We start from the raw sequence: 72,089 nt of genomic DNA on the forward strand, positions 1-72,089 counted from the left end.
ATCTAGTGATGTTCAAGGAAAAAAACCCTACTAACTCCAGGTTTTTGGTGCTGTTGCAGGGCTCTCTGAAAAAGAGCTTGAGGCATCTCTGGGAGCAGGTGACTGCTACTTGTATATGTAGACATGGGCTTTACATTTTGAATTTTAGGAGTTTGAGATATTTGACTCAGTACCCCTTTGCTCTGCACCAGAGCTCTCAGAAGATATTCCTGTGGGCATTTGCACCCAGCCTTGGTGTGGTTGTGTCCAGCTCTTCTCTCTGTGGATTCTGACTGACTCTCAGCTCTCGTCTCTCCTGAGGTTTCCGAGTGCTGGTTCTGATGTCAATGATTTCTTGTGACCTTGCAAAAGCCAGCAGGCTCCTGGGCAGACCGGGACCCATCTCCCAAAGGAAAGTTGCAGGAGGTCAGATATTCCACTCCCGTCTCACTGAGCTCATCCATCCAACTTCTTTCCTTTTTTTTCCCCCCCTCCTGTCCCTTTTTGTTTGGTTTGACCTTGGTCACTGATGACAAGGCTGCTTTTCCTGCCAAACCAATCAATAAGCTAAACAGAAAGAAGATGAGTATTTAGAATATGGGAAGCCAAACTCAAACACAGATAGGTTATCAGCCTAGACCAGAGCAGACTTCTAAGCAAATATTTCATTAACAAATTTTTCATGGCAACTTGCATGTTAAAAGAAAAAAAAAAAAAAAAAAAAAAGCAACAACAGGAGAGGGAACAGTAAAGGGGATAAAGTGAAAAAACTGGGCTGGAGCCATCGGGCTTAGGCTGTTGCATTGCTGTCTTTGGTTACCGGTACTTTCCACAACACACTGCTGCTCCCTAGGGAAATGGTAAGCAGGAAGGGTGAAGACCTTGCACAAATGGAGCTTTGAAAGCCCGCTCTGAGCCGCTGCACCTCGTGCTTTCCTCTCAGACAGGGAAGGGCTTGGGGTGGCTCTGTGACCATACCATATGTTTATGGTGGAGCAACATTCTGGGCACAGGATGAAGTTTATAACTGCACAGTCCTTGTGCCTCTGGCAAGGCTTGTATACATTTTCTGTTAACAAACAGGAGCCTGAGCCAGTTGTATCTTTAAGTTCTTGGTTAGCTTAGTGACCTGTAGAAAATGTATTTGTAATATTGCAAAACCTTGTGAAAACATATCCAAAGATTCCAGTTTGGTTTGGTGCATTTCTCACCCCTTCTGTGTGAGACACAGCTTTTTCTTGGGTGTATTATTGCCCTTCATTTAAAACAATTAACACAAATTAACACAAATTAATCCATTTTTTGATGGCCAGAATATTTTACAGCATTCTTAGCACAGATTTACAAACCCTCACTTTTGTGTGTCATGGGAATGAGGAACAGAGTCTTAACCATATTTTTGTCTTGACAGCTATTTTAAAAGGTTGACTGAAGAGGAGGGAAGTTGCTAAATAACTTTTCAAATAATGTAGAGGAGAAAAATATAGGTCACTAAGCAATAAACTCCCTACATCCTTCTGGCTAAGGAAGAGACTCTGAATCTCCATCCACCTTTTACTAAAATGAGACCAAAATTCAAATCCAACATAAAGCATTACAGCTTTAAGTACTGAAAATATTTATTATTTTTATACCAGTAATCCAATAGCATAATCTCAAGAACATCAGTGCTCCAGGAATGTCTAGAAACACAATGGATTTGCCTTTATTCCTTTATCCAGATGTTTCTATAAAATACTCTGGATACTAGGAATCTGTAGGGGAATTAAAGATTTATTTTTAATACTTGAAAAACTTGAATTTCTAATAACTGTGATCCTTTAAAATGTTTTAACTGTGGATGCAACATGCTTTGACTCTTTGATGAGCTTTCCCTGCATCTTTTATCTTGCTTTCCGAATAATGGGCAACTCTTTTACGCAGGCAGCTGCAAGCCAGTCACAGGACACAGACACTTTTAGTGCTAGATGTGAGTGTGAGAATTAAACTGTGTGTTGGCTTTCGTTCAGAATTTTATCCTTATTCAGCAAAACTGATTAGATTTTGTCTGTACAGCTTTGTGTAGATATACCTGAGCTAGTGAAGGAATCACCAGAATATTAAATAAATCTATGTGGGGCAATAGCCAGCCCTGCTTTTTGAGGAGTAACTTTCATTCAGCTATTGCAGGGTGGAAAGCCTTCCTATATTATGTTACAGTCTGTAGTGCTGTAATTTTACCTCATTTCTGAAATAAGATTATACCTTTTTCTCTGTTTTCTTTACAGATACAGAACTATGAAAATAATTTCTGAGCCTTGACTGCTTATATACACACTTTATGTTCATCCCCTGAAATAGTCGTGTAGCTCCCAGAGAGGCAGTGAACACCAGGACCTTTTTCCGAATCTGTGTAGGAAATGTTGAAACAACATAATTTCTGTTGTTTATAAAACACTATGAATTTAATGACTTGTTTAATAACAAGACAGGTCCAATAATCATGCAGGATTTTAGAGGCAAACATCTCTAAAGATACTGTGTTCCAAATAGCAGGTCAGAAACTGATCCTCTGAGAAAATCCAGTGTAGAAATTTCACTGCATGTCAATATCCAATTTAATTTTGGACTTATCTATCATTTGTCTACACCTAAAAGTCTTTAACAAAAGTGGAGCACTAGCTAGTATTTTATGTAACTGTTCTAAAATATTTCTGCATTTCTGCATCTGATGATAAAGAGATGCTTTTAATGTAAACAGAGTGAGGTCAGAAATCAAATATGCATCACAATTTCTTCAGCTTATTTAGTTTACAAATTTAACATGAATTTGGGTCAATCAGGTTCACTCTTTCTCTTTAATGGCCACTTTGAAATTTAATAGATTTGGTCTAGAAATGGGAAAAGTTTAATCAAAAGAGATGAGCAGAACATGCACAGAGAAACGCTGGTACTTGTTTTAAAAGTAGTGTCCTGGCCACAGCCTGGACTTGCTTGCAGGAACTGAAGCACTGGTTTCCTAAAATACAGATTAGGGGCTCACAGTAGATTTTCGGCCTTGAAATCTGATAGTAAATCAATTAGCCAGGTCTTTTGCAAATGGAGAACAATTTGTTAAGAAGTGGCAGGGGGCGGGCGGGGGGTGGGTGGGAGAAGAAAAGAAGAGAGAAAACTGATTCCCAAACCACAGATACTGACAAGAGGACGTGGGGCACTTGGTACTGTTTTTGTGATCAGTTTTCTTTGAGGACCTTGGAAACTTTTTGGGTCTGTTCCTGTCTTCTGAAAACAGTGATAAAAGGCCTACTTTAGAGGAGTGGCATGTGGATGAACCAGATCAGAGCAGGACAGGAATTCCCTTTGCTTGCAGGTCCTCCTGAGCAGTGCTGGTGACTAAACTGTGTCTGTGGCTTTCTCATCTGAGGGGTTTGTGCCCAAGAGATGGGCATTGTGTTTGTTGCATTAAACACTTTTTCATTATGGAAGGGAGACCCCTTACCTGCATCTGCAGCTGCAATAGGAACCCTATCCCATAGATTTAAGGTTTGACTTCATAAGCTGCAATGCAGCAATTGCTCCTCATTTCAGCACACGGTGATGTCGGTCATGTTGTCCTTATAAAGGCAGCCTCCAACCACGATGCTGCCCCAAGATGTGTCTGTAAGGACCAGAGGCAGTGATGTCAGTAAGGGTATGCCTGCACTTTTGCCTTGCCACCTCCCCTTCTCCTGGGGAAGATCAGAAAGAGAAGGACAGCCAGCTGCAGCAAAAGTTGCTCTCTCCCTGCAGCAGGACACCAGGCTTCTCTCAGTTTTCAGGGTGGAGGCAGCCAAAGGCAGACAACTAAATCTTCCTTCTTTTCTCCCAGCCTACCAGAAGACTATATGGTAAATGCCCAGCTGATGTGTTGGAGTGCCTCCTGAATTCACTTCACAGTGCTTCTGTTCAAAATGCAGTAAATCATCAAATCCCAGTCTGCCTTCAGACCACACAGTGAATTAAGAATGCTCCTCATGTAATACTGACTTGATCTCATCTTACACATACCCCAAAGCAATAGCAAGGGGAAAATGCTGTGAAGCATTTTTTCCTTTGTTAGTGCCCTCAGGGCTCAATCTGAACTTTGTAAGAGACAAAAAAAATAGCTGGGAAAAATGGTGAATTTCTGCACGCCATAAGGACTGGAGGAGCTTATGCTGTCAGCTGCTTCTGTTGTGAGGGGGTGTGCAGATGTGGCAGTGAGCAGGGCTTTTTTAGCCACACTCAAGTCAAATGTGACCCATATTACAGCCCTTTAAACAACCACCTTCCACTTTTCTCTTACCTTTGTTCCAGGAGGCAGAAAAACACCATCTCTGTTGAAGATTTATTTTGTTTTTTTTTAATGCTATTCTTAGGCTGCTAATAAATGGTTGAGTTTTTTGTTTGTGGGGGTTTTTTTCCCTCCCAGATTTGTTTATTTTATATCTATTTCATTACTTGAACCTATTCTTTGCAGAATTGTCTCTACCCAACCCAGCTGAATGCAGAGTGAAGCCTCTGAGGTATGGATTATACTCCTACTTGCATTTAGGTACAAGTGGCTGGAGCTCCCAGAAAAGGGCTACTATAAACCAGATCAATAAAAGTAATCCTTGGGAATAGCTGCTGTATGATATCTCATATAGAAACTCTAGGAGAGAAAGGGTAGGCTGCTTTCACAAAAGTATTTCTTCTGAAAAAGCAGTGTTATTTCATAGTAGAGAACACTACAAACCTGAATGAAAGTTTGTGCAAATTATCATGTCTGTATGAGAGTGTTTCAAGGCTTAAACCACAAGGGGCAGGACTAAGTCTCTGAATTCAAAGTATCAGTATTTATTTGAAGCCTGAAAATTTGGTTTATCAATTTTTTTCTGTTTTTCATAGAATTTTCTGCGTCACAGAAAAGAAAAAGGATAGGAAGAAGGAAGGAGATAAACATTATTCTAAAGCTGTAAATTTAGTTGATACTGTGCCGTCTAGCACAAGAAATAGCATAACAATATTTATGTGTGGTAAAAAAACTTTACTGTTCTTGCAAAGATGTACTTACGTGATGAGCTTCTTTTGTTCTGAGCCATTTCACTGAACTCACAATATATCAAAAGGTCTGTGTTATCTGTATAGAAGGAGGGACTTAATTGCAACACACATTTACAAGAGTTGGGGTATTTTTACTGCTTGTACTCTATGTGCCCATCTATAAAACATGTAATAATCTTATAATAAGTTTTGTGGTTTAACCCCAGCTGGCAACTCACTATTCAACTGCTCACTCACTCCTCCCACCACTGGAATAGGGAGAGGAATCAGAGGAAAAAAAAGTAAAATTTGTGCTTTGAAATAAGAACAATTTAATAGTTGAAACAAAGTAAAATAATACTGTTATAGGTAATAACAGTAACAATAATAATAGTAATGAGAAGGAGAGAGAGTGAGACATGAAACTCCTGAGAAACAGGAGATCTGGGACACAATTTCTCACCGCCCACTGACTGATGCCCAGCCTGTCCCAGAGCAGTGACCAGCAGCTCCTGACGTATTCACCCCAGTCACTGTGATAGCCAGGGCTGTGGTTTGTAAGTGTGAGCAGTATTTATTAAACAAAATTGTATCTAAAAAGAAAAATAGTCTCTATTATATCAGAAAAAGACTTTGTAAATATTAAATCACTTTCACCATAGCTAGTCCATCTATCACACATGAGGGAGCTGCAGGCAGTGGGTGCTGCTTTTCCTTACAGGCCCTCATGGGAGGCTCCCACTCTTCATGGCACCTCTGGGTGCTGTATCTTGTATGTTGACCTGGAGGAGATGAGAGGAGCATCACCAACAGGGACAACAAGGGTGAACTGCCCTGTGTGGAAGTCCATGTCTGCTGCCTTGTTCAGCAGTTCCCAGATCACATAATTGACACTGCTGCTTTCAGTGGGAGTGAAGATAAAAATCTAAATTTATGATAATTTTTTTAAAAAAAAATTATTTTATTTTATTTTATTCTCTAGATGCCTGGACATCACTGCTGAAAATGATGTAGACTCAAGGACATTCTAACATTTCACTTCAGTGACTTCCTATTTCAGTTCTGAGACAAAGTGATCTGAAGTACTTCAGGACAGGTGACAGGATACAGCCTTGGCCCAGCAAACATTTTTCCCTCCACTTTGGTGGTGCATCTCCTTGATAGGCTGATGGGGTTAGCTGATACGTTGTCCACTTGCCCACATCCTCACATGTGGAGAAAGTCCAGCAGTCTCAGAAAGGGCAGTGCACTGATGTGCTCCATGATCCTCCTCTGGCTGAAGATATCCTCAACCCACAAGGTGCTTCTATTTCCAGTTTGATCTCTGTTGATCCTAGGCTTGGGAAAGGCATGATATTGGCTGAGGGTTTATATTCACATATATCCAGGATAATGTGGTCACAGTGGCGTTGCTTTCCCTAAGATTTTCTTTTGGGCTTGCAGGTGATTTTCCAAAATTTCAGTGTGAGTTTCAGAAGTCTGTGGGAGGAGCTGAATGAAAAGTAAGGGGAAGGACAAGAACATTGATGAGAAACTGAAAATGTGCAGAACTGGAATTAATATATACCCAAGGGCCATCTGATATGCAGGCTTGAAAGAAATACATTCACACTATGATGAACAAGCCCACCCTCAATTAATCAAGTGTGAGAAAGAGGCATACGTGAGGTATTAAACATCAAGTACAGGGGCAGACCAAAAAGATTACAATGTGAAGTTCAGAAAGTAATAAAAATTTTAAGAAAAGCAAAGGTAGAGAATGAAAAAAAAAGATTGCGCAGGAGGTTGTGAAAAATGACGACTTTTTTTCAAGTACACAAGAAAAAAGAGGCCTGTGAAAGAGACAGAAGGGCCTTTAAGACATGGCAGAGAAAAAATATTGAAAGGATATTCAGGTATTGCTTAAAATATTCAGTGCACTTCTTGCTCTTGTGCTCTGAAAAGAAGGTAATGGTGGCAGACACAGGTGTCAGAAACAAGCATAAATTTCCCTAGGGAGAAGAAAGAAACACTAAAGGAAAGCAGAATCATGCCAGAGCAGGTTATTAAGAAATTAGAATATCTGAAGATTTGAAAAATAACTTGTTCAGATGGGAAGCAGTCTGTTTTCAGTAGGAAACATCAAGAATGGTAGGATAACCCCAGGCAGGCACATTTAAGACCCTGTTTGTAGGAAAATACATGGCTAAGGAGAGAGCTGCTAGGCTGCAGATTTCAGGCTTCCATGGATTCCAAGGGCTCTGTGGTCTTCATGGGAAGGGTCTGGTGGCATAATGCTTGTCACCTTGCTGTGGATTGCATCAAAAGTGTTCACATAAAACAAAAAACCCAAACAAAACAAAAACAAAACAAAACAAAAAAGGGGCATATAATGTAGGAGTTAGCTTCTTGAAGCAGTGTTTCTGTTCTGGGGATTATGGACTCTGTAACAAACTGGACCTCAATTATTTGGCAGCATCCTTAGTCCTGCAGCCTTCTGGTGAAGCAGCCTGCAGTTCAATAGCAGATTTGTTTAAATTAAATTTATATAAAAGTTTACTCAACTAAGTACCTAAATGAATAAAACAATTAGTATTATTTATTTTGATACTGAAGTCAATTTAATTGATGCTATTTTCCTGACATTCACTCCCTGCTTGGTTCAGCGCTGTAACAACAATGCAGAACTGCATTGTAGGAGTTGCCATGGGGAAGCTGAAGTCTTTGGCAGTGGGGTAGGGGACAGTTGGAGCTTTTGGCACCTGGGAAGGCACGGGAGGCAGCTTGGGATTGTGGAGTAAATGCATTGGCTGGATGCTTCTGCTAAAATGATCATCAGTGGAATCATTAATAATGTTGGAATTTAAATTGTCAGGTTTTGTTTCAGCATTAACACACCAGTGAGGAGAATGGGGCTGTCCACACCTCCCAAAGATACAGTTTCCAGCTATTTGCTGCGTCAGAAACTATTGGTTTATGGTCCATTAACGTGTTCAAGGTTATTTTCACAAGCATGGCGCTCGGCAAGATAACATGGAACTGCTACTTCAGAAACACAGACGTGGAGCAAGGGAAAGATGCTTTGGCATTTTCCACATTACTAATATCATGGGCTACAGGAAATTCAGCTGGTTCTTCACAAATGTGTCTAGGGAAGGCCTGGAGCATTGCATGTCCATGGGTTTGATTGATTGTAGCAGCTGGAAGAGAAAAGGATGATAAATCAGGGTCTAAAGGAAGGAAAAAGACTAAAAGAGTCACGATATTACAGCAGATACTGTCTTGTAGGTGCATAGAAGAGATCACCTACTGGAGTTTTTAAGGGGAGATATGAAAGACTGGCAGTGGAAAGGCCTGGATACAACTCATGTGATCCTCAAGAAACCTTTTTGATCTAGTATCACACAAAAGATGGCTTCTTAGGTTGGTAGGCAGGTTTGGATGTGAGGTACATCAGTGGATAAAGAACTGTTGTGGATATCAAAGAAAACATTTGCAAATGGATGGAATCTAGGTCAAAGGGGAGAGGGGGTAGAGTGAAATGAAACCAGAATAGGTGGATTAGGTAGCAAAAGAAAGAGGGCTGGGGGAGGCAGAGGAAATGACCAGCATGGATGTACTAATCAGTAAGGAAAAAAGAGTCGGGATGTTACAGGGGCTGTTCACAAGCCTTTAAAAATGTCGCATGAAGAAATTTCTTGGGAAATTCAAATGCCTTGATAGCCTCTTCTTCCTCCAGACCATTTCCCCACCCTGGTGTTATCAAGGATGGGCTGAGAAACACTGCTGCTGGAAGGAGCAAAGCTGGAAAGGCTCAAAACAGGCAGGAAGTGATAAGACTTAGCTCTCCACACTGGAGAAAACCAGAGCATCGGCTGGACTGCTGGTAATTGCAAGACAGTGGTTTGAATGGTTGTAGTAAATCTCAGAGATATATGAAAGTTCATCCATGTTTGTGTGTCTAACTAAAACCTCCCTTTAAAAATTTCATCTTTTTTTTTTCCTTTGGCCTTCCTCATTTTTTATATTGGTTTAATATGTGCTTCGGGTCATCCTTTAAAGAACACAGTGGTAATTCTATGACAGAAAGCATTCAGAATTTCAATATTTATCCTTTTTATTGCAGTAATGTTACAGAGGCCATACACTTTTTTGCATGATTACTGCCCAGAATTAAAAATCAGGTTATTTGAACTGATATGAAGAGAAATAAGCTGAAGTTTCTGGTTTTGCTGGCAGTTGCAAGCAACATGTATCTAGGTTGTCTACATCTTTGGATCCCAGGAATTCTTTCTCAGGAAGTGCTATCCCCTTAGCAGAGCATCACCCATCACCTCTGCACGCTGACAGCCCTGGCTATCTTCTTCAAGACGGGCACATAAGAATGCTAAGATAAGGTCCCCATGTTTTCAGAAGTAGGACAGTGAAGTAATCTGATCCGTGACAGATTCAGTGTCAAATGTTCTGAGCCTGGACAAGTTCATTATGTGTCTTGGAGCATGTTGGAGCTCTTTGAGTGTTGGAAGAATGACTCACTTCAACTAAGATTGCACACACAGTGTTTGGAAGTTTGAACCTAAAAAAGGTCAGTCTCATATATTGCTTCCTGGTGATTGTTCCCTTGGCATGTGAGATGATTTCTCAGCTTGAGCAGGCTAGTGGAACCTTGTTGAGTTTAGTAAAACTTTTCAGCAACCAAAGACCTGGTGTATGTTCTTCCTGTTCCCCGTAAAAAGATGGTTTTGGTTTAAAATGTAACAAAACAGCCATGTGAAAATAGTAGCCTTGTACTCACCGTAGTGAAAACACTGTGCCAAATTGTAGGAGGACTACTTAGGTCTCCTGTGGCTCAAACTGTTGGTGTGTCAACATCCAAAGCAGCCACGGAAGAGTGAGCAGGTCTGTCTTGGGCCTCCAAGTCAGCAGATCCCAAGAAAGGTCTGAGCAGTGGAAATCATATCACTGCTGAAATTCTTACTAGCAGAGAGCTGGCAGACATATTTTCAGGTCTCAGGGTGACATGGCAGAGTTGGCAATTGGGAAAATCATGTTTGGATCTGTAAACAGAATGGAAGCTTATATGGAAGGTGCACAAAGAGAAAAAATTATATAGGATACCTCATTATTTACATTATTGTTTTCCAGAAGGCTGGATGCACTGTATTAAGCAAAAGCTAATAAATCTATTTTAGTGTCCTAATATTGTTCAGATACCAGTTGCTATCCCTAACATTGCTGAGTAATATCTTGACTTCATTCCAGGGCTAACAAATAGTTGCTTTACAGTTCTGATATGCTGTATCTTGAAATCTGTTATGACTGTTGCTGCTGGCCGGGTTGGGAAGAAAGATGATGTATGTTCATTAACATGTGTGCTAACAATTGTTACATCTCACACACCTCAGAGGCTGCTGTGAGCAGGTGAAATAGGTTTGAAAGTTGGGGGAAGGGACCAAGAACACATCTGTCCCATTCCTGCTGGAGTGGAGCACCCCAAGCTTACCATAAGGAAGTTACAGTCATGCCCCAAGACAGCTCAAAGGTTCAATTGGCTCAGAGCTGCAGGAGTACCTGGGAGTACCTTTCAGTTCTTAGTCCAGCACCCTCAAAAGATAGGAAGTATTATTTTAGGTCAGATGATATAAGAAATTATTTCAAAATAAGACATTCTAGAAAAAAAACCTCCCCCATTTGAGACTCTTTTTATTAATGAATACTTTTGGCTGACTCGAAACTGTATTTCTCAGTGAACAAGTTATTAATTGAAAAATTCTGTCCACTCCAAAATGTCCTGAATCTGCTGTAAAATACTATTAATAAAATAAATAATTTTGTGCTTCTTGACCTGTAAAGCCATTTGGGGTACTATCAGTAAAGTCTTAAGTACTCCCATGTCATTATAAAGGCTAAAGAAATATATTTTGGTACTGGGATTAGAGGGATACTGGGAATCTGCTAGTCTGTTTAACATCTGTCTTACAAATAAGCTTCATATGCTCTCTTTCTAAATTCTTCTCATTTAATTTGCAAAAATAATCAAGAAGGAACATTTGCTGTCTTTGGACCAAATCTTGAGGCCTTATTCAGGCAAATGCTGACTGAATAATTAGTGATCTTTCCAGCAGAAGGAATATCTGACTGACTGCAGAGTATACAGAACAGCTTGACATGGTTTAGGCTATAGCTTCATCACCCATTGCTCTGAACACAAGGGGATCTGCCTGAGTGAAAAAAACACTCAAAATTAACTTACAGTTTGGCTTATTGCCTTTTAATAGGATCCTTCCAAAGTAGTAATTGAAGAAGTGGTATCTTCCAGTGCCATATTATAATGAGCTTTTTTTCATTAAAAAAGATCCTAAATGGCCATTGCATGTTCCCCACAGTATTACTCAGGCCTCAAACATCCTTTACTGGTGGGGCAGAGGCCTGTGTCCTGTTTCCCTGTTGGATGAGGACAAATGCCAAACAGTGAACCTTCCCTTGGGCTCTCCTCGGCCCTGCACCCCTGGAGCTGCCAGATGGTGAGTTCAGAGGGAGCAGGACCCCAGTTAATGCAGCTGCCCCTAATCTTTCTTCAGCCCCGTATCACCTCCCTCATTCCCAGTTCCCCTCTGAGTTTTTTGCTTTTCGACTTGTTCTGGTTGCTTGTGCCCTGGACAGCCCCAAGCTGCTTTGAACAGCCCTCTAGAAATTGAACAGGATGAAATTCCTCTTACCTCTAAGGTACCCATGAGTCTGTGTCTTTCTTGTCTCTTGTGTTTTCTTTGGTTTATACTCTGTATAAACTGTGTTTGGAGGATGTGCTTGTCCCAGGCTGTAGCAGACAGGCTGATTCATGAAGCTTCAACACAAAAGAATCTCAATGCTCTAAATCCATTAGATGAATAAGACAAAAGACTAAGCAAAGAAAATACATTAAGAAGTAGAGAAGAATGGACACTGCTTGCACATTTTGCCTGCTAACTTGAAACAACATGAAGAAAGAAATTGTGAAAAGAAATTCAAGTCTTTTTCTTACTTGTACTCTTTAATTGTGCTGTCTCTTGTGTAGCTATTGTCCTTACAAATGCTTTAACTGATGTACAAGAAATGTCCCTGAGTTCCCTGTAGCTTTTGTAATTTCACCTTGGCTCCTTTTTCTGTCTTTGCACTCTTTGCCTTTGTTTTTCCTTTCCACGTACCTTTTATTTTCTCCTTTTCACTCTTCAACTATGCTTCAACCAATACCAGGAAACAAAACTTTTTTTCTAAGAATCAGAGCACACTCTGATCACTGCCACATATGGATATCTTCCTTTCAGGAGGTTTGTTTGGCCAGGTGAACATCTGCTCCTTAGTATTCTTATGAATAAACAGCAATAATTCTGACAGAGTGAGCTTAAGATGACAGCTTAACTACTTCTATGCAAGGACTTAATCTTTCTTTCTTATCTGACTCCCCCGCTGGATTTTCACACACACATGTACACACACACACACACACGCACACACACACAGAGGCACAATTTCTTATCTTAGCTATTAAACTGAGTTTCATTCTGGAAAATAAATCTGCCTTTCTCTGTTCCAATTCAAATGAAATCTTTGTTAAATTGTACAGCTTTTGTTGTTTTTGTTGTTGTTGTTGTTATTGTTGCCTGTTTATTTATTAGGTAAAGAGGTTTGATGTGAAAGAGATTTGGAGTGACCCTTGTGTCCTCTCTCAGGTGAACTCTGTGTTTCCTGGCTGCACAGTCCCTCTCCAGCCCTCCCAACATGCTCTCCATACTGAGACAGTGTTGGAGGGACCCCCCTCCCTGTGCCCCTCTGCTTGCTGCCTGCAGGTTTCCTACAGCAGTCCCTGCTGGTTTGACTCTGTTGCCTTTGCTTGGCAAAGTCATTCGGGCAGTGATTCTGAACAGGTCGTGGAGGCAGCTGACAAAGGATATTAAAGAGGAAGTACCTGGGTTTTATCCGTGTGTGTCCTTTCGAGGCAGAGCAGTGCCTCACCTCCCTCACTAAAATCTGGGAAGCCCATCCACAGAAGGTGGTGGATTTGCACTTTGTTGCAGTCAGAGTGAGTGGAACAGGGTGTGTAATGAAGAATAAGGGGTGGGAATATGAAAAACATAGTACGCGTCTGGCATTACAGCTGCTGCTGCCCAGTGGCCACCATGTAGCCTAAACCTGAGTAGGCAGCACATCCCTGGCCCTTCAGCAAGACCAGGATTAGCCCAGGCATAACTCTGGCTGTTGTTTTGCAAGGACTTTGCAATAACAACTGCAAATGGCACGGATTCATCCTGCTGCTGGTAAAGAGGAGATGGCATGGGAGCCTCCTGCTTCATGGCAGGTCTGCTGCTTGTTTCTGGCTTGGCCTGTGCGTGGGGCATGAAGCACTATTGCCTGCCACTCTACCTTTGCCTACCTGGAAAAATGGCTCTCCTCCCTCCTAAGTCTAAGTTGTGCCCGTGCCCTGCTTCACTCAAGGTACAAGTCCTGTGAACATGTGAAAACTAGTCTGGGAAAGGGGTTATTTTTAATTCAGGAAAAGGGTGTGCACAAATAAAACACAGTTTAAAGCTGCCGACAAGGGAGCGCCCTTTTCTTTTGAAGACCAGGACTGGAAGTGGGAAGAACAGACAAGGAAAGGCAAGAGAGCACAAGAAACGGAGCAGGATGCAAAGTGAACAGGACGAAAGAGTTGACAAGTTGTCACTTTCGCTTGCGTCGGCCGAGGAGGAAGCGCGCAGCCACCCCCGCCCCGCACGGCACACTTGATGTATCTCAAGGCATGACAATATGGCTCTGTTTGTTCTGCTCTGGGGGGAGGGGGACAGTTTATTTTCTTAAGACTATTAAGTCCTTCTAAGTACCACTATCGGCATTCTATGATTGAAAGTGACAAACAGAAGCAACCCTATTTAAAAACTGCCACTTCGAATTAGTGGAAGTATCAACTTAAGTTTTACAATATTTTACTGCTCCATTTTTGCACTCTTTTACATAAGGACGGCCAAATAAATATCCCGATGACTTGTCTTTGCCAGAATTCCTCCCCATGCTCCCGCCCCATTAGCTGCTGCCTTATGAACGCTGCACTAAACAGAAAGTGACAGCAGCTGACAGCGCAGCCAGGGCCAAATTATCAAACGTCTGAAGTTGCGCCGTGTGGCCATGCACAGGCTCAGGCTTTCACATGCAAAGCAGATAACTGCATACAAACAGGTGCTCACACGTGCAAAGATGTTCTGTACAGACCCTGCTTCCTAAGCCAGGCACTGTTGAAGGCTGTATCTCAGAGAGTTTGGTACCTGCAGGTCCCTGGGGTTAGAAGAACAGATGTTTGACATGGTGAGGCATTGTCCATAAAGAAGGAAATGTTTTTGCATAGTTTAGCTTCAAACTGTGAATGTAGTGCCTAAATTCTGAATGTAGACTGCCCAAAGAATCAACAGGGATAAAAAGAGGCTTCCAAGCAGCGCTGTAAGCATGCAACTGAGCCCAACTGAGGCACTCTGAGCTGCTCCTTGGAGTGCCTGGTTTGCAGGTACCCAAGCTGACTGCTTACATTTGCAGTGCCCAAACTTCCAAAAGCTTCTTTCCCACCCCAACCCCACCGCTGGCATAGCTGCAACTCCGGCTCACCCAAGTCCTGGTGGCTGCAAGACATCAGCCTCCAGCATATGAGATGTGAGCTTCATTGTACTGTGCAAATGTGGTGTGGTAAAAAGCTTGATTTTCCACCTCAGATCTCCCCTTGTCTTCAGTGATGTCTGAGAATCATATTACAAACTTCTGCCTTATCCTGTTTAACAGGAAATATCCATTTCTCATAATTTGTGTGTTCCCCTTCCTTTGGGAACTGCGGCTATTTCCACTGTGCAGAAGGCTTTCCAGGCAGGCTGGCAGGAGGACTGAGCCTCAGACATCGCTGGGCTCCATGTCTGTGGGGAAGGCGAGGATGTGGGAGGCACAAGGAGTTGAAATACTTTGTGGAGCCGTCATCTCTGCAGTGGGCCAAGGTGCAGACTGAAGCCTGTGCATAGAAGCCTTCCCTGTTGTTTGAAGGGAGTAAGGCATTTTGGCTTTCAAAACAAAGCTGCTTTTGAAATCTTTGATCTTTCTTCTCTATTCTTTGTTTTTCATAAGGAAAGACATAGACAAAATAATGCAGACAAAGCAGGTTATTTGTAAGCCAGCTTGAGTACCCATTAAATCTTAAAGGCTGTATTATTCTGACTTTCAATACCAATGCACAAATAGCTATTCTTTTTTTCCCATGGATCTTCCATATGGCCAGATGAACAGGCTGACTGCATGGTGAGCAGCAAAAAGAACAGCTGACATATAGTTTGCAACCACACTGCAACATCTGGGCAGAATTTGGTCAACTGCATGCCTGATAATAGTTTTTACATTCAGGCAGAGAGATTCCTTTTGATAGGATCGTGTAAAGAGGCAGAGAAAATATTAATATCAACTTTGAAGTGTACAATGAGTGGTGTGTTATAGCAGCAAAACAGCCCAGCCTGTGTGCTACAATACACAGAGCATTGAATTGGGAGGTATGAAATGAGTCCTATCTCTGCCTCTTTTAGTACCTTCCTGTGGGATCTTAAATAAATCACTTACTCCTGCTTTTAGGCCTCTCTTTGCCCTTCTCCCCTGCCTCTTCTCTCTGCTCCTGTTTATGTTGTTTGCCTTGCTGGTTAGTCCGTGTACTCCTCCGTGAGCAGTTGATTGTCATCATTCACAGTTATGGCCCATGCTTGCAATTATGGCCCAAAAAGGAATTTATGTCTCACTGGTCAAAGCCTATAGTTTTCTCTTTCCTATTCACTGCTGCAGATGGCATAAAAAGGGTACCTTAGTCTGTTACTTGTGGAGATCAAGCAAAGCAATTGTTAAAGGTCGCTACGTAGCACTTCTGGCAGGACTGCTGCAGGGATATGGGGCCACAGGGAGAGGAAAAGATACACATGGATGAGGCATAGCTAGGGTCATACATGTGCGCTAATACAGAGAAAAGACAGTCCACTGAGCAATGTCTCCTTCCATCCAGATGAAGAAAAAACACTGTGGTAAATGTCACAGTGAGCGTTCACTTTCTGTCCAAATGCTGCTGGTGCAGCAGCATTTCAGCAGGAACAATTACAGCTTGCAGTGCATCCCATGTGTAACCTGTGAAGGTGAACTTGCTATTTTCCCTCTCTTTTATTAAATATGAGGAGGGCAACTCAACATGGAGCTGTTTCTGGGAGTCTCTTCCAAGGCTGGCTCTCCTCTGGTTAAATGAAGGAATGTCCCAAAGCACCACAGATGCCTTGAGAGGTGCGGTTTCACAGCCCCAGCTGAATCAGCGTTCAGCTATGCTGGTTTGCACATGGAGGAAGGCTCCATATGGTGTGTGAAAGGCATCCCAGCACAGCCCCTCCCACCCAGGTGTAGAGCTCAAAGGCAGGAGGTGGTGGTGGTGAGAGGGGTGGTCTGCAGGGGAGGGAAGCATGACACGGAGACAACACTACCCTGTCTGTGCTCCCCCAGATCCACAGATCCTGGCTCCCCTCTGCCTCTTCTAGCTCTTGGCCCAATGTTTTGTCCTCATTTTGCTTGTTCTGTAGCAACAGTTTCTTAGCAAACACCATTCTCAGAGTGGTGCTGATATTAATTGATGAGGCTGGTGCTCAGAGTTGTCTTGGCATGGTAAGGCACTATCTAAGTAGAAAAATAAACAGCCATGTTCACTCCAGTTCCTTTCAGAAAATGGAAAAATAAATCATTGCCTTCCAGATGGAAATGCACAAAATCATCAGCAGAAAAATATCTTAAAGCTCCTAAGAAAGCTCTGAGAAGGGAGGATGAACAGCCCTAGTTTTCTGGGGATTTTGTTTCCATTAAACAAAGAACTACTGCTTCTCTGACATGCTTTGAACAGAGGAGTTCAGGGCTTCAGATAGGGCATAACATTTTAGGAGTTTAATATCCCTTCAGAAAGAAAATCCCTGTCTGCTGAGGAAAAATGATGATTTGTCTTGCAAATGATTGGTTTTTCTTTGAAAATGCAGTAATGGGAGATTTTGTCTCAAATTTAAATGTTTCCTTCATTCTTTTTTGCAGACCTGGCATAAAACAGTTTGCTTTTAACAAGTCTGTTGTCAGTGGCTCAGGCTGTGTTAGGGACAATGTTCTTACTGTAATGGAGGGGACGATTACATAGGGGGTTCAGCTTTAACAACAATAAAAGTAACATTTGAGATCAAAAGTTTCTTGAGGAGACATCTACTAGACAGCATTACTGTTAATATTGAGCAATGTGGTTTGGATGTCTTTTGTTCAAGTATAGGAAATCCTCCAAATTAATTTTATGAGTTTTAAAAATATGTTATTTCCTTAAATGTAGCCTGGATGAACTATTTTTCTAGTGTATGACATTAAATAAGAGCAATGCATTTTAGAATTAGCACATAAATGATCAATAAAAAAGAGCAAACCAAAACCATAACCTGAAATGCAAAGATTTAAGCTTTCTTTGAGACTTGTTACATTCATTTTTCCCTTTCATGTCTGAAGTGAAAATGAATTGTTTTAAAAGACCTTGAGGACCCGATACAGTAAGCTTTGAAATCATGGACTGCATATTCATTTTAAAGAAACTCAGTAGCGGTTTTACAAGGGTCTTCAAAGCAGGCTTTATAAATATTTCATGCTTTGCTTTTCTATGACATTTCTCTAAATAATAATGTAGAAGACCCTTTACTCTGCCTTTTTGTTTCAAGGATATAATTTCTTTAGTTTCAAATGTTCTCCCCTAAAAAAGATGCCATTAATATTTTCACTAAGCATTTCCCTATTAATTTAAAGTTCTCTGCCTGAAATAAGGTTCCATCTGTGAAACGCGAGCCATTATTTGTTCAGACTCAGAGGAAGCACCTCATTCAAATTTTGGGAGAAAACAGGACACAACTCAAGGCTAGCACAAGTAGTTGGTCTTCATAATACATAATATTATGAATATTAATAAGATATAATATCTTTCAGGATAGTCTTCTAGTGAGGAAAACTGGTGTGATTCTCAGGATTGGCTGTTTACTCACTATGGATAATCCAGTATGTGTACAAGTGAAGGAGTGCTAGGTTGAGAAGTGGAAATTGAGACAATAGAGTCAACACATGGTCAGAAATCAAGATGATAAGTGAGATGGCTTATCAGCAAAGACCTGTGCAGTTGTATTTAAATGTACAAGGTGTGCAAGGATTACACTGGTCTTTCTGACCAGCTCTCTGAAAGCAAGGTGCGAGGCAATTAACAGGTATCTCCCTTTTACCGCTCTTTCAGAGGCATCAGCATCAAGGTAAAGTACAAAGTAGTAGGTGTTGTACATGTCCTGATAGAAGTTCAGAATAATTTTGTGATGTAAAATGAAAGAAATTGTTAGAATAAATGTTATGGAAATTGCCCTTTGTTACATTATTTGACTATAATTAAAAGAGAAGCCAAGTGCTGATAGCTTAGCAGAGAAAATATTTTCATACTTATCTAATCTGTGGTTTTAAGTAGGGACAGACAAACTCATTTTGCCTAGTTTCAAACCCACTTGAACACTATTCAGCAAAGCACTTATGGTCATATTTTCAAAGCTTGAGATCTTTTCTTTCCCCCACAATGGTATCACTGCTGATATTCCTTCAGTGAGAAAGTTCACATGATTTTATAAATGAATTTCAGGAGCATCTGAGTCTAAAAGCTCTATGAAAGTCTGAATTATAACTGTCTGGCTGTCTCCTTTCATCCCTCAGCCTGTCCTTTCCTCTCCTTAAAGCAATTGGCATACAGGTTGATAGCGAGTTGTCTATCCAGCACAAAAAATGCATGGAGTGAGAAGAATATAGACTGCTCCTGGATATCCCATTGGGTCCCAGTCTAGCCAATTTTTTCAGGTGAATCTATGTGCTCAGATGGTACTTTTTTTTTTGCTTTGAGATGAAGTTAAGATTGGCTGGACGTCTGAGAAGATGCAGCGTTTTGATATAGAATGGGAAAGACAAAGCACCCTCAAAGGCTTTCCATGTTGGGCTGAAAAGAAACTTCAGTGTGCAAACCTGCTTTGTTTTAACTGTCTTTATTAGACCAAGTGCAGTGGCCAGAAAAAACCCAAAAGCTGTGAAAGCACTAATTAGTTGTAACATCTGGTAAGAATGACCTCAGATGTACAAAGGTACTATTTGTACCAGCACTTTTGCATGCATGAACTGGGGACCAAAGTGGGTTTTGGCTGCAAAACAGAGGCAAGAGGTGTGATAGGAGACAGTATCTACTTATTATTATGAGGTGTAAGACAGGATTGATACAGGTTGTTCCATATCACTTGTCAGCTTTGAAGAGTTAGCATATACCCTGTTTTTATTTTTTGACTCCTCTTTAAGCATATATGCCAACACAGAGTGCAGGTAGAAAGGGGGGAAAATGCAAAGATAATTCTCTTCAGCTACTTCTGGGGATGCTCTAAGGCTGTTCTGTCCCGTTTCATACTTGCAAATTGCTTTAGAGCTGCTACTGGTATAAATACACTACTGTGATACCATGAGCTGACAGACAAAAGGAAGAACTGCTTTCTAGTCATTTGTCCTTCTTAGCTCAAACAAGACAGAAAATTAGAATGAAAGAAGGCCAATCAGAAGACAAAGATGTGAAAAACTGTTGCATGACTGCACAGTGAGAGCAGATGGCTGCATGAACTGTCTCTCCGTACACATGAGCACATGGATAATGAAATAAGATCCACACTCATCATCTCTCTGCAATGTCCATTGTGTCACACAGAGCCTGTGACCAAGTATTAAAGATCAAATAGACGCCTTTTGTCAGAATGATGACTAACATCCAGGCTTTGCTCAGTCCTCTTACTCCTACACAAAACTTTGGAAATCTATCATGATCTGTCCAAAAATGAATTGTCTGTTGATGACCCATGTTAGCTGTAAGTCAGGAGTGCTAAAGGGGCTGGCACATACAATTTTCTGTGGGAAGAGTTCTGTGCAATCTCTGTCATCCAAACCAACACTGGAGACTTTTTGGCTGTTTTCTCATACCTTCTGTTCTGACTTTATGTCTGTTCCTACTGCATTGTTTTCCCCGGAGTCTAAGGCAGCTGTAGCTACTTCTACCACACTTTGATTTCATCCTCTGTTCACATTCTTTCAGTCACATTAAAAAAACCACTTCATATCTAATCCAAAGTAAAACAGAAATTAAGTACTAGAACTGAGAAGTATTTTGGCATTCTTGGTTCTGGGAAATTGGTTCACAGCCTCTTGTTCTTGGCTGAGACAGAACTGAGACAAGAAATGGGAAACAACGATGGGACTATGAAGGATTTAATGAACTGTTTAGCCAATACCCAGTTCTCACAAACATTTCCTCATCTGACAGTATTTTTCTGCCCTATTACTTGAGTTTGTACTGCTACCGTGTATCAGTCCCTGGAGCACCGTGGTGCTTCCAGACCTGGTTTCACGTTATTAACCAGTGAGTCTTTCCATCCCTGTACCTTTAAAGTACAACCAGCAGTGCTGGCCATCTCAAAGATCAGATGGCCAATGGCTGAAGTTGCAAGGTGTTTTCTTCATCCAGGGACTTCAGACTGCCACTTTTACAAGTTTAAATGTCAGAAGTCTTTTAAGCAAAGTATCGGGCTGTAAGAATGAGGTACAAGTTACTGACTTTGCTGTACATGAATAGTCTTACAATTCTGAGTGGGCACCTCAGCTCTTACCAATTATGTGTTGTGTTAAAATGAAATACAAGAAGATATTCCCTAAATCTCATGTCTGCTTTATCTAATCAAAGTCCCTGGCTAGGACCCTGATATGACCAGGGAATTTTAAAGTCACGTTCCTTTATTCCTCCAGCCAAGTGAATATCAGTGTCTTCCATGTGTAGTGAAACAGCTTTAACAGAGTATGCCCAGCATCCCAGCCTGCTTTATGGACCACTGGTCAGCACAAAGCTGTGGAAATGAAAATGTATAGGTTCAAGTCACTGCAAGCAGATGGAAGATATGAGGTCCCATCTTTCACACACCAAATGGACTCCTCTACTTAGGTGTTTATTTCTCCTCATGACTCTAGATATAGGAGTGCAACAAATCCTTGAGCCCAAATCTGCAGAACTGAAGTAGATTTTTTCCCTTTTAAAAAAAATCATTGTTATGCAATCTGTGTCCTCCCACACTTACTTTCTGGGTAGCTTTTAAAATCAGAACAGGAATCACATCACATACTTTCTCCTTCCTGAGAAGGTATTGCCTGGAGCAAACCCAAAATCCTCTGATTGAGGGAAAAACAGGTTAACAGGAAAAGTGGATGCATAATGCTGGAATGAAAGTTTTCAGCTCAATTTAGCATTCCCTCCAGGGTTTATAGAGACTAGTTGTTTGAGATCTCTGGCACTCACATGAGTTACATGGTTTATTCTTTATAGGTGGAAATGAAGTATAATTCTACAACATACTCTACAATGGAGTATTTAAATAATTCAGAACTAAGTGTGCAAATACCTATATTTATTTATATATTTCATTGCACACACACAAAAAACCCTCAGTAGCTGAGCTAGGGCTGCTAAACTGCATATTCCTCCACAGCAAAACAGAAAAAGCAATTAAATTGTTTAGCAGTCTATTCCACCCATCAGCTCTTCCCTGCCACCACCCACAGCCCACATATTTCTCTCTTTTCCCTGAGCCATCCATCCTAGCAGTGTTCATCAGTTATAGGTGCACTTCTGGGTGAATGTTGCTGCAGGGAGGTTATTTCTGTGAATTACAAGGAATTTGGCTGTGTGTCTGGCTTTGAAGGGAAAGCGAGGTAGAGGAACAACTGGGAATGATGAAAGGTAAGCTTTCCTGTAGCGTGCAGGGAAGCAGAAGTGTGTGGGAAGATAGAGCAAGAATTGAGGAGCTGTTATGCTGCTATTGATCCTTAGTAGAGAGTGCTCCACTGAAACCTATGTCCATGCATCAGGTGATGCACCAGACTTCGGGCAGCTGTAAGGCTGCACCTTGCTGCTTAAGAGTGGAAGCAGCAGACTGGGAGACCCTGTGTCCCTAAGGCATCAGTTCTGTGCTTGAAGACAGACATCATCCTTGCTCATCCTTGCTCCAATGTGACAGAAAGTGAGGACAATCCCTGGAGAGACTCACTGAGAAGTGAGGGCAGTGCAGAGATAGTCTTGACCCCGCTCAGCAGAAGGCCCTATTTCACTCTGTGATGGCCGGGCCTGAGCCAAGCAAGTATTCAGGGTACGAGATCTGTCTCAATTTCTGGCATATTCAGCTTTGAGGAAGGGAGTGAATTGCAGCTACAGAAAAGAATCAGTTCCCAAATCTCAGCCATTTTTACTTGGCTGAGGCATTGTGAAAGAGCCTTTGGCATGACCTACTACAGCACATCTCCCAGTGGTTTTCTGTGTGTGCCCATTGCCACAGCACGTCTGAGCCTGGAGACAAAGGTGAAAGAGGTCTGTCCCCCACAGCTACATTGTACTTCAACAAGTATTTAAACACAGGGGAGAAATTCAGTTGCTTAAACACAGTCTTCTGCCATTTGGGACACCCACGTTTATTTGAGATATTTTCTTGGAGTCAGCTGGCATGGTAATGAGAGACCAAAGCTTTTAGAGCAGCAGTGGCCACCAGCTGGAATAACCTTGCAACATCTCCACTGGCATGTGCTGCCTACATTAGGCAAATTAATTAGGCACCTGCAGTTCATCCCAACATAAAATCCAATATAGGCCTAAGAAGAACTGTGGAAAGTTTTCTCTAACTGGTAAGAAGTGTTTTAGGATCCTTGTTTTGTTTTGACTGAGGCAGTTCAACATATCCAAACTGGAAAGACTAAGTGTGGACACAGGTGATGTTTCCATGAGTGCTATACAACATGACTTTGTGTAAAGTCCTTGCTTAAAACCTCTCTAATAATCTTGATCATGACGGAGTTTTTGATATTCTATCTTCTCATTTTTTGGGTTGTCCCATTTGTATTTTGTTGCAAGAGTTCCTTACTGCTTGAGTACAGCATCTGCAAGCATGGGCAATCTTTGTCAGTCAGGTTAAATGAACACATTCCTCAGAGTTACTGAAGGAGCTAAAATTAAATCAGATTTTTCTCAGGTAGAAACTCTGTAGAAAGTCTTCAATATGAGAACAGAAATTTGGAAACAAGTTTTATTGAAAGAAACTGGATGGGGAGGAAAAAAATTGTAATTTTTAAGTTCAGTCTTAAAACAAATCCAGCTTTCAGACTCTTCTAAGAAGTAAATGGGAAATCTCAGCTTCTTATTGGATGTGTGACACTGTCTTTAGTCATATCCACAACATAGGAAGAAAGGATAGCTGTAGTGGAATGTGGCAGTTAACTAGTTTTAACTAGACTAGTTAAAACTTCCACAAGGCCTCATCTAAGACCACAGTCATGGAAGCATGAAGCCCTCATCCATTGCCCATGACTGTCAAGTCAAGCAAGCTCAGAAAAATTATTTTCTTGAAAGCTATCTTTGACTTTTTCTATTACTTTTCATCCAGCTCAGATCCCTGACCCAGCTCAAGAGGCAACCTGTGCCTGCCAGCAGAGACAGTTGTGGAAGCACAAAGACAAGCGGCTGAAATCAGGCTGCCTGAGACTAGCCACTGGGACTGCCAAATGCATGAGCAGGTGACAAGGGGGAAGGGAGAAAAACGCATGTGTGAGAGTGGCCTTGTAGGTCAAGAGAGAACCTTACTTTACAGAAATGTTAGTCAAGCACCTTTTGCTAAAATATTCACTAAAAATATATGTTTGTCATGTTGGAATGTGCTAATGGCTGCAATCAAGTTGTATGTCATCTGCAGGCAGTTGCTGACCTCATTAAGGCAAATGGGTCTGCAGCCACATATCAGTGGTGTTGCAAGGAGGAAATTTTCCTTGTGAAGAAAGATAAAGACAGTGAAAGACTTCACCTAAGGAATTAAGCTTCAGGGGAAGCCAATCAACTTGAATTTGTGCAGGCCAAAGCATTTTTTCATTGCAAATGTGGGATCTGGGTGCTGAGCAGATGATGGGAGGTAGGAGAAGCAGGGTGAGGTGTCATGGAAGAAATCCGAGAGAGGTTTGCCCAAAGCCCTTGCTGAGAGACAGGCTTGAATTCTTAAATAGGGAAGTTCCTATTCTTCACAATTTCTCAGAGAAACAAGAATTTATCGGTATAACTGGTAAATAAATTGGATTCTATAGAAAGAAACACCCATAGGCAAAGTGGTTTTTTCCTCATTTCTATAGGTGAATTAACAAGATCACAGGTACCAGTTAAGGCCAAGGTTCAAGGAAAAGTCAGACAAAGCATAGATGTGCAAAACAAGGGCTTTGATTTTATTGAGTATACAAGATGCCTCTTCTTTCCATTATTCAACAGCAAAGGTGTCTTACCATAATGATGGAATTTGATAAACTGATCATATGTTTTAGTCAGTTTTAGCATTTTAAGAAAAAAATACCCAAGATACTCAAGGTTTAAAAAACAATCAGCCTCTGCTCATATGCAGTAAACATCTTCTACCAAAAATGTCAGTGATTTTTTGCAGAGGAATACAATGTTCATATGCAGCAGGCAGGCTGACACAGAAGAACTTTGCAGCAATTACAAGCAGGCCCATGATGTTTGATGTGAGATGAATTGTCTCTGTAGGTTTAAATCTGATGTCATCAGATGCAGGGAAATCCCAAGACTGCAGTATGACTTAGTGGAAGTGAAAAAGGATGAATCACATTTTCTTAGATTTTTCTTTTGAAAACATAAACATCTTTGTGCCATGTGAGAACAGAAGTCACTGTCATCCTAGGGTCTGATTGATTTCAGCAGGACTATATGGATAAAACAGAGGACTTCATTTCACCCTTTAAGAGAAGTAGATCCAAGAAACCAGAAAGCCTGGATGTTACTTTCAGCCAGTCTGATTTTCTCTGTTGAACAATCTGGGGTTGAGTGAGTGGCACAAGTACAGTTTGGACTTAAGCTTAGCTATTAGAAGAGGTCCAAAAAACCCCAACCCTGTAAACCATATAAGAATAGTAGCTCCTTCTGGCTTTACTTATATTGTGGAAGGACTGACCTCAAAGTGACTTGATATTAGTGTTACTACTGTTATTTGTGTTGTTTCTCATTCCATTTTGGCTACCAGCACTAGCCATGAGGCAGGGCCACTGAGCTGACTCTGTACAAACACAGCACAAGAGCCCACAGTCCAAGGGTGAGAGAATGGAGCACAGGTAGAGTAAGAAGAAGATTTGGGGGTGGTGTCCAATGAGAATGGATCCCTATTGGTCAGAGAGAGAAAGGAGAGTGCACAGCTCTGTTTCTGTACCCCACCCTGCACTGCACTGCATGCTAGAGGGGAAAAGAAGCTCTGTAAGTCATTGCAGCACCTTCCCTAGGAGCTGTAGTGCTTGGATGGGCACCAGTCCTCGTAAATGCGGCTCCTCAAGAATCAGGGATGCTCCATGTTATTTTTGAGTTCTTTCTTCACTGTTTCATGAAATAATGTGCAATTTGTCTATTGCTGTCTGTGACTGAATTGCAGTCATCCTCTCCTTGCCCCTGTTTCAAGCTAAAAAATTTTTTTTTTTTCATTTTTTTCAGCTGCTGTTTTGAACATGGGGACTGGCAAAGGCAGAACAATACCCTGTGTGTGCACACATGTGCATATGTACATGCACAGCCAGTTGCTGTGGCACTAAGAAACTGGAGAGTGGAATTAGAAAGACAGGTTGATGTGCTGGGGAAGATCAATGAATATGAGAGGTTCACTGATGACAGATGGCTGGTTTCATACTCTGAAGGAGTGACAGAGGAGGAGGAGAACCAGCTGTGAGCAAGTTGCAGGATGAGTGCATTGGAAGCACAGCCTTCTGCTGGAGAAGCAGCCCTGTTCCAGCAGAAGCAGGAGGATATAAAGGACAGTGGCTGGGTAACTGAAAAGTGGTAGTAAAGGAGAGAAGAAGTGTAATAAAGAGAGGGGAGCTTGTGCCAGTGCCTAGAACATTTCCCAGAGTTTTAATGATTCAGAAGACAGGGTCTCACAAAATTATCAAATGGGCATGGGAAAATCTGCAGCACAATTAGATCAGAGAAGTGTTGATGGCAGAGCTGATGTTGCAGACAGTTGTTTAAAACACCAAATCCTCACACAACTTAAATACTTCCAGGAGAAGGGATAGGGATTTTTTAGTCAGTGGGTTACAGCAGATAAAAGAGCTTTAAAACAAGTCTAGCTTAATGGATGGTGATTTTTATAAATTATGTAGAGGGAAGGTACTTGTAAAAAGCCAGCCTTACACACCCCTGTTAGCACGTGGAAGAAGAAAGCAGGATAATGGTGTTTTCTTGTATGCAAGTGGCTCATTTTAGCACAGTAAAAATAATAGATTAGATTGATGGAGGGGGGAGAATCAAGAGAAGGAGGAATGTGAGACTTTGGCATGTTGTAAACAACAAAACAGGGAAAGCAAAATGGCAAAGGAGAGATGGTCTACATTATTCTACACCCTATGGGAGCAAACAGATTGTCCACTAATAAGGAAATGATCTAGCCATTTTTTTAGATTAGTGGTGTGGGAGGAGAAGAATTTAAAGGAGGGAATGCATGGATCTCTTAGTAATGTATCTGCTGGTTGTCGTTGTAGGAGATAATGAGAATGTAAAGCAAAGGTGGGAGGAGAAAATAGCTTCTATACAAATGCTGTGAGCATATTAATGTCAGCAATTGAAAACATGCATTTCCAAGGCTAAGTGTGATATTCCTGGAATGTGTGAGCTAGAATGGACTGAAAACAGAGTAGGGAGATGCAAAGTTTATTAAGGGGCCAGGCTGTGTTCTTCAATCACAGCAGAGACAGCAGTATATATACATGTCCAGAGCAGGAAACACTACAAATGTTTTGTCTGTCAGAGAAGAGACTGTTTGGGCAGAAGCTGAGGAAGGACAATGAATGCAGTCATGCTATTCCTGGATGTTGCTACAGACCCCCAGGGCAAGCAAAGAAAGTAGGTTGGGAAATGTTTTTACAGATAAGAGAAGTCTGTAAAACAGCTAGAACATTGATCATGAGGGATTTTAATTACTCGGCTATTGATTGGGACAGCAACGATGCAGAAGTGAAGCGGGGGAATGAGTTTCCAGAAGTAATGCAAGATTGCCATCTCACATGGCCAGCTGAACAGCCAAGCTTGTGTAGCCTGAGCCTACACAGTCTTAATTCTAGGAAATGTGCCAAGTTCGATCAATTAAGTTGAAGTTGGGGAGTAGTTAAGATCCAGTGACACGGTCTATCACCAGGAAAAAAAATGCTCAAGAAGAGGCAACACAAACATGTAAGACACAGGAAGAAATTCAACCAAATGAAAGTTGTGCTAATGAAAATTGACTGGAATATTGTAATGCGTTGGAAATGTGATAGGGGATATTTCTTGAAAGAGGCTATAAAGCTGGAAGGGAAGGGAATGGAACAGTAATTGAAATTCATCCTAGTTCATCCTAGTGAGGGAATACAGCAGCAGAGGCTAATAGTTGCAATGATCCTTGGCTAATGGAGAGTTCAGTGGGGGTCAGGAACACCTGCATATTTTAGAACAGCCCTGACACTGCTCTAAATTATGTGGCTATCTGGCTGTCCCTGGAAGCTATATTAATACTTTTACACCTTGGTCCTCTCAGGTATATCAGTATATCAGTTGGCGCTCCAGTTCTGAAACCTAGTCTTTTATTGCCTATGGCATGAGCACTATGAAGAAATAAGTGCCTCTGTAGCAAAAGTAGAAGCACTGAAGAAAACAAATTCTTATTCCAAAATTCAAGAATGAAGAAGGATTTATTCAGGCTAGGAAACAATGGCATTAAGAATGTGATGAACAGTTTCTTCTCTTTCAGCAGCAGTAGACGAGGGAAAAAATACCGTCCTTGAAAAGTATTAAACCCCAATAAATACCACAGGTGATATGACAAGGCCCTAGTATGGAAAAGTACAAACTTTATGTCAGTTAAAGGAAGTTATTTGGCAGTACCTGATTGCCAGGAAGCCTTCTAGGGAACTGTGGAAATTAGTATATATAATCACAGCATGAAAAATGAGGTGGTAACTAAAATATGAGCACATGACCTGGTGTGGACTTTCTAGAGGATGAACTGTCAGGTGTAAGGTACATCACTCGCCTCTGATTAAAGCAAGAGAAGCAAGCAGAAGAGCAGACCAGGAGAAGGCATTGCCCGCAAAACTTGCAATGTGTTGTGCAAGTGGTCTGCACACAGCAGAGAAGGGCAGATGTTGGAGTGTGGCAGCAGGAAGCACCTGGAAAAGGCAGCCACTGACTCAGATAGGTGGCCATACCCATAAGAGACGTAAGAGATAGGATGAGCCCATCTACCTTTCCTGCTCAAGCAGTTTCATTCTGTGGAGTTGACTGAGGGTCCAGGGCAGGTTCTTCCTCAGCTGCAGGATGTGCAGGGTTGAGCCCTCCCTCTCTCTGATTCACTCCCTCTGGCTCCACTTACAGCTGATGGAGAGCAGCAGTCATACTCAGGGCTTGAATAATGTGTACTAAAAATCCCTGCATCCCTCCAGCAATCATAAGGCAGTATGGATGATGAGCTCAGATGTAGAAGCCTGTATTGAAGGCATCTATAAGGGGCCAGATGAAGCTTACACTCAGCCTGCAATGTCAGAGCAACAAGTCCCTGATTACATTAGGGGAAGCAGGAACTCAGACTGTCTCCTACCTCCTTATTATTGCTGTATTCACTGGGCTTCTGGCTGTCTGGGCTCTTCTCTTGAAATCTGTTTCAGTACCTATCAATAGAGTGTCAGTGTTGATGAAAAGCATTGCTCCAGCTAGATCATTCAATTGAATGTTTTCTGGTGAATTCTGGTAAGTAACCATTTGCTTGAAATTTTGTTCCCTTTGGTCACTCATTGATCAACATAAAGGAACATCTAGCAAATGAGAAAGTATCCTAAGACATACATATATATGAATAAAATATGTGAAATTTTCCATTGCTTTCTGAGCAAGTATTGCCAAGGGTGTCCCATGGATTTTTAAAATGAACAAGTGGCTGATGGTGTATCTTGGTCAACACAAATAAAACACTACTCGCCATAGTGATTCCTAATCTAGCAATCAAGTCGAAGGCTATTTCCCAAATTCACAAGAAATAACAGAATAAGAGAATCAGAAAATACAGCATGAAAAGTTTCTTCACACATAAGCAGTACTGGCTTCAGCAGCTGCCCTTTTCTATGAGTACTGAAAGACACATCATGTATAATGTTGTCAGAGGAGTTATATTTAGGGTGCTCCCTCATGCTTTGGAATACATGTTTAGTTCTCATCAGCCTTCAGCAGCATGTGTGGTTACAAAGATTAGCATCTGCAACTTTGGTGTGAATATTTTGTAAATAGCCTTTGTTCTGATGTATTTGGCACTCTAGTCCTAGCTCACCAACATAATCCAAAGGCTGAATATCAGGGGACAACTCAGCCTGTGTATTTCCATGTGTCCCTGTCTCTACTTGTGTGCTGAATTTCACCTACTATTTCCACTTATATGAAGAGATGGGAAGGTAGGAAGAGATCAGTAATGAGGCAGAGACCAGAACCCAAAGTAAAAAATGACTGTAAAGCCTAGAAATGGAGTTTATTTTAAGAGACCAAGAACACAGTCCTGAGGCAATACCCACAGACTACATGAGCCTGGAAGAGAGTTTTCATCATGGAAGCCCATATTTGTATGTCTTCATAATTCATTTTCATTTATTTTGTTCCTGGCAAGCTGTTTTCTGTTGAGGAGTATAAGCCCATGGTCAGATATTAACACTGATAGATTTTTTTAGAAGGAAGCAAAGATGAAGAGATCTGTGATGAAGCTCCAAAAGAGAAGGATGACTACAGAAAACAACTTCCTGGTGTTGTGATGCTGGGGGTTGAGGAGGAAGAAAAACAAATAGTAAATAAAATGGGAAAGCTGTGAGCTTGCCCCATGTCAAAACATATTTTCCAAAGAGTACCTTCCTTATAATTAGGGCTGAAGCAAGACATTCCTTTCCTGTTAAGGTAAGTGATGCAGACTTGGCAGTTTACTATACAAAATATTTTTGTGGAAGCAAGAAATGGAAAATGTGTTCAAATAGGGATAAAGTGGTGACAAAGAGGAGAGACACATTTGTAGACTAAACTAGATGAGCATGAAGCCTAAGACTACTCAACCCTAACATCAAACTTCCCAGGAAGTGAAACCAAGAAAGAAGAAAGCTTATGTGGGCTACAGAATAAGGCAAGAAATAAAGGTTTCTGGTAGAGTGCTGTGTGCAGAGGGACCAGAGTGACTGCATCAGCTGCAGAAACTCAGGTTTGGGGTTTTTTTTTGGTTTGAAACTCTAGTGGTCTCCAACAGTCCTATGACCCTGGACTGATCTTCCCAGCAAGAGCAGGAGCAGGAAGTGACCTGTTGGTCAACTCCATCCTACTTCCTGTGGTCTTCATTTTGGTTCTTTCTGCTCCACATTGTGGAAATGCTACAGCAAACACTGGGGAGAGGTTTGCATGTGGGCACAGACATGCTGCCATCCTCCCACCTGCCTGAGGACATGTTCTACTTGGGTGTGAAGAGAAGAGGCAGCAGGCTTCAAACATGATGGTGATCTCAGGGATAACAGCTATTGTATACTAAAGCATAGGAATTACTCAGAGCAGTGAAAGCCAATGCCAGGTCTCTCCAAGCATATGTTTCCCTGAGGAGGGCAAAGGAAGGCTTGAGGAAACAGGTTTAGGCCAGAACAAATGACAGACAAGACAAAATGCTCAAGAACATCAGAAGTATGCTGATCACGGTGCTTTCACCTTCTGATTTGGGAGCAGAGGTCACAACAAAATGGCAATCTTATTTATGAAGCTGAAGCTTTTTGCTAAATCTGTGCTTTTCATTATTGGCTCATACCACCTGTTTTCCTTACTCCCACACAGGTTATTTCCTGACTGACTTGTTGACTGTCTGTTTTCTGGGGGCAAAGGCTTTCTCCTTTGTCACTCAGCCCTGTAGTGTCACATGGACCCTGATCCATAACTGAAGTTTTTAGATGTCACCATCACCTAAGTATTGATCACAAAAGAAGAATCTAAACCTGAGTGTCTGCCCTGCATCTGCATGACTGCACCATAGGCAGAAGGCTTCTAAAATATAGTCCCTACCTGACAGCAGGTGTGTCATGTGGTTGTGGGGTGAGGGATGGGAGTGTGTGGGGATAATGATATGCAAGGATAATGCAAGGAAGGTGGCAGAGCATACCAGGAAACAGGATTCAACTGGCCTCACTGGCACCAGTCCAGCATTTGTTTGCTGAAAGATTTGGGGCGAGAGGTGTTTTAAGAAATAATCTGAAGTCCAAGGGTTCTTCTTATGCAAACCCTCAGCAGCTGGCAGCACGGAGGAAATGACTGTGTTTGTTGTTTCCCATGCGGCACTTGTGTGTTCAGAACCTGTGGGAGGGGGAGAGGGGGATTTTCTCAAGCCGTGTCTGCAAACAGACCCTGCTGATTGCTTTGCTTTCATTGCCAGCATCCCAGAGGGGAAAAAAGGGCTCACCCTGGTCAGCTTCACTTCACATAGGGAGAGAGATGCTTTTCCCTGGAGAAATGGCCAAGGCAGTAGCTGGAGGGAGGAATCTAGACTAAGATGTGTGATGACTAATGCTCCAGGTGCTCAGCACCTTCCTTGCAGAGTTAAGAGAGTTACAAAATCCCTAGGGTTCAGAACCATGCCTCACCTGCTGCAGTCACCACCAGTCACACACAGTGTTGAAATTATGCCAAGTTAAAACTCTCCCTCACTTCTTAACTTCGAGTTCCCCCATAGAGTTGGAGTAGTCAATGCCAGTGTTGATTATTTTACCTCCAAAATGTCTGTGTAGGAGACCTCTAATCCTGCAGGGAGAGGAGACAAAGAAATGAGGGAGATGAAGGGAGACTCTTCTCTTGCTTCCTGGGCAGCAGTGTTGTCCTCAGCAGACACATGGACACTTTGCATTGACTTCCAAGGAGCTGTAACATGGCTCAGTAGACAACCTGTAGTTGCACATTTCTAAGGCAAGAGGAGAGGGGTATGGCTGGGCAGCATGGCACCTGTACCAAATGCAATGATAATGAACACTGGGGTGTTTTTGGTTGGGTTTTTTGGGTTTGATTTGGTTTGTTAGGTTGGTTTAGATTTTGTATTTCTTGTGGGTTTTTGTTTGTTTTTTTATTTGATTGTCCTTCTTTGTTAAAAGAAAAAAAAACAAACAACCGAACCACTCTTATCCTATTCAAGTCAAAACTGAACACAAAGGAAGGGGAAATTCTGATAAATACATCAGGGTCCCTATGGCAACATATTGGTTTTACTAAGTCAGTCCTTGCTGCGAGCTGATGTCCACTCAAGCAGAGTCCTTATGAACAAACATAGAGAAGCTGGAATGCACTCAGACAAGCAGAGGTCAAATATTTCTGTTGATGGGAATATTTTCTCCTCAATGCTTGGGGCATTTGGGGCAGTTGTTTGCTGTTGTTGCTGCAAATTTGACAGAAGTTCAAAAAACTGGAAGTTGACAGTTTCTGTCACAGAAACCACCTGGTCTTGAATGAGGCACCAAAGCAAATCAAACTTTTGGTTTGTTTATGCTATTGTTGTCCCCTTTTCTATTCTTGCTATAAAATTATTTCCAAATAAATGCCTAAGGACTTTTTTTGTTGTTTTTAACCCTAAGTGCTTAGAGGATTATTTTAGTCAGAGAAGCCATAGCCCCATTTGTTTAACTGTTCTGTAAAACCTTTAGTTCGAGTATTTTAAGAATATGCCAAAGAATGGTGCTATCCTTCCTGCTTTCAGAGGGGGCATGGAAGGAAAATGTGTTTAGCAAGAACTAGTGGATCATTAAGTGGCTTTATCTCCCCTAAACATCTCTCTGTAAATAAGTCAAGGTTTGTTGCAACCTTGTGCAAGTGCTGGCAAAATTTAAAGCCTTAAACAGTGAACTGCTTTGAAGAAAGCTTATCTTCCTAATGGAAACAAATTGTGCCTGTTATTTATATATGTGGTAAAGCTTTATTAAAACATTCCCTTCTTAAACAGATCGATTATTTAACATCAAACTTAAACCTTGGATTATATTGATAGAATGTGAACCATACACCATAATAAAAGCAAACAAACTCATTCTTTATGTACCACCAGCAAAGTTTTAGAACACAGCTGTGAGCTCAGAATTGTCCATTAAGGGGAGTAATGCAGCACCAAGAGGGTAGTGGCTTGGAGGAATGTCTACAGAAGTCAATGGGATAATCTTAGTTGTGCTCCTTGGGTGTTGGATCATACTCTTGTTGAGCCAGATGTGTCTGACACATGTACCAGTGTTCTGGAATAAAGTATACTGTCATTGTGGAGAAATAAATACAACAGCATAGGCTTCTTGCTACCCCAATAGGATTTCACAGGTTTTTTGACCTGCAGGATAGCAACTGGGAAAAAAAAAACAAAGACAAAATTTTGCTTGCTTTCAATTATTTAAACTTTTGAATGTTTTTTCTTAAATTGAATTTTTATCTTTTTTAATTCTGCTTTTCTCAGTCAGGAAAAGTTAGCCTTGATAATTACAGCTTTCAGTTACAGATCTGGTTTCCATTTTTGACTCTTACAGAAATGTGCAGATTTGTGGTATTAGGATTGCCACTTCTTCAAGTGAGTAGAAATAGCTCTTTTTTTTTCCTTAGAAAAATAGAAACAACACAATTGGATTATGTTTATAATTAGGTCAGATAACTGGAACATTTTTTATCTCTTGATATATATATATATATATAGGCACATACCTTCTTTTAGGTTTGAGCTGTTCAGAGGTGACATCAATGCTTCAGTTTAAGATCTGCCTCTGCAGTTTTAGGTAGGCTATTGTGGTGGAAAGGACCTGACCAAAAGTCAATTTATCTGAGTTCACTCTGAGTAATACTTGAGCATTAAACTAGTTTTCTTTCAAGACTTGAAACCGGGAAAAGTTTCTAAGCCCTTAATGGTGGAAGGAGGTCCAGTGGATTATCTGATGTGATTGCTTGTGCATCCCCAAGATGCATACTGAGATTTTGAGTTGGATAAGGACTAAAAAAATAGTAAAATTTTAAAAAATCCATTTCAAAATTAAGATAAGAAAATGCACCCAAAAAATAAAAAATCTCACAAGTATCGCTTCTCCCACCAACGGTACTGTAAACCAACAGCTTTAAAATGTCACATTCCCTGGGTGGGGCAACTTCATTCCTGTCTGCCATTCAGGAATGGTACCTTAGCCTTTGGCCTGTTGTCCATCTCTGGGAAAGATGGTTAAGGTGAGGTGTGTTATGTGCTGAACAGTGACCACTTTGCCATGTAGGGACCCACACATCCAAAAAAAAGGTGTCCTGGTACTTATTCTATCCATGGGCTGGAGCATCTGAGGACCTTACAGCCTTGCTATATTTATTTCTTTGACGAACACCTACACACCTAGAAAGCAAGAAAGTCCTAATTGTATCCTCTCACTGGGTGGAGAGTGCAGGCAGGGAGAGAGGGACACAAGGGACACACACTTTGACCGCGTAGCTCAAAAGCTTCTCTGGGCACCAGCAGCTGGGCCCCCAGTCATGAAGGAAAGTAGAGCAGGGAGCTGGAACCCATCTCTGAAATTGCATGACCCCAGGCATGTGAGTGTTTTGCCTTCCTTTTAACTTTGCTTCCAGACTGATACAGGGGAACAGAGAGAGCATTGTTATTAGATGCAATATGAAGTAGCAAACAAAAGCTTATCTCTCAAAATGTTGAAAAATAAGTTTGGCCAGAAGTACTTTGTTGACCTTACTGAAATAACTCCTTCTCTGACCCAGATACAGCATGTGTAATCCACTTTGTAATGTCACTACAATGCTCATCAAGATTTCTACCTTGATATGACATCTGTAGATCAGGCATTCATTGTTCTGATCAGCAGCGTTCTCGTGGTTGTGTTGCTACCTGGGCAGCTGCTGACACCAAAGAGACTTTGGCTGTATAAGATCATTTGAAATTTGCAGCAGCAGAGCATTTAGGATTTGCAGACAAAACCATTAAAGTATGGGCAGGATAGTTTTCTTTCCCTCTAAATATGAAGGAAGAGGACACAGGGATGACACTTTATTTAATTTGGATTAAAAGAATGCTGTGAGGTTTCATTTTTTTGGAAAGGTGAGTTTTGATGTTACCTTAAACTGGTAAAAAAAATATATGAAAGTTCTGGCTGAAACTGTTTCCTCTGGAGTTTATTTCTAAAATCAAAACGCCTCTCTGATTTGAAGTTCTGAAACCCACTGCTGTGAATAAAAATGTGCAGCCATTTCATTTATTCATTTTGGAAGAATGAAAGAGGCAATGAGTAAAACTGCAGTGGGGTGAGGAAAACCTGCTGATCAGAATGAAGGTTACTTATATTACAATAAACATGTGTTGGTCTTGGCTAATATTGGTTTAAGTCACAGTCTCATTTGAACTCAAAGTGCCTTTTGCTTTGGCTGCTCAAAGGACACAATTGTCATCAAGGAAGTAAAATCTCTTCTGTTCCCCCAGCTGGAAGAAAAGAGATTGGAGGTGGCAGTGGAAGGGACAGGGCACAAGAAAGAAAAGGAAAGGAAGGCAGACGCTCGCACATAACTTCTTACAATGGCTCCAGCATGCCCTTCCATTGGCAGGAATCCTTTTGATCAAATCCTTGCCCTGGGCTGAAAGCGTTTTAATGAGCATACAGACACTGTCTTTTTTTTCTGGGTCTATTTTGTGTTCTTAAGGATAGCTAAGTAAAGCGTGCACTTAAATGATCATGTCTGTGCTCCTTAAATGTGCTCGAGAGGAAACGCACGCTGCCTGAATGTGGAGGCTGAGCAGTGCCAGCCTGAAGGACAGAAGGAAAATAGCAGAGGAGGAAACTAGTTTTTTTCAGCATTTTGTTTGCTTGGGGAGGAGGAGTATACAACCAGAGAGGTGAGGATTTTGGAGTCAGGAGGTGTTTTGTGGAGACCCCCATGTCTTACTAAATCTCCACAGCGCTGGTTTCTCTCAGATTCCCAGCTCCTTCTAGGTGCACCCAGGAAGACTTTGTGTGGTGCCCTGCTGGGTGATCTCACCCAGATGCTCTGGCACAATGTCCTGCATACCTCCTTGTGGGAGTTTGCTCCTCAAACTCAGTCCTAGACTTCTGCTGTTAATTCTCCTGCCAGGGAGGACATGCTTGGATGAGACTACAGTGGTGATCTGTTGGTTCCTGTCTCCCCACTGCACTGAAGGCAGGTATGGGACTATATGGATGAGCTCCTTTTGGCAGCACTCTGTGAATAGTGGGTTTGTGGAGCTGAAGAAAACTTTACTCACCTGGGCTGCCAACATGCATCTTCCAATGAGCTGTAAAATACAATAAACCTAGAATAAAAAATAATTTAAAATAGGATTATGCAGACAAAAGGCAAATGCAGTTTAATTTGTCACATCTCATTATTCTGAGACATTTGTGGGAAAAGGCAACCTTTGTCAGTATATCACAGGGGTTTCACAGCAGTTACTGCAAAGCAAGAAAGGGACCTGTCAGGCTTGGAAAAAAATCATCACTAACTTCCAGTTTTCCTGTTAGGCTTCAAAAATACCGGTGCAAGCAGTGGGGGCCAAGACCTCTGTGCAGAAGAAGCAGAGCCATCCCCAAAAAGAAATGGAGAGGGTTGAAAGAAAGTTTTGCCTTGACAGTAGCATCCAAAATGAAAACATTTTAAAAGTTTTTTTTGATGTGCATCACAGGAGGTGCAACTATTGGGATTTCCATCCAAACAAGAACCTTGCAGATTTTTTGAAATCTTGGTGACAAAGGTATTAAATTTATGATTTTTGACTTGCTCCTCAACTGTGAATTGCCAAAACAAAGCTTCCAAAAAGGTAACTTCTATTTGTGACTGATGAATTTGTAAACAGGATGGTGCCAGCACAGAAGAAACCAAATGTTTCTCAGGTAGAGCTGTTGCCTGGAGCTGGTTGCCCCAACTGGAAGCAATGCTCTTTCATTAAGGGGAGAGTTATCCCTGCATGGCTTTGGTGTGGCTAATGGGTATACTTGAAGTGACTGTACACTTTTAGCAATGTGGTGCTGTGACCCATGAGCTCACAGTTTATCTAATTAGATATTTTGCCTCCAATAATGATACAAGTAGTCCTAGAATAAAGGTGAGACACCAAATATGGATACCAAGTTAAAAATCCCTGATTTATAATGTTTAGGTATTTATATAGATTTTTGTAACTAGTGGTAATTCAGCTCATGTCACCACTATTCCCATTGCTGCCTTTTTAACCATCTTCTTGGTATTTTTTCTTGAAACATCCTCCAACAGAGTCTGTTCTAAAAGTTAAATATATGAAATGTAAAGTATTTGTGCTTCCAGTTTAAATTTTACTGCATTAGTTTATCTAGGAGTCTCAAATTTATCCCACCTAGAATATGCATTGTCACTCTCTTCTGCTCATTTTCATCTGAACTGTAACCTGCAGTTCTGAAGGAAGGAGGCCTGTGTGTCAAACCACTTTGGTTCCCATTCTTGGTAATGCTTCTTTCTGCTCCACCTATTTCAGTGAGGTAGCAAGATCTGTGACACCTGCTAAGAAATACATCTTTTTTGCTTGGTTGGTTGTTTTTTTCTTTAATAATACAATATTTTGACAGCAATTCTTTCACTTAACACATCTTTACAATTCAAAATATATTCCACCTGGTAAGACTTAATTTTAAATATTTCATTCGTTTAAAGGTTGTTATTTTTTTCTGTTAGTTTTACCCTGCTAAATTTGGGGTGATTTTCTTTATCCAGAAATAATACTACTTTATCCAGAAATAATACAACTGATATTCTACACATGCACATGCATAGAAAGATATATATTTATAGATTTACCTACATAAAGGTTTGTGTATATATATGTTTGTATAGATACACTCTCATATCTGAACTTGTTCTGCTTATTTCACTCAGTTTTTCAGACAACCCTCCCTTCATGCTTCCTGCCTACAAGCTGTATTGGCACAGGGCAATTTAGAAAATAATTAATTCATTAACTAATCTCAAGGATACCTGAACAAAATACCAAAACCAACAGAAACAAAAACTTCGGGGGCTTCATCTGTGAGAATGAACATGTAGAGAATTCAGATAGCATGCAAGTACCTCAGAAAATGTTTATGTGGAAAATTGTCCATGCATTTTATTACTTGTTCACAAAAAATCTCAGTGCACAACTTAGCTAAATTACCGGCAAAGTTAAATTAGGCATGCACACTTAGAATTGAAAACACCCCTTCTGCCTGCCACACAGAGGCCATGAGTTCACAGAGAATGGGAACACAGAAATACCTGATCTTCAGTCTGTAAGAAGATGGGCTGCCTGGATAACCACAAAACAAATTCTTAGCAGAAAAAACAGACTTAAAAAAGGATGTTAAAAAATTACAACAGGATATATTTCTGCTATGTCATTTTTATATGAATCACACCACCAAAGTATCAATTCTCTTACCAGGGAAATGCAATATTCACTGCTGACAATGTTTCAGTGTCCCATTTGTATGTGTCAGCATTTTGGAAACATCCTACAATTCAGTAGTTGGAATATTTCCGTTTTCAAAGTGGTACTTACTCCACATGATTTTTTTAATTTTTTTTTTTTTATTTCCTGGTAGTCCCTTTTCTTCCAGGCAGGATTTTATACACACATGCACACATGCATATATATATGTATCAGCCAGTGTCTTTCGTGTAGAATTTATCAGTATTGTGTATTTACAAATTCATTGAAATAATCAGATTACTGGGGTACATCCCGAGCCTGAACACATCTCAGCTGTGCCACGAAGCAGGTAGAGGGAAAACTGCACCTTCAAAGAGCAAAAGGTCCAGCACATCAGGGGTTTGAATGCTGCAGAGACTGTGAGACCAGGCTTGTGCTACAGCACTAGTCATGCCTCTCAGGAGAAATTTGTGACGTTCCTTGGAATGATGGCCACTTTTTGAGTGAGTTTGAGGTGGAATCATAAGATGTTTTTATTCCAGGCAAGGCTATGTGACAAACATTCTTATGAATTTATATGCTCTCATGTGAAGAAATGATATTTAAAGTGCCCAGGGGCAGAGAGTGGGGAAAAATTATGTATTTTTGTTTCTTTTTAATTTATCTGTTTTCCTTTCTTTATGCTGCATGCTGACAGCCAGGCTTGCGTAGGTATTTGGGTACTGGAAGATGCAGTGTCTCGTGGACCTCCCAGACCTTTTTGCAACAAGAATGACGTATGGTCACAGCAGAAGCTGCAGACGCTGAAGGAGGATTTTGAAAGATCTAGCAAAGGAGCTCTGTGAACCATTAATGATGATTTTCAACAAATCTTGGTGCCCTGGGGAGGTTCCAGAAGGCTGGAAGAAAGCTTATATAGAGCCAACATTTATAAAGGTTAAACGGGATGACTTGAGTAATTATAGGCCTGTCAACCTGACATCGATCCCAGGCAAAATAGTGGAACAGCTGATATGAGACTTGATTAATAAGGAATTAAAGGAAGGTAATATAATTAATGCCTTTCAACATGGGTTTATGGAAAATAGATCTTGTCAAACTGGCTTGATATCATTTTTATGAGATTACAAGCTTGGTTGAGAAAGGTAATGGCACTGATGTAATGTACTTAGATATCTGTAAGGCATTTGACTTGGTACCACCTGACATTTTAGTTAATAAAGAAGAATGCTACAAAATCATTGCAGCAAACATTAAGTGCATTAAAAAAATAATTGGTACATCTCAGTATGTAATTGTAAATGGGGAATATGCATTGAGCAAGTATGTCACCACTGGAATCCTGCAGAGAATGGTTCTAGATCCAAAACTATTTAACATTTTTAAACATGTCCTGAAAAAAAAACCAGAAAACAAAACACAGGTGTATAATCTATAGATTATATGGATTATATAGACTACACTTACAGACCACACAAACACTAGGAGAGTAGACATTATTAAAGTTAATATGTTGCTGATAAGCTAGATATTTTGGACAGAATCTAGTATTTTTTGTCTAGGAACAACAAAAGCTGGCCTTACAGATATTACTGTAATAGGTGTGACTTTTAAAAGTACTTTGAACTCATTACAGGTGGATAATCAGGAAAAGAAAACTTCCAGGGCAGTAAGGTACCTAAAAGGGTTATAATTGCATATTCAGAAGAGAATGACATGGCTGAAGAGGATGGGTTCATATTACTACTAATATTGGCATTCCCACTGTGAATTCCCATTGTCTAGAGGGATGTTGATAAGCCAAGGAGCTGGGAGAGCACCCTGAAATGCATGTAAGGAACTGCATGAGGTGATTTATCATGAGGAGCTCTAGGAATTATTTTCCTCCAGACAGCAGTAGACTAATGAAGTGAGCTGATCCCAGTCCAGAATGATGGGATTTGTTCTGCCCAACTTTCTCCATGCAGATGACAAGAATAGTGTTTGAACTCACTGCTTTGTCCCCTTATTCAGTCAGTGCAGAAGTTAGACATCTCCAGTGAGCAACTAATCCTATACTGGGATAGCTGCAATGGATTGCCATCAGGTAGCACCTGCTTCTCTCAATTGGTTACAGAAGGATCCCCAAACACTGGGTGAGACAAGATGCTTCATTTCTGCATGGCTAACGTTGAGTGAGATAATCCCACACTAATTGCCTCCATGGGGAATGCAATTTCTAAAATGAAGCCTCTTCAGTCTGTTAAATAGCAGGCTCTGAAGACTCAAAGTTTTATAGGGACAAATTCAGATTAAAAATCAGGTGCACATTTTTCTGCAGGAACGTAATTAACCTTTGGAACAAATTGCCAAGGGTTGTGGCACTTTCTACACCAGTTGAAATTTTAAAATTAAGATGGAATGTTTTTCTGAAAGATTTGCTCTACTTAAAATGCACAGATTTGGAGAAGTGGCCTGCATGGTACAAGAGGTCAGAGAACATCATTGCTTTTGTCCTTTCTGGATTAATGATACGTGCCTCTACATCTTGTGGTGCTAGTAGACCTTTAAAAAATCTTTCCTTAAGTCTTTCTCCATTCTTAAATTTCCTTCCTGTTAACAGTAATTAGAATTCCTTACCTAGGAGAACAATGTCATTAAGGACTTTGAGGTGTATAAATATCCTGGAAACAAAGGATGACTAAAAATTTAGGCTATGCTGAAGAAACATAGATTATTAGAAAGAGTTTGAGTAATGTGCACTGCAGAAGTGCTAATTGTCTGTCAGTCTTGTTGGAGGTGGGTGCTGACTGGCTACCAAAATCTATTGCCAGCTTCCATGTAATTAGGGCACAAGTGTCTTGAAAAAGACACACTGTTTTCAAAAATATCCCACAAAATGCCCCACAGTTTCCTTTCTGCAACAGACACTGGAGCAGAGCCAGGTCCACCCTGCTCTTGGCCTCCACACCCTGATGGTTCATGGTTCAGACTAGGAAGGTCGCACCGTTGATGTGGGGTTAAGTGAACAGGAAAGCCATTAAAATTTATGTGATTTTGGCAATGTGCTGTATTTTCCCTGTCTCAATTCCATGATTGTCTGCATTAAAAATAAAAATAAAAATTAAAAACCGGTAAGTAGAATGACAAGAAAAAGAAATAACAAGGAGAGAAAGAGAGAAGGATTAGAACCATTCACAGAAAATTTTCTTCAGTTTAACATTGGCTTAACCTTTTTAGGTCAAAATCTAAATCCCCATTACCAAGAGATGATGCGCTGGTGGAGATAGTACAGTTCAGAAGCATTCAAAGAATGCAAAGAATTGATCAATGTCTAGACGTGGTCACAAAGTTTCCATATATATTTATTTGGGTGACCAATTGGTTTTTATGCTTTAAGAAAATTATCTACTCTGGATTTTTTCATATTTTGTCTTTACATATGTGCAAACACACAAGAGAAAGTTTTTTATTTTAAACTGATAATTATCAGGAGTCTGTGTTGTAAAAGCCACCATATTGGCTGCTACAGTTTGGACTTCAGATACCTTAATTTCTTATTCTTTTATGTGGGCCAGGTTTTTGCCTACCTTTCCCAAGATGCACTATGATGCGCTGAGATCACAACATCCATTCTCTATCACATAAATATAACATACTCTTATAAATAAAAGGTGTTCTGCAGTTTCTCAATGGGACTAGTGAATTGTGGAGCCAAAGGGCAACCAGACTGTCAGAGCGACTAGGAAACACATGAGCTACAAGCCCATGAAGTGCCATGATTTTTTAAAATCAAAACTCATAGCCTTTGCATGAACATTTGAGAAAAAAATTTGAAAGATGAACACTGAGGGAAAATTAGAATCTTTGGAAGCTAGAGGGACATTCAGGTACGTATGTAAGAAGGAACACATGAAAAATATTTAGGTAGGATAAACTGAAAGCAGACTGAGCAAGTGATATTCTGTCGGGTGATTCGTGAAGAAAAATATTTCAGACTCACCCAATTTTAGCTAGTGTGTGCCTTAAATACATGGATCCTCACATCCTCAGGAGTATGCCTTGATGTGAGGAGAGGATTTTCTTGCCTCCCTTTTTTACATGCTTTAGCCATGCTTTTTAGAAATTCTAAATGTGTTGGGAAGTGAAAGCTCTTGGACTATATGGTCAAATCTCCTCCAGACACCTTTGGAATAACTTCTTCAGTGTATGTGCTGGGCTCATCTTTCCTTTACATTCAAGCTGGGGACCCTTTGACCCTTGGTTGGAAATGCTGAATACTTAGAGGGGTAAGGAACTTACAGTGAGCCCAGGTGGATGTACCATTGTGGCTGAGCATTTTTTAAAAGGAAGATCAGCCACACTTCACCAGGGGATTTGTCCACCTGAAATGTAAGGAAATTGCACCTAGGTGACTATAACTTCTCCTGCCTCTGTCATTCTTCAAGTAGTTGGTCAAATGCTACCTGAAAAATTTGAAACAAACCCAACCCAAGAATCACAGCCAGGCCTTGCTTCCCAACTTTCACTTTCCATGATGATTTTCTGCCTGAATACATATAAAAGGAAGTAAATGGGAATTCAAATTCTGTGACAACTCATTATAGTTTTTTTCTGCTTCAATAACCTTATTGATTACAGAAAAGACTGGTTGAACATATGCTTCATATTTTTCCCCCAACACTTTCAATAAATCCCCTTTATGTCCCACAAAAATTAAATAAATAAATAAAGTGTGTCTTCCTGAGAGCTGGCTGTAGAGTAAACTTAGAGCACCTGCTTTCTTCCCTTTTGTTCATTTTTTACTGCTAAATGAATAACACTTAACACTAAATAAAGAAGGAGGGTGACCATGACTACTGAAAAAGATTCAAAGGCAGCCTGTGCGTTGCTTGTAAAGAACTGATTGCAAACGTAGTGTATGGCAGATAACAATATTCCTGCACAATAATCTAGCAGTAATTCACACTGTGGTTTAAGTGCCAGATCCTCATGAAAGACGCTGAATAATCTAAGGCAACTCTGCTCCGTCAGGTGCCACTCATTTCTCTGGCAAATTTAACCAATAACGCATTTAAAGGTGCTGGTAGGACAAGCAGTGTCCTTGAAAGCTGGCAGGGGGGCACACAAGCAACTCTACCTTATTTTGGCCTCAACTGTAGGAGGGTTTGGGGAAAAAAAAAAAACCCAAACCAACCTTCTTGAGGTCTTGATTATTTTGTTTGTAAATAACCATCTGCTTCTTTCTGATCAAGAGCCAGCATAGTAAGGTATGACCCCAGGGAAAGCTGTGATTGATACTCCGCCACCTCTGTTAGCAGGGGTGCCACACAAAAGATAGCGTTAGGCCTGCCAGTGGCCCATGATGAAAAAGAATACACTTTCTTTAAAAATGTAAATGATCTGATATTATAAAGGGATGCAGGTGGCATAGGAGAAAAGCCCAGCCATCAAACACCTCATTTCTGTCATACCTACCTACCCTCCCCTCTCGCACTCGTTTGTCAGTCCAGCTGCTGGTCCTCGCCCCGGAGAGGCTTCGCCGGCGGGGCCGGGCCAGGCAGGCACAGCATCAGCCCCGGTCGTGCCGTCTGCCCCGAGTCACGTCTCTGTCACCAGCTCACCACTGACTCACAGTGTGACCTTGGGCAAGTCCCCTAAGCTCTGTGTGCGTCAGTTTATCTACTGGTGAACTAGATATAATACTTTTACTGGGGATTATGGCAATTAAATGCTGTTGTAAAGCATGCCGAGATCCTCCATGCTCCAGAAATGAATATTCTGGCTATGAGGCTGCTGTGCAGATCTGTCACAGCAGACCAGTGAGCTAAGTGCTGCTGCTAAGAGTGCTGCTGAGTTCCTGTGCTGTCTTCCTTGTTTCCAAGGACTTTGAGGACCTGTCCTGGGAAGTGCTAAAGAGATCAAGAGTATTTTGCTGAACAAAATGGATAGGTATGCTCTTGTACTGTCACTTGTGGCAGTCCTTGTGTATTCTGTGTTGTAAAAAAATACAATTCAGCTGCTTTTAAGTGTTTCTATCTATTCAACATTTCCAAAATCAGCTGCTGAGAATTGTTTTTGGCTATTCACTGTTTACATTCTTCCCTGCAACCCAGTATTCGTGCCAATTAGGAGTGAATTTTACCAGGTAGAAGCTGGTGAGGAAACTGTTCAATGAATTTAAGAAAAAAAAAAAAAAAGGGTGTGGGGGGAAATAGGTTATAGAACCCTCTGGTGTCTGGTGGATTTTTTCACTTAGGTATTTCAGCCTAATATGCTTTTAGTGGAAAGGTTCCAAAATGTACTACCAAGGAAAAAAAAAAAAAGGGGGGCGGGGGGGATTTCCCAGGCAAAATAACTAGAGGTAAATTCAGTGTTTTTCCACTCCAGTGAACACAACCTTTGCTTTTATTCTGGTGCAAACAGCTGCAGGTGCCTCAAGTCAGCCAGTTCTATCTATCTGCAATGTCATCCATGTTTACTTGCAGCACTGGACTTTCGATTCTGTCAGGGTGCCAATCCAACGGGCCGCCAGGCACTGCAGCTGACAGTCAAATCTGTAATGCTGAATCCTTCTTCTGGAAAAAAGGGCTAAAGAGGTTAATACACTCAAGTAAGGATAAACACACCAGCTGTTATAGTTTCTAATATTTAATGTCATTATCAAATAAAATAACTCATAAGAAATAAAAAAATATGCAGCCTCCAAATCACTCATTTTTGTTAGGATTAATAAATTATCCAAAAAACCTACACTATAAAATAATAATTGAGAGCCTACAATTAAATTCATATTTGCTCTTCTGCTCTGCTGATATTGCTCTGCACTGATACAATTACCTTTTGGTGTTTCACCAATACTGATGTCATGGACCACACAATATCTATAGGATGGATCACTGGAATTCAGAAATTAAGGATGGATTATTGGAATATAGAAAAAGTATTATTTAGCTTTTTTTATTTATTTATTTATTCCAAGGTGCTTGTAGAAATATTTTCTCTGATTTATTTTGAATGTTATCATTCAAAGATTTCACGAGTCCCAGTCTTCCTCTTTTACAAAAATCTGCTTAGGATCATAAGAATAATGAGTCTTGCAAGAATGAGAATGCTTTTGTGTGTGTTTGTGTGTGAAATCTCAAATGGTGGCCCCCAACACATTACTGGGGCTAAATATTTTTAGAGTCAGGAAGTGAATATGTGTTTTCCTCCTGTCATTATAGTTTCAGCTTCTAGTGCTTTTTGTCAGCGTGGAATAACCATGAGCTAACTTGAACACATTCATGGAGGTTGAGAAATACAAACACACAATGGAAGCGGCTTCACAGCCTGCAAAACAGGCTGCAGTGTCCTCAGCTTCTAGTTTATGGTCTATGTCATAGCAAGACACACTCACTGCCTTGTACATGGTCTATGTAATTGCAATTGGTCTGTGACCAATTCCATAAATATCCTTGAAGTTTAGGATTTATTAGCCAGCCCTTTCAAATTGCATCAGACTGGACTTGCCAATGTATTTCCGCTTTCTTTTTGGTTTTAAAAGATTTTTTACTGGTTGTTGCCTGAATATGGACAGAAGCACAGGGTTGGTGAGGATTCTGGGGTCTGGCTTTGTCTGTAAAGGCAGTGCTGCTCCTTGACCTGGGATCACTGCTCCCTCCAGACACTTTGAGGCACAGAAGGAGACATTTACCCATTTTCTGTGACTTATCTAAATCAATTTTAAGTGTGACTAGTGGTATTCTTTTGCTGGCCATGAAAGGTGTATTTATTTCTCACATTGTACTTCTTACCAAAAAAGAGAACAGAAGTTTTTTTCCCCACTTTATAGGACCAGGTGTAAAGTAGAACTGTGTAAATCATAGAAATGCCTTCTCATGAGAAAACAGTCATTTTGAAATTATCCCTTTCCCTTCACTTCCCCCACCCTCCCTTAAACTGTGATATTTTAAATTTTGTTTTTAAGATTTATTTTTTTTTTTTTTTGGTAGTAAATGCTCTCCAGAAAAAAAAAAAAAAAAAAGAAAAAAAAAAGAAAAAAAAAAGAAGAGAAAAAAAAAGAAAAAAAAGAGAAAAATCTCTTCTAGGGGAAGCAAACTGGAATTTCTTGGGGCTTGCCAGCTGCCTGGCAAAAAGGGAGAGCGGCGGGAGCCTCATCGGCAGGCTGCTGCAGGCTGGCCATCCCATGCCTGCCTCTCCTCCTCCTCCTCCTCCTTCTCCTCGCCTTCCCCCTAGCCTGGCTGCTGGGGAGGCAGCTGGGCTGCAGGGCCGGCAGAGCGCCAGGGCACTCAACCTCCCCTCCTCCCTCTTCCAGACCTGCTGCATCTCCCCAGCTGCCTGCCTGGAAGACTATTGTCAATTTTGCTCTCTCCCTGCAGACGCGACAACAAAATCGACAGGAGCCTTCCAGCCAAGCAGCCATGGAGCCATCAGTTTGATTTTTCCTAATAGCAAATCAGAAATTTCTGGCAAAATTGAAATTTTCCCATAAAAGAAATCCCAATTTTATAAAAGGCATATTTTTCCCCCAGAAAGTCATTCCAACAGAACATTCCCAGCTGCTGTAGTTCGAGAGACCTTTGAATTAAAATCTATAGAAAAAAACTGCTCGTGTGCTTGGCTGTGAAATAAGGGCGGGTGAACAGTCAAATACAAATAGAAACAGCCTGGGAACCAGTGTGCGGGGTCCCATCATCAAGGGATCAGGCCCGGGGTATTTACTTGACCTTAAAGGAGCTATGAGGGGTGGTATCTTTCCTGTAAAGTACTAGAGATGATAATTACGACTTACATAGCAAGGTTATGTCTCCTCTGAATAATTTACACAGGCCTGAACTCTCGTGAGAATAATTCCCAGCTCGCAATTATGACCAAACTGGTTCAGAAAAGTATTCCAGCTTTTGTGGCCTCATTGGAACAGAAACCTTTTCAGCAGTGGCATACCAGACACTGTGAGAGAGAGGGGGAAAAAAAGAATTTTTTGCTCACATTGTCACCTTTGTCTCTGTTTTATCTGCCTGCTGTTGGGGGTAATTCTCTCAGTGGTAAACAGGCCAGTGGTCCTGCCTGTGGCACCCGTATCTATGGATTTGGGGGCAGAGTTGCCCCGATGCCAGTGATGTTGGGGAGTCTCAGTGCATGACCGGAGCACACCTTTCATAGGGGTGTGAGCTGAGAAGCTGCAGACAGTCAGGACCCATTGTCCTGAGTAGGTTTCTCTCTGTGACTTCTTCTGTACTGAAGACATTGCCCTTTCTTCCAGCTGCAGGACTGTAGATTGGACTAGAAAATGCCTCCACTTTAGTGGTTTTTCCCTAGCAGTGTTGCCAAATGCCAGCTTCAGATTTCCAGAGGAGTGGGGACAATTCCTGTTGTTAGCACCTGAGTGTGGCTGTAGAAGCAATTTTGAAAACCTTTTCCTTGTGCTGTGACACTCCCTTTTCCCCAGTGCCCTCGCAGCAGCAGTGAGGAGCAGATACCACAGTCTGCACTCGGGCAAACCTCCTGCTGAGGGCACCTGGAGCTTCAGCTGAACCAGAGCTGCAAGGGGGGCAGGTGTAGCTGCCTTTGTGCTCCTGAGGCCTTGTGCAGGCTCTCTGCCCCAGGTGACCTTCTGCCTGATGGGAACAGCTTTTCACAGAACAGCACTGGAGCCTTTCATACTCTCTGGAACTATTCTGCAAGTAAAGCACCATTAAGTAATCAAAACACAGTACAAAAGAACTTATATTGGATATTTGGATGTAAATAAAAATGGTCAAATGCAGTGCAAATCCATGGAGATGTGGTGAGGTGAAGCCCCCCTGTGTGGTTCCTGGTGGGCAGAGTGCCTTGCCATGGGATTGCAGGATCCACGCCCTGTAGGGGCTGCACATTGCCCCTCCTGTGCTATCGATTATATTCCACCAGAGATGCCTGCAATACAGAGGCACAGCGGGGTGAGTTAAAGGATGGAGTGGCAGCTTTCTTTCTGAATGTGCCAGCCTCCACAGATACAAACCAACCCCTTTATTTGCATGTAAATATTTGCAATTAATTCTTGATAGTTTTGTTTTCGAGTGTTCATTAAAACTTCTCTCCTCTATATTTTATTCATATAGATCAGTCTTTGTCCAACATCTTTCATAAAGTGCTGAAATTTGCCCTTGAGGCATCAGATGGAGTAGTCAGATTGTCAAATAAGTCTCCTAATTGAAGTTAACACTGGCACAATATTTGTCTTTTGAAAATAAACATTGCCAGCAAAGTTGCAGGTCCACCACTCTGTGTGTGCTGTGGCAGGGTGGGAGAGCCACAGAGTATAGAGCAGAAAAGGGAGAGTTTGATATGAGAAATAGCTTAGAAATGTGTATGTTAGCATATTGTTTCAGTGAAATACCAAACATGCTGCATTTTTTAAAACAAACCCAGGAAAAGCTGCTTTTTGTGTTGAAGCTCCTTTTGTGTAGCAGGTACAAGGAATAAGTAAATACTCTCTTTAAGCAAGGCATTTGCATTTTTATATCTTAAAGGGTCAGAAGCAGACATGGGAAATCAATAGTTCTCCTTGTGCTGTGTGAAATTAATCAGTAACTTTGGAGACACTCTATGTTTAAGAAAACAAACTGAAAGAACATCACATGGCTTTTAAAGACGCCCTCATGTGATGTTCCCAGTGGGTTACAGTGCTAAAGGACTGAGTATTTTCCAGTGCAATGCTTACAAGGAAACCGTAACCAGAAGGTGAGACAAGGCATCATTTGGTGATGCCCACTTCAAGAGGAATTGGGAAGTGAGTGTTACTGCCTTTGTGAGAAGCCTGGTAGTGTATTATGCTGGTTAACTCTCTCTGAGAGATAAGTCACAGACCTGGGTTCTGCCTCTCACCTTGAGTGCAGATTTACCTCTCTGCTGCATTGACAGCTGGCTTTAGCCTAGTGCTCAAAATTATTGTTCTCCCAAAGCACATAGTTGGCTTGAGTGGATGTGGAGCACATGCTTTAGGGTGTGCTAGGACTTCACTGTGGGTAGTGCCAGTGACCAGATAGGACCACTTCAGGTACCAGGTGATACACAAAAATAACAGAATGTGGGTCCTAATTAAGCCTCTAGAGCCTGGGTTTCTCTTTTTCCTATTCACACAGTTCACAATAAAAAATGCTGGTTTGTATTTGCTGTTTGCCATAATTTTGAATAAGAATCTTCTGTGAACAGTTCTATAAATGCAGAACCCTTGCTCCATAATATCTGGTTATGTACATCACCTGATACTGTCTCTGCTCCCTAGCTATTTGTTTGTATGTGGCAAATTCAGGAGTGATAGAGGGGTGTGTAGCATTTACTATTCAGGTTCATATCACCGGCAGGTTTTGGAATTCATGGTCAGTGATAATTCAAATACCTGGACTGAAAATTCAACTTCATCACCAGCAAGAGGGCTTTTAGATAGACTGAGCCATTAGCAGTCAGTGATCATTAGAGTCAGCTGACTCCTGACTTAAGTGTCTGTCCTGTCTGGGAAACTCCATGGGTACTCTGTCTGCATCCCCACTGCAAGGCAATCCCATTGCTAACCTAAGCAAGTCCTGAGAGTGAAGTGAAACAACTCCATTAAAAATGTCTGCGTACAATGGCTGTAACCACTGGTGGTGGTGGGTTGTCCTTGATGCCCCTCCTGCTGCCCAGTGAGTGCAGCTGCTCCATGCTGCACACCCCGCTGCTTTCAACCCAGCCCAGTGCAGGGCTGCCCCAAAGATGTTATCACCCTTGATCAAGCAGGGCCTGAAAGGGCTCCAGAGTGGAACTGCTGCAAGGGGAGAAGAAAGATTATGTGAAACTGTGTGTCCCTCGGTCTCCCCAGGCAAAAAGTTCTCGAGAGCTGAGTGTTCTTACGCTACAATAAGGACAGAGTTCTTGCAATGAGGTTGAGTGGCTCTGAGCCACAGGAATCCAGCCTGGGAGCTTCAGTTTAAAGCACTAATACCCTAACGGGGCTCCCACTGGTCAAACAAAGCCTGCTGACTTTGAGACGAGCAGAATGAGGCTTTTGTATCGATGTACAACAAGAGAGGAATTGCTTGATGGGAAGTGAAGACTCACTGATAGCATGGGAGCAACTGCTGATCCTAGTTCCATTAACTTTATTGGGAGCAGCCCCAAAATATTTACGTGGAGATTGGCATATCGCATATATATAATCTAAAGTATCTCAGGATTTATGTTGTGGTATCAGCCCTGAGACAGACAGATGAAATATTACTGCTATCGCATTTAATTTATAATCTTCATCTGACTAGACCTGTACCTACCTACTTATATAGACCCCATTACCAAAGTAACTGAGCGGCTGCCAATTATCCTGAAATATAAATAAAATAGCAGAAATTATTTTGTTCTCTGCCTCCCTAGTTCTCATACAGCTTGTAAGATTTCCCATAAGGTTTGCCATTGGTTTGTTTAAGGTCTTGTGCATAAGTGAATGGCAGTGGGAATCTCCAGGTTTGTTTTAAACCTTTTGAGAAGAGCAGGCTTGCCAAAAAGAAATGAAGATTTATTTCTGAATATATTGAGATCAATGACTACCAGAAAGCATAAAAGCAAATAATGAAGTCTAGCTCCAGGAGCTGTAAGAATTTCATTGCACAAGCTCACAAACTTTCCCTGTTGGTTCACAGTCCAGATTGTTCCCGTCAAATGTCATGGGAGGTCATGTTGGTGGAAGGAGATGTGATATCTCAGGAAGCAAAGTCCAATACCCTGAATGGCTTTGACTATCAAGACAGAAGCACTGGACAAACCAAAGGAATTTGTGCCTCTGAGTAAATGGATTGATGTGTTTAGAAGTTTCCAGAGCTCATGGCTTCATTCCTAGATGTGATAAACGGCCATGGCAAGACTTCAAAGGCAAACAGCGCACTGATGTCCACCCTGTGTCTCGTAGGGGTGGCTGCATCAGCTTTTGGCTGGTCAGTTACAGTCAGAAAATTGATTGCCAAGGACTGAGTAAAGATGTGCACTTACCCTCTTTGTATTCTCCAGCCTGCAGCAGGAAGCACTGTGGTTCCCAGCGCTTCAGAGAGGTGCTCTCAGAGAATGTGCTGGTGATTGGGGCTGGATTGAGGCACACCAGACCAAAGTTGCCACCACTTTGGGATATATACTCAGCCTAGTTCTCACCATGTTCAGTTCTCATCACATGGCAATCAGGGGCTGCATCTTGGGAGCGTTCAGTATGGAGCAACAGTTGCTCTGAGAGTGGTCCAAAAGGAGGAACACAGGATATTTCAAGAAGTTTCCTCCACACCAGGACAGGACTATATTTTCTCTTTTCTATTTCTGTCTGCTGCTTGAGGTAATGAATCTCCACCAACGGATAAAAAGATAGTCCTGGACACTTTTCATAATTGTTTCTGGATATATCCTTCCTCAATCTTATTCAGCACAAAACTTCTTGAATAGCTCATTTAAGGAGAAAACACTTGAAAAGTATATTAGCAAACTCTTTCAGTGGGGTAAAACCATCCACATGGAAAATTCAAGTTTTCAAGAGAGCCATTAAGTGTGATTAAACCTTTAAAAAGGGAGAACAATGAATGCAGCCTTGTATTTAGCAATTTCATATCTTTAATTGTACAAAGATTTTCTTTAAAAGCACAAGGCTGAAAGGAAGCTGAATGTTACAGTATTTACTGAAGGAAAGCAATGAGAGAAGGCCTGTTCAGTAGCTAATGGAGTGAAGCCCAGAAATAATGACAAAAAAGCGGTAACGACCGCTCTCCAACACAACATATATAAAAGAGGAAGCCATAAAAAGGCAACAATTCTTGACTTAGCTTTGAGTTTCACAATGACAGTGATTACAGATAGCAAGTGGAGGAGCATATAAGCCATGATGAAATCTGGTTGGCTGTGCAATTAAGATTCAAGTGAAAGAAAGCAACAGGGACATTGAATTTCTGCAGCACAAATTTTGGATGGGGTATGAGAAATTGAAAGAAAGGAAGAAAGAGCAAGGCCATCAAAAAGTTCAGCAGAAAATGAATATATTCTCGTCCATTCCATCTAATAATAAACACACTAGGGGCCAGATCCTCAGCTGAACTGAACTGGTGATGCCAGTGTTTGAGCTAGTTTGCTGTTCCTGCAGATGTGGCTGTCACACTGCTACACATATCCCAGAACACTGTAGCCTGTGCCACCTTGCAGCAGCTTCACAAGCCAAAAAACTTAGACTATCACAAACTTGAATAAAAATAAAAAAGGTGGGGAGGGCTAAAATCAAGCTGATTAAAGCATACATTGTACATTTAATGCTTAGTGCTACTTTAAGTGGAAAATATTTTGATGAAATTTATGACACATGCTTATTACCAACTTTATTTTTCTTGATCATTATCTTTAAAAAGCAGTTTTAACATCTGATCTGCCAGCACAAGTGTGCATGGCTTTCTTCATGTGTGTAATACTAAGATTGTATATATATGCACGCACTTTTCTGTGACAGACTTATGTTGTCTCAGTTACAGCCTTAATTCCACTTCAAATGTTAGTGAGCACTCAGTGCTTTTCCTAAAGCTTTCCCTCTGTATATCTGTGAACATATTGAAAGTGCAGCTTTTATTCACTCTTATATTTAGAAGAACTTTTTATACTTGTGATTCTAGAGAAATTAAAAAATATAACAAAAACCTAACCAGCCCTGAACCTTAAAGGTACAGAGTCCAGAAGACAGATGAATCCCAAAAATACTGAAATTGCAAGCGGATGACTAGCAGCAGGGAAGCCCCAGTTCAGTGATGGGGGTCCCGGGCAGGGGGAAATATCATAGAGCACAAACCCAGCAAATTCACTGGGAAAAGGCTGACTGAGGTTTGATGCTGTCACAAAGAAAGGTTGAGCAGAACCATATCAGCTTTCTGAGGAGTTTGTCTGCACAAGTTTCTTGCACAGACTAATATGAGCTGTATCTTGTTATTTAAAGTCATGGCTACTTGCATGAGCAGTGACATAAGGAGTCAGGGAGGGATGGAGGGATAATGTACAGCTGGCAGCACACTGGCAGGCAGAAGGATGATGAAAATAGATATGATTTCAAAGACTGTAAAAGCCAGTGAGAGTGTGGAACAAATGTAAGAGAAACTTAAATGTCTGATGCCTACCATGGAAGCAGAGGCTTGCTGATGGTGGCCATAAGGGGATACACCTTATAGGGGTGATAGAAATAATCAGATGAAAATGCTGTTCCAGAGCAGCCAAAACTGTCTGCAAATGTGGTCTCATTCACAGAATAGTTTCAGTCAGAAAAAGAAAATGTGCTGAATCTGAGGAGTGGTTTGTGAGCCTGATAACACGTGGGTAGATCTGTTGGCTTAACATGTTGCTTCCCTCTCTGAAAAAAAAAAAAAAAGCCTTATATATATCATGAGAGCATCAGGACTGTAGCAATAGTGTTAATCCTCTTTGCACTAGTGAAGCAATGGAACACATGTACCAAACCAGCCTGGGTTATCCTAGTGAACATACACTTCTTCTTTGGTGTTTCCTTTGCATTTATCTTTTAACAGATAAACAGAGATGGTCCAGGAAAAATTGTCTGTTTTCTTTAATTTTTGGTCCTGGTATTGAATTAGAGCAGGTACTTGGAGCTGGAGGCTCCTTGCTTTTAGAAACAGCTCTGTCACTGAGACATATTTAGTAAGTGGGCATAGTGATCAGAAGAGTCCATCATGGCATAGACCCTCCAGCTTCAGCTATTAATTTTGGAGCACTTATGTTTTTAATTATGAAGGATTTGAGATTGAGGACTCCTGGTAGCCCTGAAAACAATGTTCAAATTTGAAACATAATTGTTGTTAGAGGCACTGAAAATAATTGTTATTAGAGGCAGTGATATTTCCTGTAGTCCCACCAACTCTGGAAAATTTTGGCTGGAGACATCATTGCAAACCTGTTGTGTGAATGAAGAAGAGGGCAATGCCTGTAATTTAGATTTTGCAATCTGCCATCAGTGAAGATGTATGAAAATCACTGGATTGAAAATGGATGGGTTTTGAGTGGGAAAGATGAATGAAAGTGCTCCCTATAGACAATATACACTGAGGTTTTGCTAATAAAGAAACAGTGCAAATACACAGTTCCACTGTCTAAAATAAAAACAAATTAAATTTCTTTGTGCCCTTAGTGTGTAATAATGGGCACTTAAGCATATATTGTGTGATTATAATAAAAAAATACATCCTGATATAAACAAAATTATTAATTGATTTGTATAGGCTATATTCCTGACACTCCCAGGATGGTGGCACTTTGTTCCAATGAAATGCTTAGGCAGCTACTCTTTATGGATAAGGCAGAAGCATCTGGAGGCACAATAGTTCCTGCATTAGTGAAGTTGCTGGGAATATAGTCTGTTTGCATCAGCTACTTGGTGGTGACCAGTTGCCATTATTTCCAAGGGACACAATGGCAACCAGAAACGTTACACTCATGATTCTGAAGAGTGCAAATGCATTAGCTCATGACCTCCCAGGAAATGGTATGTGGCGTTGCTGTTCCGAGAGTTTTGGAACTGGTTTGTGGGGTACTTATGTCTATTTGCTCATAGAAAATGACTCCTGTCACTTGTTTTGTTTTGACCTCTGAGGACAATGGATGACCCCCCTAGGTGATCTTTAAAAACATGTCCACATCAAGAGCAGGAGGGCTCAGAGCGAGCAGGTTGAGGAGGCCTGACAGAAATTAGCTCTTGTGGCTGGGGGGTGAAATACAAACTTGGTCACATGGGGGAAGAGCAAACAAGGCAGCAAAGATGTTGGAGAGATTTTTTTGGCTCCCAGAGGGTCAAGAATGGTTAAACAAAGGTGTTTTTGAAAGTGTATCACCAGACCTTCACTAGCCACTCACCCATCTGTGGTCCATCAAATCTTGACCTTGTTCAGGCCAGGGCTATCTGGCACCTTCAGGGAAGTTGCATTTCCTTAAACTAAGCCTGAATTTGACCCAGCACTACAAGGAAGAGAAATGTGCTACTGGAAAAGCACAATGAGAAGCACACACTGGAAACAAGTGACTGCAGGGATAAAAAATTGCCCCGGATAGATGAGCCCACCAAGATCACAAACAGTTACTGTGCCCTGTTACCTTTCCAGCACTACCCCCACAGTGTGAGAGATACATTTTGGTGATTATGACTGAAACTTCCATCAAGTTGATGTTTGCTTCATTTTTAAACCGTTGTTTTTCTCCTCATTATCTTACTGATAAAATGATAAAATGGTAAAATGGTAAAACTGTCTTTACACCTTAACTGTGCATTTCTTATAGTGACAAGCTGGTAAACAAATCTGACCTTTAATCGGTTTTATTAGGGTCACTGAAGCCCTCGGTTTCCTAGCTTTGCTTTGTAATGCTTGTTTTTGCCTTTGTTTTGCTCTCCCTCTCACATGCACAAACATATACACATGTCCATGCGCACCTGCTTCCATATTTGCTTTCATGTGATTCCTGTTTCCTGGAACCTTTTTCCAAACAAGTTCTAAAGGCCCCAACAAAATGCTGTTTCGAAATTATTACTGTTGTGTCCCTGTTAGCTAGGAGATCAAAAATATTCAGCAAGTTGTTGCCTTTTAGAAAAATGCAACCAAAATTTGAGCTTTCTTTTTCATTGGTGATTTGTAGTCTCTGATTTTGCAATGACCTCTAGTTCAAAGTGTGTGTTGGGCTGCCTGTGGCATATTCTGGGATGACCAATGTGGAAATGCAGGAAATCACTGTCTGTCTCCTGCTTTCCTAGATGTTTGGAGGAAAAGGACAAATTGTGGCAGGTGGACACTTCATACAGCTCATGCTGCTGGGCAGACTCGGGAAGCCAGGAAGAAATTCCACTGCACATTTTCTGTGAGCAAATGACAGAAAGTGAGTGCAAAAGAAAAGGATGTAAGCTAGATAAAATTAAAGGTGTTTAAAAATCCCAATGAAGGTTTCGAGAAGCGTAAATGTCCCTGAACTGAGTCACATTTTCTTAAACTGCTGGATGGAGAGCTGGCTATGGGGACTGTTGGAAATGCCTTCAGAGGAATGCAGAAATGAGTGTGTCCATAATGATACAGGGATTTAAAAATACACCCAATCCTATGAGATTGTCTGTTAGAGTATTTCTAAAATGCAGATAACAGAAGCTGCATGAGCAATCTGCAGGAAGGAGGCTCCTTTATCAGGAGTAACCCATTCCCTCATTCAGGAAAACCATCACCATGCATGGCTGGTTTCAGGGGTATGCTGTTTCCCTGCAGCTGAGAAGTACGACTGGTCAGTATTTTTTTGACTTGGGAAGGTGTTACCAGAAATCTGCCTTTAAGAGGGGAAACAAGCTTCTGAAAAACTATTGCAATCATGTTACTGAAATGTTCTAATTCTCATGAGAATTTCCACTATTTTTTCATCTGTATTTCTGCACAGGAAAGGATGAGAATATTGGGAAAAAATAATAATTGTGCAAATCAGAAATCAGTACCAATACTAACCTTGCAAAAGGGGACTATTACCCCCATCTTTAAACTTCTTGCCTCACCTCATTGAAGTTGGCTGCATGCACAAGAATTTTATTGGACTCAGACTCTTGACTCTGTGATATCAGGTCAGCCTTTTGCTCAGCCTGGTGCACTAAACTTGAATGGAGAGATGCTGGAAACCCCATAAGGAAGAACCACTCTTGCAAGCACAATGACAGTAATCTTTTCCTCTCAAATTTAACGTTACTTCTAGGTACAAAGGGTATCTGTGTTCACCTTTCTTAAAGCAACAGGAATACTTTATTTGTGTTTCACCCAGTTTTATTTTTTAAAGACAAAGATGGGGCTTCTACCACATTTGTGATATCTTAATTCTCACCAGAGTTCTCACAAAATGGTCCAAGTGTGGCCACTGACTGACTTGTCATTTCCATGATTGTGCTGTGTGACCAGTGGGGCTCAGCGGTGGTGCCTGTGAGAGATGGTGGAGAGCAGTGCCTGAGAAATAAATAATTGCCAAGGTGTTTTCAGGAGAGATAGGAGGGGCAGGCAGGACTTGCCATGAGAAAGGATGGGAAGGTCAGAGTGGGGGGCATCTGTGGCATTCAGGCAACGCCTTTTTGTCATCTTTGGGTTTGGGGGTGTTTTTTACCCCTTTATGGAAGCGTAATGCAGTGTGTGGATGGATGGTAGGGAATGTAAGTGCCTTGAAAGCAAAATAAGCAAGTACTTGGCCAAGACACTGTGGGTACAATTGCTTATACAATGCAATGGAGATGGGTTTCACACGGGCTTCCTGTTGTCCTAAAACATCTTATTCTCCTCGTTAAAAGGCATTTAAAAGCACAAAATACTTTTACTAAAAATGCTTTTCAGGGCTATATGATGCTAAGAGCACTTTCTATAGCTTGCATTTCTATTTAGGAGAGCATGTTATTTCTTTTTAATTTGCTCACTCATTCCTGAATAACTTTTCATAGGACTCCAGACACTGCAGTGTGACAGCTAAACCAAGGAGCATCGGATGCAATGGAATTGCTCTACAAGCAACCTTGCCAAAGGCCCTTTTGCTGCACAAAGCTGGCTCTATCTTTGTATATTGAGGGAGCTAAATCAATGTTAAATGCTTGGCTCTTTTCACAGGACAATGACCAGGACCTAAGCTGCGTCCTTCCTTTTTGATTGACACTTGAAACGTTGAGTTGGAATCAGCCAGAGGCACTGCTACAAGCTTGAAGCCTCTGCTGGGGATAACAACTGGTGACATCTGCAGAAAGGCCGACAAAAGGCAGTTGAAAGCCGTGTTTGTTGCTTTCCCCTCTCAGATCTCCTCTCTTTCATGGAGCTCCTTACTTGCTTTAATATTATGATTCAGCACCTGGCTCTTTTGAACCTTGCTTTAAACTTCAAAAGGCGAGGTGGTATTAACAAACATGAAACGAAAAAGTGGCAGTAGTTTGATTTACTGTTGTCGTCTTATCAAGGGGGTTTTTTGTCACCAGCTGCCACTTTCTGTCATCTTTGGAACCATTATCATTTCTCTAAAATCTAAAAGACTCCACTTAATAACAGCTTTGAATACAGGCAGGATCAGTAACCTATACAGTTCTGGGATGACAGAACCGTCAAATGAAAAGAAAGATGTTGCCAAAAAAAAAATCCTTAAGAAAAAACCCAATAAAACAAATAAAAGCTGTAGTACTTCTAAGTGACCTTGATTTCAGAATTAAACAAATCAAGCGCAATTCCATTGTTCTTTTTGGATTCATTCTGCACTTTCCTTGCAACATTTCTTTTTTGTTCCCAGGACTAAGCGAAAACAAAGCCAAGGCTTCCAGAACAACTGCTCAGTGCACAACGAGCACTTGGTATCACATGAGCCCCATAAGCTCCTCACTTGTAAAAGTGCCAGTGATAATTGCCAGTCTCATTGCACTGCCGTCCTGGTGCAGCAGCTCTCATTCACTCTGGGATAGAGCCTCAAAAGCTGCTTCACTAGGGCAGGCTCACTGGTCAAAAAACTATCTCACTCTCACTTTTACATCACCTTTCCATGTTTCCCTGCTGTCTTTCCCAACAGTGCTGCCCTGTCCTTTGGCTGAAATGTCTCTGTTCCTTGTCAGGCCAGTTTGTCCATCAAAACTTTCCAGGTTCAGTTAAAGGCAATCAAATAAAAGCCAACAAGTTTCTGATCACAAACCTGCTCCACTTTCTTACTTGTCACTACTGTTTTCTGCAGAAAACAACCTTATCCCTTTAGTTGGTTGTTGTATAATGCTGTCCAAAATGAACCTATTTGGAAGGAGAAATTTCTTGTGGTGTCTTCTAAACTCCTGAATTATTTGATGGATATGCCTCAGACCAGTGCTATATTACTTTTATCTCATCAATCTGAACCTGTACTGCTGCTCCTGTGCATTTTGGTAGTTATTTACACCTATGCAAAAAGAGTAAAATCACCAAAGGATCCTCTGTCCCCAGTGAAGTGTTCTCCCTCCCACAACCTACACAGGCAACACAAGGCAACAGGGAAATGGCTGCTCCAAAACATCTTCCCCCAGTATCTGAGCAGCTGGTCTCCCTCTGCTGCCCATCGACCTCTTTCCATACCCTTTTCATCACAGGGATCTGGAATGGTTCAATTTCAGCGTCTCTTGGTAAAATGGAGATGAAAACAACAAAGTGAATATCCTCTGGAATGTGAAAATGCTGATGTTCTGACTGATTGAAAACCAGGATTGCCAGAATCCAAAGTTGATTATGTTTTTTTTTGGATCGGGATATGACAAAACTCATACAAAAGTGAGACGGGGGTTGCTAAAAATACCTATTATCTTCTGACAGAAGGCTCACTGTGTAATCACACTGAGGTTTTCTCACGGAGCATGTCCACATTTGAAATTTTAGTCATTTTAACAACTGTTAATTACCACATGCTAACTAGCAGAAGTGTGTGGGGGGGAGATGTTGTATATTTATTTGTTCCAGACTTGGAACATATTAGAATGTAGGCTTTATTCCAGTTTACTGTCCTATGAATGAATGTATTACCCAATTACAAATGAAAGATATCACAAGAACAAATAAGTAAGGATCTTTACCCAGGATGTTTTTTGATGAGGAAACCCAGAATATGTTTACCACATTGGGAGCAGTGGAAATCTGTTCTTCAGCCTTTTAAAAGTGCCTGTGACACACAGGAGCAGAGGAAAAGTGCCTGTGTCGGGTGGAAGAATAACGCAGAGGTGGCTTTTTATTTTACCCATCAGAAGAAGAAATTCTGTGATAAAAATTAGTAATTGCATGGGAAAGTATTGGTGGAAGTGGATGGATGCCCCTGAAAGAATTAGGATGAATGCAAGGAGAAGAGCTTATGACCATGTTATACATGTACATCCATATATGAATATATGTATAATTGTTTGTGCAATTCAGCCACTGTGTTGTCAGTATATTCAACAATACATATGTTCAATATATTTGTAATTATAGCAACATATATGTATTCTGAGCATACTGGAACTGAAGTTTGGCTTTATGATTTTTTTTGACAGATTTTGGATATGAGAAAACTGAGATCAGACTTAAATGTCACTGATGTCATAACCCAAGATAAATGCCTGACAGGTTAAGGAAACTCACAGCATCTGAAGAAGTAGAAGATACAATCCCCACATCTACTGCATATCTTTACAGTCTCTACAAACTGCCTGTATAAATTCCCAGAAAGAGAAAGATATAAAACATTAAAAAGCTTCATAGTCTCTGTCAGGGAGGTCTCCAGTGCTGGCAGAACAAGCCAAAAGGGGGAACTGGAGAATTACATGGTGTTTATGATTCAAGCTATTGGTGTAGAATACCTTGAGAAGGGACATCTCTCTGTGTGGAAAGAAATGCCAAATGGAAAGGGAATGGAAATGTTCCTGTAGCCTACATTTATTTCCAAATTAAAAACAAACCCCAAAAAAACAACTAACAGAAGCACTGCAAGGATTTAGTCAATTCCAGCAACTCTGATGCAATTTTACAAGTAGTTTAATCAACATGCAGCCACTCCCAGGCAAATGGAATGAGAAAAAAGTAATAAACACGTCTATATGAATCAGCATTCTACATCCATACTTGTTTTCAGGAAAAACTGTGAATGGAAATTGTTTCTTCTGAGAGAATGAGGCTGTGGATCTGTTTCAAGCTGATGGCAAAGTATAACGTATTTTAGAAACAAATAACTACAGTGAGTATCTTATAATACTGATAGGATTTGTGTAATAAGGAATGAGATAAATAACTGAGTTTAAATATATATTCAGAGTAATGAATTCTTTAGAGGGAAGTCATGGACAGAAGCCTGTCAGAGCTTCTTTGAAAAAAACTCAGTGACAGACAGAAAACAGGAATGTAAAAAATACTTGAAAAATAGAAATGAGATGAATATCAGCAACATCCTGTGCTGAGAGCAGTCTTTCTCACTCCTCCTCCTCCTCCAAAATATAAAAATAAAAAATATTCAATTGCACAAATGTAGGAACAGAGAAGCATGAGAAAATACAACCAAAGAAGAGAGAAAATAATGCAAACTCTATGTCTTGAAAAATAAGTAGGTTTAGACAATCCTAAAAAATGCAGACAAGGTGACTAGAGGATAATGATGATTATTTGTTATTTCATAGAACACAAGAACTAAGACAACCTGATGAAATGAGGAGGCAGTAGAATCAAAAGAAATTGCTTTTACATGTGCTGCTCTATTAAATGTTACAACTTATTCCCAAGTGATGTTGTAGAAGCCCAGGGTACAAATGGCTTCAAAAAGCAACTACACAGGAAGATCCCTAAAGTGAAGACCTTTTTTTCCTAAACAGTTATCTTTGGACAGTTAATTTTCCCTATATAAATATACCTTTAAAATTTATGACTGTTAATATGCTAAACTGCACTGCTTTTATCAACTGTGATCTCTCCTGTGTCTATATTTCATGCAGCAATTGCCCTTCCCTTTGTCAAAATTTTCTTACAGAAGTTTAGCTTTCATCTGTATGTATGAGGATTAACTTAAGCCATCCTTTGAAAAATGGACTTGTACCTGGCTTTAATTGGGCAGCATGGGTGATTTCAGACCGTCCAGTTTTCTGCAGATGGAGGACACAAGTAGCACATTTTAAAGTTCTTCTGACACCAGTCAAGTGTTTGCAGGGTTAAGTTAGAAGAATCCATGTAGATTAACAACAATAAAAATGCTGATGTGTTTACTCTTTCAACAGCTCAGTTGACAGGACAGTTATGTGAGGGACACTTTTCCTTCTGCCTACATTAACACCTTAATGAAGCCCTGACAAACATTGCTCCTGCACTAAGTTACCAGGCTGCTGCAGACATGGTTAGGCCACATCAAATGAAGGGTTTAGATACCAGCAAGGCAGGAGTTTTAAAAGCAGCTCATGGCAGTGCACTGAGAGGTCACTGCTCCAGGAAAATGCTCTGAAACTCCTGCTGTCTGTTAATACAAGTATGATGATGAACTCTAGTGCCACTTCTGCAGTTTAATGTATTTCCTTACTTCAAGACTCAGCCCCTCAGTCTCATCCTAGAAGTAGGCACTTTCACAGTTTCATAAAAAACATCTGGCCAACAAATGTAAGATTTCTGTTCAGTGCTTTTATAACTTTGCCAAAGTCAGTTCTCATCTTTATTCTGGGAAGGGACGTGGGTAAGGGACCACTTTATAAGCTAATGTCAACTCACCAGCATCCCCCCGCTGAGGAAAATGTGTCACTGTGAAGAGGTGAAAGGAAGGTTTGCACATTAAAAGACAGAGTCAAATAGCACCATCAAAACTTTCTCATTTCTGGGGACTGCAGATGAAGTAGTGACATTGGAGAATAATGGGTGGGTGGTTTGCTAGCGGGAGCTGTTCTGCACTCCTGGTCAGCATTAGTGCTGGCCAAATTAAGTTATCTTTTGTTTTCATTCATATCCTCTATGAGCAGCTAATCTCACACCGAGGTGAACTCCACAGTGTGCTGAAATCATGTGTTTCATCTGGAAAACTCTCTCATGCACGTGCTTATTCCTCCAGCTATAAATATCCCAAAGCAAAACCTCCGAAATGGCACCCTCCTCTGGCTCAGCCGCACCCACAGCCAAACAGACTTATCTGGCAATCACAGCAGCTCCAACACAGCTGAAAACTGCAGGAAACTTCATAGCAAAACAAATTGGACTGTGACAAATGCCTGCAAAGCTCCAGAGACCCCAATTCCTGTCACTTGACCGCAGCATATCAAATGTCAAGGACCAGCAGCTACACGGCGGCTCCCAGCCTGCACGCTTTCCCTCAGCCAGGTGGGAGCCCTGCACGTTGCCCTGGTCTTGCCTCCATCACAGCAATGAAAGCTGCCCCCAGACAAGACTGAAAATTTCATTTACATCATGTATATTCTGTGGGGGTAATCCTCTGCAACATGGATGTTTCCAGCAGGTATGTGATTTCTGCAGAGAATGCCATGAAGCAGCAACACATGCAGGATTTGTCTTTGTCTGCTGTAAAAAGGTGAAGCATGTTGCAATTCAGATATTTGTACACATGTACATCAAGGTCTCTCAGTTCTGAGTTCTCTTATTGTGTCACCCTCTAGAAGAGATAGAAGGCTCAAAGTCACCTTGAAATTTCTTTTGTACAATGATTGAGGGCCAAAAGAAGCAAGCACTACTGCAAGGTATATGAAGCAAGACTACGCCAAACTTCATGACACACCGCTTGTTCTTGCCTATATAAAAACTTATTTGCATTTAGACAAACCTCCATCCAAAGGAAGTTCCCAGAAACCTCAAGTTTTGCCTTCCATTGTAGCCTCAACAAGATGGTACGTCACCAGGAAATGGAGCTTCTCCAGAAGATACTGAGACCTTTTTAAGTACGCACAGCTTGCTAGGCTTACTATGATTTCACTTCAGGATAGACCAGGAATACATTTTTCCCCCCACATTTCCATGGGGTTGCAATCACACATTAGCACCAGTCCACCTGCAGCACTGGCAGAAGCACTGGCAGATGGTGATGGCTTATAGTTATAGTCACCTGCCCCCAAAACTTGCAAAAGGAAGCTCCAGGTCTGGCCCAGCAGACCTGAGGTACCCTGATGCAGCTGTTCCTGATGTACCCATGTGCTTTTTGAGGCACCTGAAAGCAGAAGCAAGAAGAGGTTTGCAGGACAGTGGCCAAAGCAGAACTTAAAGCAGAAAGCTTCTCCTGCAGCTCTCACTCCAGTTCCTGTGCCTGGCAGAAGGTGTAAAGCATGCTCTGTACTCCCTGTGAGATGGCATGACCATGGGGCTGCCTGTCTTTGGCTCTACTGAAGTATTACTTTCAGCAATGCCCCAAACATGTTGAGTTCACTGTCAAGCTAAGGATTGACTGTTTTTTCTATTTAAACTGTTTTTGTTTTGAACTTTTCCTTTCGTAAATTTCAAGGAAAATTAACACCAACTGGAAGCCTACCTTGGCTACTAACAGTAGTGTTTCCAAAACCTGGAAACTCTACACAGACTAAGCTGACCACCCACTAGGTCAGGGCTGAGGCAGAGAGGCTTTACATTGTGGGAAGCTGAATGAAGCTGGTTTTCCTTGTGGCTTCATTCTGCAGCTGGGAAGTAGGCTTCTGATCTTCAAGAGTTGTCAGCTGAGAATTATTCACTAACAGTAGAAATTCCTCCAAAGGAAAATAAAGAGAAGACATTTCAAGCATCTTCAGCAATGCAAGACATAAAAAAGTGAGAAAAATCTACAGACATTTCTCACCACCCTTGCGCTTAAAACATTCCAATTCCTTCTTAACTTTTTATTTGTTGAAAGAAAAACATTGTTTCAAGATAATGAAATTTATGGTCTAGCAAAGACAAGGAGCCAGCCATGTGACCTTCTGAAATTTCCTAACCAAAATCCTTGCAAGTTATATGGGGACATACGCTTTTTTCCTTTTTTTAATTAATTCCACTTTTTTGGTATTCATGTCATATTCTAATTCCAAACATTTCACCACATCACAAGCCCCAAGCTTTTGCCAGTAACACTATCTGGTTGGAGTCAACTTTGACACTACCAGAAAAAATGATGCTCATTTTAGAGCCCTTTTTGCCTTGAGCTTTTCAAATTTGAGGAATTTGCTGAGCCCAGGCAAATGTTTTCAAACTGAAAGATGCTAAATTTAGGCACGACTTCATAGTCATGGATGACCTGGAGAGCTGAAGAGGCACTTTCTGCATTTCCTCCTGTGAACAGCAACTGAGCAGCATGAAGCTACAGAGCAGTGAGGAGCACCCCTCTCTCTCTCTTGCTGGTGAAATATCTCAGATAAGTGGAAGAGGTCAATTTAATAACCTAGATTGCCCTCAACTATTAAGTCAGATTAAAATGTCAAGCCCATCCAATGCCAGAATTTAGGGCACTTGGTATTCCTCGCCTGGCCTTTTTCAAAGACATCTGCACATCCTGGGCCCCGTCCAGCTTTGCGCTCCCAGCGCCTCAGTGCGGAGATGTTCAGTTTTGGTGGTTTGTCCCCCCATTCAATTTCAAAAGAAGTAAAATGAAATGATCTTTTTTTTTTCTTTCCATTTGGCCTAATAAGATCTCCATATTTTAAAATTACCATCTCTTTGCATGTGTTCTCTGTAGAGCTGCCAGTCAATGTCAAATGAGGTGTATAAATCAAAACTCTGGTTATGTTCTGATAGCATTATATATACTGGCAGAAAAACACAGGTGAACGAGTGTCACATCTACATGAGATTTTTTTCTCCCTTTTTAAATTGAGACATCTGTCTAATCTCAGTACTTCCCAGTAAATGAATATAGGCACCTCAGAAGCTTATCTAAGCTTGATGTTAAAGAAAAACATTTCTATGGGCACATTTGTACCTGTCAGCACTTACTGTAGAGATCTCTCTCTATATATATTAACGTGAGTGACATCAGAATAATTAAAATTATTGTTAATGTTAACACAGCTTTAGCACCCATTTTACCCTATTTTGAAAGGGAGACTTTCCATGAACCCAAATGCAAGTGGGTATTGGATCATTTTTCAAAAACTTTGTGGAAACCAGGGAAGGACAAAGTCAAAGAGAAGGAAAGTCAGCAATGTACATCGCAGGGGATTACGGATGTATACATTTATCTATATGCTGGACTGATAAGCCTTCTCTGAGCTGTTTTTGCAAGGCAGTCATTTAATGTTGAACAAAAGTACAGCTGAGACTTTCTTTTCCCCACATCTAGCCACATCTGCACTTGAGTGAAATGCCTTACGTGTAAACCAAGCCCACTCAAAGACACCTCAACCTTGACATTTTGTTTTCTTTTGCAAAACTCTGTTTCTTTACAGCACCACTTGCCTGACATGCTCCCATGTGAAGCAGAGTTATCAGAATAATAATTAACAGGCTCTCATTAATTTAGGATCAAACAATACCCCCTAATGAAGCAGGGACCGACCAATGTGATCCCTTAAAGTGAGGCGTATGCTTTTCTTACACCTCGTGGCATCTAATCTGCCGTAACCATTAGGCACCGAGCTGACCGTAAAGGCCCGTGTAACATTGAGTCAAGGACAGTTAATGGATGCCGGAGCACAAACAAGAGTGCTCCAAGCATGTCAGTCAAGACTAACCTGAGGCAAAAACATCAAAATGCAGGTTGGAGTTTTGACATTCCTGCAGGCTCTGTACGCCTCGCCAGTGAATTTTTAAAGTCAATATCCCCCTCCTGCTCGCAAACACTTTCTATCTGATGAGTAGCAGTAATGTGGATCTGATTGAACTTTGACTAAAGTATTACTTAAAAGGCAGCTTTGAATGCGTATGCGTGTGTGTGTGTGTTGTTTTTTTTTTTTTTAATAAATGTCTGTGATAACAATAAAGACAGTTTACACAGATTATCACAGGCTGTGTCTTTAGACTTCAAGGTTATATGATTAGGAAATTAGAAAAGAGATGAGATTAGAAAAACCACAGAACATTTTGAAAAAGAAAGCTTTTTACAAATTATCTGTGTACTGAATTTGCACAGAATCTGATAGATAAATCTTCTCATATTTGGAAATGGATAAATGCTACAATGTAAATAGAAGGAACCGGCTTGGGAGCACACGCCTGGCAAAAGTTCAAAAGCATGTTAAGTATTCTAATTTGTTTAAAGCTTACTTATAAAAAAATGCATATTGTGATATAAAATGTAATGATTTCTGCATGGAAATGTAATGAGCAATAATAATTGCTCTGGATGAGCATAGCACACAGCGTTAGAAAGTGCAGTCCCTTTGCTTTCAGATTTCACATTAAACCTTTATTTTCTCTTTCCCCTTTGCACAGTGGAGTGAAATCATTAAGGCAAATGGACACAAAATTTAAGCCAAGATCATTCCTAGTATTGGGCACTACACAGGAGCACATAGGGTGCCATAAAATTGGGGTGGTGGCAGCAAGCACACTTCCTATTACTGGAAAAAAAGGTGTGCTTTCAAGGGGAAATGGTATTAGTTGAGGTGGTACATTATTATTTAAAAGTCCTGACCAAAATTTCCAAGCAAGCTATAAAACTTGATTAATTTAGGAAGCCAACATTTTCATGCATTCTTTGAAGAGTTTCTGATATTGCACTTATGGTGAACATTTTGATGGGGGTCATTTTGCTTTTGGAGCACATCAGTGGGTGAACCATTTGATGTGTTTTTCATTTGTCTTGTGACCTTTCACTTGGCACTGTCCTGTTGTTTCTTTGGTTGCAACTTTTTTAACCTTTTGATTTTTTCCTGGACTTGAGATCATGTGTATTCCAGGGACACAGCAGTACAAATATTTTGCATTAACTGCACACACCTTGGGCATATTTCTTTTCCTTTGGCTTTTGGCTTCATGTGGCATTGCTATGTCCTATGAAACTGTTGTATTTCAGCCCAGAGATGACTTCATTCATCAGTGGAGAAACTCTTACTTTAAAAGTATAGGTATAAAAGTGTATATACTGTTAAGAGCCCAGATTTTTCTGGGTCTTTTGGGAATGCACTGTATTGTACAAATAAGTGGGAAATAAATCTCCAAATATTTTCTTTTACACACACACAAAAAAAATAGAAAATAAGGAAAGTCTTTAGCTAAATCCTTATGTACAGCGATTTCTTCTCTATGAAGAACATTTATTTGATGCTGTTTCTTTTTTTTTTGTTGTTCTATTTCAGCCTGTTTACACTCAACTTTAATCAGATCTCTGTTCGAGAGCAAAAATGCACATTTTTCACTTTCTTTTCTTTTTAGAAAGGACTCTGTGATAACAATAAAGACATCTTTGTTTTAACAAAAATGTTTTAACATTTTGTGATAACAATAAAGAGCATTTTCACAGATCATCACAGCCCATTAGCTTTCCATTGAATTCTTTTTCCTGACCAAAGACCTGTAGTGCAATGAAGAAATAAAAATAAAATTTTCAAATCCCAAAAGCAGTTTTCTATAGCATCATGCTTTTCTCTCTTGCATGTGACTTAGCATAGTCTAATGATCTCATGGTAATGTCATGGCAACTCTGTGGAGTACAGACCATATTAAGATGTCATTCTGATGGCAAAATGATGGCAATTCAAGCCTGCAGAGACTTCATGACAAGCAATGGCAAAACAAACTCAATACAAGTCTATACAGAACACATTATCATGTCAAGAGAACAGTATAATCTAATAGATCTTTTCTGCCTCTAACTTCTGTGAAAGCAGTGTTGATACCTGCCTAAGAGAAGAGAAGTGCAGCATTGAGCCAGCAGCAAAATTAAATCAGTATCTGCTCTTACCTCCTCTCCCAAGTATTGTTTATGAGCTGCTACACTGCCTGAGCATATTAAACTGCACTAAGCCTTTTTATCTAAGATTTGTTCACAATGAATATCTTTGTCTTTCATCACCTAATTAAAAGAGAAAAGAAAGCACCAGAAAAATGCAGGGACTGTGAAGTGTGCAGTAGGGAAATACAATCCTAGCCTTGAGCCTGTTTTGCCATTGCTCTGGGGTAATTCCAGTATCCAAGATGCCAGCTGGTCCAGCAAGGAGCCTCCAAGCCCCAGCGGTGGGTAGGAGATTGTCAGGGCATCCCTCTTGGCTCCATTCATGATGCCAGGGAAGGGCAGCATCTCCCATGCTCCTGTTTCACAGACACCCGGATGATGCAAGGGGACTGGGATGGCAGCAGTCCCAGCATGAGCAGGTCCCCAGACTGTGACTGTGACAAGGGGACAGTGGCACCTGGGAGCATTGGTGACCTGACTACACAGCTCTGCTATGGCCAGAAGAGATGCCAGCTTGAATCCCTGCTGTATGATCCAGTTCAGCACAAGACTCAGCCATATGGGTCACTATGATCTGATTAAATTAAGGATGCTAGAGAAGCCTTAAACCTGAATTTCCTATTTTAATTTGAATGTTACTTTTTTATGCTTAGTTAATAGTCATAATCATGTAGAGTGTGCTAGTCCATTACCACTATGTTAATGGCCAGCTAATACTCAGAAGCCCTTGGCATTGCCTTGGGGCTTGAATTCCCAGATGGTCATTAACTACCTAATAAAAGACCACCACATCATCCATAATTACTTAACATCTTGTACTTGAAAACATATTAAACAAAGTGAGCTTTTAAATATTTAGAACTAAATTACATTAAATAAATGTTATACTTGGTAAATAAATTCAGAGGTGGGGATGTACTATATGGAATTAAAATCTTGCTGCTGCTTCCTCATGACTCAATTGGTTCAGCATGCAAAATGAAAACATTCAGCCCATTTTCAGAGGGTCACTGTGATTCATTTCTAGCTAATGCTTCTCTTTGATACTGAGGGATGTGTGACAACAAGGTGTTGCTTTTGCTTTTCATATTGGGTACATTAATTAAAGTTATAAGGAAAATCTCTTTGCAAGTGCTGGTATCTGTTTAGTTGAGCATTAAAATGGTGAAGCTTGTGCCAAGTTTCTAAAGATGTTTCTTGGTTTTTGGGGCAGCAGTGAGCTGTTGATACCATCTTTTATGCTTCCTTTGCCTACAATCAACAGCTGTAATCACTGGTTTTGTTTCTGTTAAGTCCTACTTCCGGTTATAATACTCAAATTTTAATTATTTTTTGATCAGACAAGAGCTGTATATACAGCAAGAGCCAGACCTACAGACACATAACAAGTGTGAATCTTCAATCAGTGAAACCAATAGTATCAGACATATGCCTCAACACTGCTTATTTGCCCAAGTATTAGAAAGAAGCAGGTCTGCACACCTGAAGCTGGGCTGAGGTGAAGGATTCATTTGGTGCTGGCCTGGAGATAGACTGTGAGCTCAGTGGGATTAGGATCCAGGACCTTGAGGTGAAAGGCTCTGTGTTGCCCCACCTCTCCCTGAGCTGTGGGGCTCCCCTCTGAGCACGATCGTTTGTTAATTTTCTTTTGAAGTTAATGGCAGGATGTGCCTCCCTGTCTGTATTTTTATTGGCTTCATAATAGCTCATTGAATATTTTGAGGCCTCTGAAAGAGGCCATTTGCCATTGCAGAAGCTTCTTTTCCAGGAGGTGATTGACATTTCACATAGATCCTAGGCCCTGGATACATTATGGGTGAAAAGATTCAGAGTCTGGGGAATATCAGGCTTCTGCATGCATTTTATGGATATAGCTCTCCCAAGAGCATAGTCAGTCATCCCATTTTCTGACACAAGCTAAGAAGAGTTCAGTGGGCACAGAAAGAGAGACTCTTACAGTTCCTGAAGGAGATGGACACTCCATGGTTCTTTGCTCCAGCAGAGCAGGGTAGATCTTTCCCCTGCAGTGTGCCAGTCCCTTAAAGAATGCCAGGGAGCTTACAGAGAGAGCACATCAGGGATCCTGGAGCCATGTACTCTACTGCATGATCCAGACCTCAGAGATCTCTTTCTTTCTGCTTAAATGTGCTCAAACCCAGGGGTTAATCCACAAAAGCATGCTCTGATTTCCAGTGTAACTCACTAAGCCAGTCCCAGTATGGTCTGGGAAAACTGCTGGACTCCTGGCACCTCCCAGACCATGTTTCTTCCCTCAGGTGTCCAGATAAGCATTTATATTCCAACTTCAGCCACCAACTGACAGATTTCTGGAAACACTGACATCTCAAAGAGAGTTAAGTGTTGAACCTGCTGGGGAGTTTTTTGAGAAATACATTCATTTATCCCCTGTAGCAACACTGTTGAAATAACTCTGGAAATCTGCTAATTCATTTTAGTGCTATAGGCCTATGTTTTTTCCATAGGGAATAGAATAACTTCACCAATCACAACACGTGACTCCAAGAGAAATATAAATCTTCATAGTTGCTACATCCATATGATTTACCACTGAAGGGAAGCATGATTTTGTCATCCAGAAGGTACGTCCAACCAAGACTATTCTGTCAATCTGCTATCCAATATGCCTAATTAAATATGCCGAAATAATACTTCTAACAGAATTCAAAGAGAAAAACATTTTACCATTTATTTCCACCAAGCATACTTTTTCATGCACTCCAAGAATCACATTGGACTGAAACATGCAGTTCATTTCCTGAAGTAAAGAAAATATTTAGGAGAGTTGACAAAAGGACTTTGGCCTGTTATGTACACTAATGGTCTTTGCTTTCCCCTATTTTTTCAATGAGTCTTTCTCATGTGAATGCATAACTAAAAATTCTTCTAGGAAGACAGGAGGGAAGGTGGAGGGCATTCCAGCACAAAGGGAACACTACAAGCAATTCCAAAGCAGTTTCCAAACTATGGCAAAAACTGCAGAGGTATATAAAAATCAAGGGCATTTCTATATAAAATTTGATGCAATAAGAATCTCTGTTTACTGGTGGTATATACTTCACATGTGGATTCATCAGCAGGAGGCAAAATGGTGCTGCAGAACACAGCCAAATTCCCCTACAGAAAAGGGGGTTTGTTAATATTTTTTAT

The 72,089-nt window shown here is 40.9% G+C and overlaps 1 long non-coding RNA gene across 5 annotated transcripts; it reads right to left on the reverse strand.

The window, feature by feature from the left end:
* Nucleotides 1–5,356: 5,356 nt before the first annotated feature.
* Nucleotides 5,357–44,228, reverse strand: LOC131577543 (uncharacterized). Of its 5 annotated transcripts, none has more exons than XR_009277239.1 (7): nucleotides 44,082–44,228; nucleotides 36,453–36,500; nucleotides 31,816–31,972; nucleotides 11,700–11,824; nucleotides 10,484–10,584; nucleotides 9,776–10,037; nucleotides 5,357–6,492 (listed from the first exon to the last, which is right to left on the reverse strand). It is a non-coding gene; the product is annotated as an uncharacterized LOC131577543 (long non-coding RNA). The 5 variants fall into 5 exon arrangements; XR_009277236.1 differs by having other exon boundaries at nucleotides 11,700–11,880; XR_009277238.1 differs by lacking the exon at nucleotides 10,484–10,584.
* Between the last annotated feature and the right edge of the window lie 27,861 nt (nucleotides 44,229–72,089).

Source organism: Poecile atricapillus, chromosome 3, assembly GCF_030490865.1.
Source record: "Poecile atricapillus isolate bPoeAtr1 chromosome 3, bPoeAtr1.hap1, whole genome shotgun sequence".
In the NCBI taxonomy this organism is placed as follows: domain Eukaryota; kingdom Metazoa; phylum Chordata; class Aves; order Passeriformes; family Paridae; genus Poecile; species Poecile atricapillus.